The sequence below is a fragment of the Strigops habroptila genome, chromosome 2 (genome assembly GCF_004027225.2).
Source record: "Strigops habroptila isolate Jane chromosome 2, bStrHab1.2.pri, whole genome shotgun sequence".
Taxonomy (NCBI): Eukaryota; Metazoa; Chordata; class Aves; order Psittaciformes; family Psittacidae; genus Strigops; species Strigops habroptila.
The window spans coordinates 8663766-8735854 of NC_044278.2; the positions used below are offsets into that span (position 1 = coordinate 8663766).

The 72089-nt window shown below is 43.4% G+C and overlaps 1 long non-coding RNA gene across 1 annotated transcript; it reads right to left on the minus strand.

Annotated features, from left to right (window-relative positions):
• Window positions 1-14234: 14234 nt before the first annotated feature.
• Window positions 14235-57971, minus strand: LOC115601631. The gene is made up of 3 exons (XR_003989427.1): window positions 57786-57971; window positions 33990-34117; window positions 14235-14445 (listed from the first exon to the last, which is right to left on the minus strand). It is a non-coding gene; the product is annotated as an uncharacterized LOC115601631 (long non-coding RNA).
• Between the last annotated feature and the right edge of the window lie 14118 nt (window positions 57972-72089).

A 72089-nucleotide genomic window follows, 5' to 3' on the forward strand; every position in this document is an offset into this window, starting at 1 on the left:
TGGGAACTATCTGCCAGCAAGCTGAACGCAACTGGAGATCGCAACCTTAGAGACTGAGTGAGGGGTTAAACAAGATGTGTTATTTTTCACTACCTAACAAAAAACAAGGATAAGTTTGATGAGCGATTCCTTCCTGCAACAGCCTCCAGTTGTGTTTCTAGCAGATAAATATATTCTGGAGACTGTCCTGCTTGCTGGACTGGCAGCTTGGGGATTACGGAGTAACCTATCCCTAGGACTAGTGAGCATCCTGAACAGACAGCTTCTCCTCAGTCGTTCCTCGGGTTAAGGGGAGAGCAGGACATGAGGAGCTGAAGGTTTTCTTTTTCTCCCTGCCTTATCATTGCAGCACTTCAGCCCAACAGTATTTTCTGATGCTTAGGTGCTTAGGTTTCTCCTAGTGACATTTGCCCACTAAAAACTGAACTTGAACCCATCAGCCTCCTTTTACAGAGGCCATGAGACAGGCTAGTAATGAGTTGGATCAAAATGGGGAGTGCTTTGTATCCCAGCCCCAGGCCCTGGCCTCCCTGTGTGTAACTGCTTTTGAAATATATTTGGTAACACACCGAATGTATTTAAAGGGATTGTGGAACTGGCCAATTTTCATGCTAATTAAAGTGCAGGAGATGGAAGTGAGCTGTTTGAAATACATTACAGCACCGAGGAAAACATATTGCGCGCTATCTCATATTTTTCAAGAGCCCATATTCAAATCCACTTTCAATCTGTGCGCGCTGTGCTGCTGCAGCTGCCTGCATTACCAATCCACAGGCAGCGTCCATTCTGCCCCTGCACTGGACCAGTCTTTAGCATGGGATGTACCTGGATGAAGAGCCTGTCCCTGGGGACAGAGAGAACTAGGTCAGTGGCTTGGAAGGAGATGGAGCGCCAGGCTCCCACATGCAGGGAGGCGGAGAAGGGAGAAGATTACTAATCTCCACAGACAGCATAGCCGAAGGGGCTCCACAGCGGATGCTCACAGAGGAGAGAGCCCAAGGCTCACCGCGGTGTTTCTCTTGCAAGGACTGAGGTTCAGTGAAGTGTCTGGGGGAAGGGAATTCTCATGCAGAAAGGCATTTGCAGAGCATGTGAGCATCTTCTCTTCGCCTCCCTAGATAGCTAGTTGGTCAGCTCACACACATCCCAGGTAGACAAGAGCTAGACCAGCATCTCTGAGTAAAGGCATAGGTGTAGCTTTGACCTGGATTTCAGCCGCTTAGGCTGCATGAGCTGCTTATCAAATACAGAGCAATTTACTTACCTGGCAGGCCTGTTGAGACCAATTGTTTTGTCCTATTTGCCTAGATAAGTTTAGAAACTCATTTCTTTGGGGGACACTAAATGCTGCCCTTTCATTTATACACAGTTCCTTCCTCTAAGGAAGAGACCCCTTTGGAGCGCACATTCATATGTATGAGCCAGTTTCCGTGTCTGCCTTCGGAAAAATCTGCACGTAAATTGATGTCACACGTCCTTGTATACTTCCCAAGGCAGTGGTGCATGTCCAACAGCCCTCCAGTTCCTCTCTATATGTACCTTTGCCTATCTGCAGATGGTGGCTGGCAGAGAGTATGATCTCTTCAGGCACTCACCTATTCCCCAGGAAGACTACCCAGAAGGGTCCGTTTCTATGCAGACACACCATAGCTATAGGACTCTCATCTATGCTTGATTGCTTGCATGTAGGAATTACTCGGCTGTTTTCTTTCTGGTTTCCTTGCCCTCTCTGGCTGTTCTTTGGATACGGGAGCTGCAAGCATATTTTTTCCTGGGGCTAGGAGCTACCAGGCTGCACTGTCAAGTGCTGAGCAGTATTTCTTCACCCTGAGGAGGAAATCTGCTTCTTTAAATATTTGTCTGACTCCCTGACAGCTTTTTGACAAAACATCCACTCCCCTGTTTACAGTAGCAGTCAGTGTCAGAAGACATCTCTATCGGGGCACCCTCTCCTTCGCAAACAAAGCCCTATTCCCAGTTGCCAATAGACCTTCCTTCCCTGTTTCAGTTCATATCCGAGTTTTGTCCCCTGTGTTATCTTCTGTGAGCACCTTATTTCCCAAGCCAGAATTTGGAAAGACAGCTGCCCTGGGACTGGTACATACATTGCAAAGGTTAGGGAGCAGCAAGTGAGACAGTGGAAAAGGAGAGGTTCTTCCCACTTTGCCTCCACCAAAGGACAGAGCTGGTGGCATAAGAGCAAAAAAGGCAAATCCCTGCTCTTGTGAAATAAAGGCAAGTGTCTCTCTTTACTGTTAAATTGAGAAGTTTTCCTTCCTTTGGAGTCTGACGTGTGGGAGTAGGAAGAAAACAGGAATTACCTACCTGGGAATACCCTGCAATCCCAGGGATCACGTGGTTTTGGAAGTTGCAGCAGCTCTTCGGAGGCAGCTGAAGTAAGCCAAGATGACATGTGGGAGTAGGGGAATTAGCCAGCCTGCTCTGATGCTGTTTCAGCTTTCTGGTGTCAGGTCCAGTTGAAGTCCTTGCCTTTGGAGAGAAGCCATCACCAGTCCATTAGCTCGCTTTCTGACTTAGCTCTGTCAGGGTGATGTGGCTGACTGGTCAGTGCACTAACGTTTGAAGAGAGATGCCTGAATTAAGTCACCCCTAAAGAGTCTCTGAAAGAATAGCCTGGTTTCATGAGCTTGTGCGAGACTAAGCCTTTTAATAAGAACAATATCTAGATTGCCTTTGTGACATTGGAAAACAGTGAGTGCTTAAACTCTGCTCTAGTGGTGCCTGGCAGTTTACAACATGAGTGGTAAATAGGAGTGCTTACAGGAATGAAGAGATTGATTAATAGATGAGCATGGACCAGAATTTCACAGGGTTGGCAGGGACAACCTGTGCCTCATGTTCACTTTGAAGTCAATGGTGTGGTGCTGCCAAGGTTTCTTCTGCAGTGTCTTCACCACATAAAGGAGAGCAGGCCCTTTGCTGATGCTGGTGGCATTTATATTGTTTTGTCCTGCTCATAGAGGGTTGAGAAGAACCATCTATCTATGCTAAGTTGATATAATGAGAAAGTTAGGAGTCCCAGAGTCTAGGGGCCTCAAGGCAGCTATTTTCCCAGGTCTCCATGCTTTTTACGATGCTCAGATTAGGAGCACAAATAGTTCTGCCTCAAAAAGCTGTCTCTCTGGCAGAACCACACATACTTGTGTTCAGAGGAGCGCTGTGTGCTGAGTGTCACCCAAAGGAGGGAGGGATGCTCTCCTACAGTATTTCTGGAAGGCACTGCCATTGTTCAGAGTGCAAGTGGGCTGAGGAGCTTAACAGATGGCTGCAGTGAGACATGGACTCTCTACAGATGGTGAATTCATTCCCTCTGAGATCAGTGGTGGGCTGGATGACAGCCCAATATGGTTGCAGACTCCAAAAGCCTGTATTACCCCCACACACCCTGTTATCATGACATTTTCCTCTTTGGAGAAGGTAAAGGGATTTAGATAGACAGACACATACATTGGTAGGGAGAAATCAGAGAAAATGGCAGGTGCCATGGAAACAGGTATGTATTCCTCCGAGAGGCTGTCAGCATGGAAAGAGAGGGCAATGCAGTTATTGCTTACCTTGTGGGCACCCTTCTAGTACATAGACACCCATAGCATGGGACACTGTGGTTTTCAAAACCTAACTTCCATAAGCACCAAATCCCAGTAAGCAAAATCACTGAGGATGGCATCTCTGAGGACATCTCCCAGGAAGCCCTTGTCCTGAAGGACTTTTCCTTTGAGACCATGGTCACATTTTTCCATGGTGACCAATAGCAGTTAGAATCGTCTTCTGGATGGATTTTTTTTTTTTGAAAACAGCTGTTAAAAGGCTGGAAGTCTTTTCCAGACGTGATAAAATTAGTGGAATTAGACAGCAAATGACTTCCTGCTGTGAGCAGGCTCAGATTTGAATGGATCCCCACCTTACCCCTCCCACCCCAAATCAGAACATCAAATAAGCAGTTCACCAAGTTTTATCAAGGGAAATTGGTTGGTTTCTCAGCTTTTAAAAAGCCAAACCAGGAAAGTATTTCAAGCCAAAAATAGCATATTAGAGATCAAACTCTTTTAAACATATTTTGCTTTTTGTAATCAGGTAATTTTTTGAAGCCAATCCTCCTCCAGGTGATATTTCAGCAATACAACAGTGCAAGATGTCACTGAGCCCAGGGTTTAGCTAACAACACCCTCATTCATTTCAGGATGATCTTGGGTTATTTAATTATGGTGATAGATAATACCAGGACGCTGCCTAGAAACACTCAGTTTGGATGCAGTTCCAGGTTCCACAGCGAACATGTAGGTCGGAGAATTATCTCAGCAGTCAGCATCCATTGACTCACAGGAAACCTGACTCACAGCCATTCATGTTAAATGGTGTCTACAAAAGTTCCTTTTATTTCTGTATTTCCTTATAAGCTTGTGAGATGATACCCACAGGGACTAATGCCATATTATTCAGGGGCAAGCTTAACTTCAGCAGGCTGGTATTCAGCAAACCACCAAAGTCAGGCGAAGGTCTGGATTAAAACACATCTCCTGATAGCTCCTCTGCCCAAAGCCCTGGGGCTTGCCAGATGAGCAGCACAGCTCTTGAAATTCACTTCCTTCCAGTTTAACAGAGCGTCTGCAAGGAAGTTTCACAGGAGCAGCTATTCCAAAAGACACTGCTGCTAGTTCTGATGGCAGGATAGATCTTGTGATTCAGCATTCAACACCTCCAGAGGCTCTGAAGCAACTCTAGAAATGCTTCCTTTCCAAAAAGATAAAAAAGAAAAGGAAAAAAAAAAGGTAAGAAGTCATTTGAGCATGCAAGTAGATTTGTAGATCTGAAAAAAACCATACAGAGGATATGTCTTGCCGAATATAAACTTGCTGGTGCAAAGATCTTAGTCTAAAGTTGATGGAAAGGCCCCTTGTGTTACATTGCTTCCTTGTATTAAAGTGGTGTTAGAACACCTTGCAGGATCATGCACAATATGAATGGTAAATCCTAGAGCTATGTATATAAGTATGGAAATACCAGACTGGTAATATTGCTCCCAGGATGCTATATAGCAATGCAAGTTGATCCCCAGTGGCTTTGCCAAGAGGTTCTGGGATTATTCCAAAGGTATTGCTGTTAGCTTGGTCTCTCAAGTCTGCTAAATACTTCTCAGTATGAAAACCGTAGTACCATGATGTTAAGATGCTAAAACCATGTGAAGAAAGAGTGAGGCAGGGAACTTACTTTGAAAAGCAGAGAGAAGAAATGTCCCCCATCATGCTCCTTTACCCCTCCACAGACCTTTTGTTCCAGCGTATTTCCCACCACATTCCAAGGTTCATCATTCAACAGCCAAGCACTGGAGCCAGTACGGCAAAGCATGCTGTTGTGCAGCCACTAGCCCCTTGCTTTTCTCAAGGAAAATCCTTCTCCCAGAGGACTGCTTCATTTATGTCATTTGTCTCCTTTTCATCTCCCACCCTCTTCTCAGGGGAATACAACCCAGGCAGATAAGCTAATGAGACAATTAGCTCTCTGCTCCCTGATTGAAGGGCCTTTTATTTCCCTAACCAGCCAAGCCAATTCTCAGCATCGTGAGTGCTTGACTTTATTTCTGCAATGTGATTCATCTTCCCTCTTGCTCATATATAAACCTACCATAAAAGAATATTATTAATGTTGCCAAGTCAAATGCTTGCTTGTTAGCAAACACTTAGACCTAAGCCTGTTTGGGGAACCTTAATTCACCCTCTTCTTCTTCCCACCTCCCCACAATTCACCTTGCATGCGTATTTCACCAAGGCCTTTAATAACACTATCCTACAGCAGTGTACAGAAAGTCCATTCCACACTCAGCACACATATTGGGCAGTGATCTATTTTGTTTTTCAGTTATACACTGGGTTGCCTCGCAACTTCACTTGCAACCTACCTGCTATCGCCAAAGAGATTATTGCAGTGCAGCATGCAAAGGCTGGGTACAGCCACAATACAAGAATCACAGTAAAAGGTAAGCCAGCAAGCCAAAATCACACCCTAAACAAACAGCACCTGCTGGAAGTGTTCACTGCAAACTCTGGAAGAAGCTGAAGATGGAGGTCTGAGACAAGTTTAAGAGCTGTTTCTATTTCCCTTTAGCCCAAAGACCCTACCTCCCACGTGATCAGACAGCAGCTCTTATACTTCATCTCCAACTTCTCCTACCTTTAGGCCAGTATGGAAAAGATTACCTATGCCTGAAGCATCACCATTGACTGTTAGGTCAATGTTCGGTGGTGGCTGACTGAATCCGTCAGGCCCATCACATGCTTTTCAGTGTTATATAGCATATGCTCTATTCAACAGTTGCTATTGCATGCTTGATAATTTCAGATGTCATATCTCTTGCTGCTTTCTTGATAGAATGTTCCCCCAGATCCCAGTAAGAGCTTGCAGCATGGCCTAAGAGCATCCATCCCCTTTTGCATGCTGTTGTTTGTAAAGAAGGTTGCAAAAGGAAGAGGAAGGATGGATGGCAATGTCAAAGTTCTCGCTAGATTCATCTTTTGCTTAGTCAAATCTAAAAGGGGCCCTGAATCCCAGATAACCTGGTTACTATAGATTATTTTATCCCCAGCCTTCTTCCTTAATGCTGGTTCCTTGAGCTGTTCCCAGGAACTCACAAATGTCCTGCCACAAGACAAAGAAGAGGTCTCCTGCACATCCAGAACAAGATAACTGTCAGATTTGTGATGCATCCGTCTATTCAGACATACCAGCATTTTTGACCAAATATTTCTATTCAGGCAGAATTTGAAGTCTTTGTGCATTTATCCAGAATTTACAGGTGCACAAGCAGTTATAGAGCAAACACAGGTCTACAGTTCGTGCACGCTAGCCCTGACAGCTCATGGAAGAAGGCTCAAGGCAAAATACGTTTGCATTGTTTCCACTTTGGACCTCCCAGACAAAGAGGTGGCAAGCCTAGCTACTGAATTTCTTTACTTTAAATGCATGCTTGAGTATACCAAGTCTCTCCAGCATCGCAGAAGGCCAATAGATGCAGATGGACTTTTGTTGCAAAGCTTCCAAGAACTGGTAGCTCATAATTGTGTGGTATTTTAAACATGTGATTTTAAAGATCTAAAGGGGTGGAAAAAAGGTCTTGGATTTATAAAAGCACAGTACAATTGCAGATGGATTCAGTGGCCTCTGCCCAGCCAGGATTACAGGGAATAAAGACCAAAAGTTTGCAGAAACAGTTAGATGGCTTTGAAGAAAAGCTCTTCTCTCTTCCTCTGTTTGACAGATGCAGCACAGCAAACAGAGAGTTAAGGCTTTTCCCCTGCTACACTGCAGCAAAAATGAGAGATTTAAATAGACTGAAAATGTAAATCCAACATTTACTCCATAGACAGAGTGAGGCAGAGCGGAGGGGAGGGGAGTGAGAGAGGATAGATGATCATTGGATGTGTGAGAAGAGAGATGCATCACATAGTATATATTTTATATGTATTAATATTCATACCAGTTCTTTCCTTTCTCCCTCTAGGCTCTGTCTGCTGCTTCAGTTCATCCATCCAGCTTCAAGAAGGCGATGGATCTTTCAGCCCTCTCCTGCAACTGTAAGCTAGAATCTAAGTGTCAAAGTAGCACGTGGTTCCCTTCTCAGGAAGATTTCGGGGAGATGTTGTAGGGACACCTACACTCACAGGTCATCCTAAGAGGAAGCAGAGCTTGCAAGAAGGGTCATACCATGCTCCCTGGGAAGATCAAAGGTGTGCTTGAGCTGGGATATTTAGGAAGAGGAAGCATGGAGAGCGACAAAAGTCCTTCCTGAGTCCAGAGGGAGCACCACTGTCTTCATGGATGCACAAAGGTTTAAGAACTGCCATCCCACATCTGCAGGTCTAGAACAACACATGGGGAAGAATCAGCATGCGTGAAGTCTTCAAATATGGAATTGGGGAATGGAGACAACCATACCTTTGGAAAGAGGGTGTGCTCTGTTATTGTGGAGTGGTGGTAGCCAGGTCCTGTAAAAAGTCAGTATTGCCAAAAGGGAAGCCCCAGTGTTGAGTCAGATGGCATCAAGATCAAGCAGTAATATACATGTGATTGATAGTGCATGAGGAGAGAGTTTCACTTTGCTGAAGAGAAAATGAGGCCGAGGTTTATGCTAAAGGATGCTGCTGTATTTTCATTCCAACACTACTGAAGGTTGTCATGAAAAAAATCCATTTTCTGACCTGTGTTCAGAAGAGAGACAGTAGCAGGCCTGGAAGACTGATGTCTCCCTCAAGACTCAGGTGCTTCAAACTAAGCAAACTTGATGGCAGTGCTTAAAAAGCACTATGTGCCCCAAACAAGCATCACAGCAGAGAAATAAATAGCTCTTAACCAAGCCAAGGAAAGATGAGGCTTAACAGCTTTCTTGCTGGTCTTGCAAAGCTCTTCTACCTGTCATGTTGGTATTCATTCCTAAGGACTCTCTTAGGAACTCTTGCTTTCTATTTGGGAATCAAACTGGAATTTGATGAAAAAAACATGCAGGATATTTTTCACAGAGAGCAATTTAACCCAGGGGAAGGTGTTGTGTGAAGTCCAGCACATATGTATGTGGAGTCCAGCACTGAGGCCCAGCCCTTCTGAAAGCCATCTCTATGTGTGGAGTGGAAGCAGATCCACGACATGGTCTGGAGTCACTCCTGAGAACACCAGGAACCACATTTAAAGGCGTGACATGAGCTGTACCTGTGTTATTCCAGCTGAGCACGAAAGGTTTGGACATGTAGTATGTATTAGCATTGTTCTAAATACATTGAATGGAAAAGCCATTTTGTATTCACAAGGAGGAGGATACCCTCCCTTTTTCTTAGCAAACATTGACTCATTTATGTAGTATTAAGGATTGGTCTTCCACTGTGGAGCAGCTGCTCTGATTTTTGGAACATGGAAGCTGGATTTCTGTGATCTGGAATGGGCAAAAATCAGTGCAACTATTTCTCTTTGGACATAGCAACTGACATGTGTGTCCTTACTGTTTTGGAAAAGTATGCAGAAGATTTACCATCTTTCCTCCCACAGAAACTAACAGTGTTCACAAAATTAGCATCCAGGAGACAAAAGTTCAGACCATAACCAGCTGCCAATTCACAGAGCACAATTGAAGTCAGTGCCTCTTTACAGGAAGGCTTTTACAGGAAGTGCTCAGGAAGGCTTTTCATCTATGGATGTAAAGTAAATATTTTTTACCCTTGCCATTATTTGGTACTGAAGCAAGAGATTTTTAGCCTACCATGGAAACACGGATTTGTCAGTGTTTTTTGTATTACAGTCACATCCAGGGCCTCCCACTGCGATAGTTGCTGAATAAACACACAAGTGAGAAGTCCACGCCACCTAACAAAGACATCCAAAAGGAAAGAAATGAAAGAGCTTGTCCAAGATCATGAAGCAAAGCAGAGGCAGAAAGCAGCACAAACACCTTAGTCACATACACTACTTTCTTTGTGGAAGACGTGTTTACCGTAACCTTACAAATGCACACCTTCAGACAAAGGTATTCCCCTATTGCTGCTAGTGTAAACCAGAGATGTATTTCCTGGATACTTCATTACTCCCAGTGATCTCTTCAGCAGTGTCATCCTTACCTATAACTTCTAGACTCCATCATGACTGAAACATATGAAACCAGAGCTAGATACCAAGTCTTTCTTGTAGCCACCATGTTCCCACATTTCATGAGGATCAGCAAAGTCTGGTTTGTCTGGCCTATGCTCAGCTGCAAGCACCTTCTGTGAATTTTAGTAACAGGTTTTTCACATTGCAGCCTGTATATTGAAAGAAAGCAAAACCTTTTTCCTCTCCATACTATTTCACTAAAATTGGACTAGTTGAAAATTTCTTGGTGAATGAGAGGAAGGAAAAGGTTCTTCAGACAGAGCATGCTCTGTTTGTCTTATCTTCTAAGCATGCAAGATAAATGCCACACTGACTAATTTTTTTCCTCAGCCCACAATGAATAGGAATTTAATTCTCAAATTAAATTGAAGAATTTAAAAATCCAAAGTAAGTTTCATTGAATCCATTTTATTTTAATCACTGTTAAAACCCGTATGAAGCGATCAGCCCTTAGCTGGAGCTAACATACATTTTCATTTTGACAAAAAAAACCCCCTTCTAAAATCTTTTGAAAATATGTTTTCCTTGAAAATTTTAAACATATCAAACCAATCCCTTGGGCAAAGTTTTCCCAAGTTAGTAATTCCCAATGGAAAAAGATTCCTGGTTTAACCTTTCATTAATAAAATTTCTGGCCTCTTAGCTATGTTGTGAGCGAACAGCTTGCTTTGGAAATCAGTTATCCATATCCCATGTGCATTGGCTTCTTTGCATCCTATGGCTGAACACTGGAGCAGACTGTGCTTTGAAAGAAGCGGCCATGTAGTCAATGGGGTGTGAGGGCAGGAAAGGACAGAGCACGCATGCTCAGGGAAGAAGCCCAGTTGGGTATGAGTAGGTCATATGCACATGTGTGGGCTGGTGGATAGGGTGACTGAAGCTAAGCTGGAAATGATGCTATTGAAATTATTGCTAGTGGAAAATGCTTCTGAGATACAGAGAGCAGCTGTATGGCTAGATTCCTATTTGCAATTCCTCGCTCCCCAATGTTTGTGAAGCAAAAATCAGCTTTTCTGAAATGCTGGTGCTTGTGATTCGTTTTGAGTTCACTAGTTAAGGGCATTCAACACTTCTGAAAAACATGGCTACTAATAGATGCAAACATATATGAAAGCAAGATCTAATTTTGTAAATCTGTGGCAAAGTTGATTTTTAAAATAATCTTTTAAAAAATATTCAGCCTCCTTTTAAAAAAATGTATTTCTCCCCTTGGCATAAGTCAGCAATAGGCAGAACAATTCTGTTGAAAAAATCCAACAAATCCTAAACAAATCCTTTGGGCTTAGACTAAGTGTGAGCAATCTCATCCTGAAAGAAGAATCACTGGGAGAGTTCAGGGGAAATGGAAGCAGAGGCTTGGACGCTATAACTCTTTCCAGCTCTGCATTTGGTGCGCGCTGCTGGCAGAGGCACAAAGGAATCTGCAGCTGAATTGGCCCCTTATCAGGGGATGGGATTTTGTTTCCAGACTTGTCAGTAGTGCTAAAAAGAAGATGATAGAGTGCCAGAAGCAAGGCTGCATGTGTGTGCGGAGGGGCTGGCTCATGCTCCTCACAGCCAGCAGTTCCCAAGGGATGGGGACCGACTGACCCTGGAGCCCTGGTTTAGCAGGGTGATTGCTTCCTCTCTGCCAAGCAGCATTGCATGAGCATGGTGAAAGGTCCAAGCCCACTGGTTGCCTGTCATTGGACTCATTTTCTCCAAGAACTACCTGCAAACTCTTGGTGCAAGTGACCATGGTTACTTCACTCTGCAGTAACAGGGTTTTCCTTTTGTTCCCTGCTCTCTGTACCTGACCTGGCATGACTCGTTCACAACACCTCTAAACAAAACACGCTGCAGCACACTTCAATTTTGTACTACACTGAATGATGGGTCTCCTGTAGGTGGCCTAGTGATGTACTACAACCTGTGTTCAGCAAGTGACAGAAAGCAGCAAGACGGTGCCATCAAAACCTCATACAAAGAATTACTTGAAACCTTCATATATCAAGCAAAAGAGAGCAGGGGGGAAGAGAGGGTTATCTGAGCAGGCTTTTTCAGATTAAGTTTGAAGGGAGATGGAAATGAGAGATTGCAAAGCAGTTAGCTCTCTGCAGCCACAAGATTATGTGAATAGGTCTCTGCTTAGCACATGCCTCTCACTGGCCCAGCATGAAAGATTTCAAGTCCGGGGAGATCTCGAAGGGGCAGCTTCAGCCATCCACATGTTGTGTGCAAAGCCTGCTCTGTAACATTCGATTCTTATCTCAGAATCCCAGATAAATTTCCTCCCAGTCCTCCAGACTAGTGGATCTTGATTATCACAAACCCTATGGCTTTTCTCAAAAGCTATGCTCTTACCTTTAAGCATGGCAGCATTTGTGTGAGCTGTTGCTGGGCTAGTGTCAAGAGTTAGAATGATCAAGCCTCTCCAGTATATGCAGGTCTAGAAAGCTGCTCAGTGTAGAACAGGATTGGAGCCAGTCCCCACTCCAACAAATCTGGACACCTCCATTTTTTCTATCCCCAAATTCCAGATATGAATATCTGAAGTTGCCACAAACCAGGCCATCCCACCTGTGCTAAGACATTGCTCAAAAGAGAGATTCAGCGTTTGTCTGAGGCCTTTTCAGCATTCATTGTGGGATTATTCTTCACATCCATAGCTTCAGGGACTGTAGGATGTGGAAGAGCTGATACTTGAAGTGCTTAGTTTTGAGTGAACAAAAGGCTCATTTGCCTAAAGTGGGCGTGTTTGTGCTGCAGATAGTTTGAAGCCTTTGATGCAGTAACTCAGGAACAACTTGTTCTGAAACCATTCACTTAGTGGAGGCACATGGAAATTCAGCATCCTTGCTCCCGCTGTTTGCTGTTCTTCCCGTACAGCAGTGAGCACTAGCAAGAACTGGAAATGCTGTTTAGTGTCTTGCTTGAGATCTCATTCCTCCATGAAAGTGGGTATATCCCCATTTTCCCATGTGTGTGCAGAGTACAGAAGGCAAATGACCAGAACATCAGTGAATAGCCCCGCACCGTGTCACTGGGAAATAACCAATTTTCTGCATCAGCCATGAAATCTCTCTCCTCACAGTCACTCGAATTGAGACAGAAGCAGGGTCAGTGGGACTAAAGGAGCCTCTCATTGGATTTAGAGGACTTCAGCAAAGCTCTGCTTACTGGTCAGTTCTCAGTGAGATGGAGCTTTGGCAGCAGCCCATGTTGGGGTATTACCTGTCAGGCCCATGATATTACACTGCAGAGGAGATGGAAAAGAGCTGAGGTTATGCCTGCATGTATTTCTCCTTTTTGCAGTGGAAACTCAAGAGGCACCACTCCTCTCTGGGTACTTTCTGAAGAGCTGCTGTTTCCTTGTGGTGTGGACTATGTGCTGCAGAAGCCCTCTCCTGTCTCTTTGCATGTCCTGAGCCATGGCACAGGGAGCTATGGGTGGGAGAGCAGTATGTGAGGAGGAGTCACTGAGCTCTGCAGGACTTCTCTGACATGAGAGGAGGGACATGGCATGAGAGATTGGACTTGCACCCTGCACAGGAAAACCTGGCAGGTCAGGGTGAATGGAGAAGAGACCACCAACAGCCTTTGCATCTAGTACACCTTTGACCCTTCAGGAGGGGAGAGCTCAGTGATTCACAGACTTGCATGTGGTAATGAGGAGGGAGGCAGTGGCCAACCTGCTCCGTTTGCCCTATATATAACACGCAACAAATTTGTGCTGATTGAAGTTCAACAGGAGACAGCGATGACAGAACTGGCTGCCCTGAGAGCACTCTCACTTTGCCTAGACCACTCGGGGAGTACAGCACAGAAGGCACACAGTAAGTCACTGCAGATTACAGGCTAATGATATGACACCTTGTGTGTTGTCAAGGATATTGCCACTCTGCCTGCCTTTAGGCAGAGGAGGCAGATATGATCCTACACACATCTAGCAAGTACACCAACTGTCCTCTGCTACCAAGGACAGGCAGCAGAACTAAGCAGCTCCATTCCCGGCTCAGATAAATGGGATCAGCTCCCCTGTGCTGCTGCTGCTGGCTTTTGCCTACAATATTAAGCTACTTTGGACCACAGATCCATTCTCTCCCTCCCTTATTGCTCCCACTGCTGCATCCATGGCAACATTAGGAGCTTAACCACAGACAATTCAGCCAAGGCCACCCGCCACTTCAAAGCACACTCTCCAGCTTGAGGATTCTTGTCTATTTTAGAGTTCCCACTGTTGCTATCATCAATGGGACATCATGAGTATGGACAACAAGAGAGCACAAGGAACAAAAAGCCCGATACCATTCCTGTGTCAGCTTACTGCTAGTCTCCAGCCTGAAGGCAAACCATTATTTCATCAAGGAGGAAGAGCATAAGAAGCAGCAGACAGCATTCTCTCACACTCCTTTTGGCAGGGAATTCAAATGAGTAGGGATAGATGGGGTCATGAGAGAAAGTCTGGTAGAACAGATAAGAGCAAGAAGTCAAAAGCTTGAGTAATTTCATAGGAATAGTCCAGACTTGCTACCAACCATGCAAATGAATGTAAGGAGTATCAATGTTCACTAGCAAAGCATTAACTCTTTAGCCATTTTAGTTACCATCATGCCAGCCTGCACAGCTCTCGGCCACCTTCAGTGAGGAATTATGCTTATAGAACTTTCTTCTCAGATGAAATGGGATATTCTCAAGTGTAGATGACTGTCCCAAGACCAAGTCTTCACTATCCCCCTTTACAACACCAGGCATCTGTCCAGGACAGTGAATAGTACAGGATCATATGCTGTATAAAGGGTCCATGTCCTTCAAGCCCTGCAAAAAGAGACAACCAGGTATCAGACACCAAACTTAGAAACATCCACAAGAATCAGCATTTTCTTAGTATACTATATTATATATTAGTATACTATATAATATATACTATATTATATTACTATATTCTTAGTATACTAATAGCCCTGAAGTATAATTCCCATTTCCCTCAAAAATATGTAAAGAAAACATGGAACCAAGGGTGCCAGCAACTTGGACCATTGTGACAGCTAGACACATAAAGCGTAAAGGTCTCCAACAAATATTTTCAATGTCTTGCAGTAGATTCATGACCCCTCTGTAGCAAGTCTACTGAGGTTTGTATTTCACAGTCACTTCTTGCAAATCTTTCAAACACAGTTCCCAGATCTGCGCCACTGAGGTTTTTCAGGCTAAGATCTCCGCAAGGTACCTTCCCAAAGCATCATCCTAAAAATCTCTCTCTCACAACACGCCAAAAAGAGAAAAAGGGTGAAAAAAAAACCCCTTCTAGGCCCTGTCATCAAGTTGGATTAAATCTTTCTTTGAACCTCTAATTATTACTCCAGCTCTGAAGCAAGGCTGTAAGAACCAAAGGGTTGGGGTTTTTTCCCAAGAACATTCATGTGCTCCAAATAAGCCAAGAAACCTGAAAGGAACTCAAAAGCCAAGGAGAAAAGGAAAAAACCTCAACCTTTTCTTTTTCAGGAGAAGCACAGATTAAATGCAGTAAGTACAGTTCAGGAAAGTCTCCCTTCAGATCCCTTCCAGAAATTAGCATATGTGACGCTGCAGTCTTCACATCACCAGTTTTAACTCCAGGTTTACACCTGTGCTGTCACAATTCCTTCCATGAATGTGTCAAAGTGCACAGTGAAATAGCTGAGGTTCCGTACCTTCTCTATTTTTAGAAACCCAAGCCTGAGAGACATTCTTCTGATGATCAGAGCTTTTTCTGTTCAGTTCATTGATCACAAGGGCCATTTACAAGACTGAGTTATCTAAAGCTGATTTCAAGTCCACAAAGTGCTATCATGCTCTGAGGTGAGATTTCACATTGACTCTGAATATAGACAAGATGCTCTGGGAACAGGGACAAGGAGAAAAATAACTTGTATAGACAGACTTGTCATCAAGTGCAAACCTTACCAAAGCCCAGAGCCAACCTTTGACAATGTGCCTGACTTACGGGGACCAGGCAGCCACTCCCTATAAAATCAGACTAATTGCTAAAATCTGGACCTTGATTATGAACCCTTTGAAGCTAGTTGAAGCATGGCACAGCTACAGCAGCCAGAAAACTGGTAAGAGGGGACCTTGAGCACAATTTACACATTCTTTGGTTCTGCAAATGCTTGGTAGAGCACAGAAGCAAAAAGACCATTTCATACTGACTAGGAGGTCACAGTTACACTAGTGAACCACAAAGCTCACAGGCCAGGGAATTGGTGGGTGATGGTGCTGAACCGTTGGTGTGCTCTGGGACTGCCTTCTTGGGAGCAAGAAGGACCATCCCCAAGCAGCAGGGTGGAAGCAGTCACCCTGCTCTGTGTGAAAGCTGTCCTTGCCATACAAGATGAAGTCAAAAGAGAGCCTTTGCTCCTCTTTTATTTTGCCTATCCTACCTACAAATAACAATTCTAAATAAATTGAGAACATCACCCATCCTAGTATCCCTTCTGAGATATAGCAAAGAGGTACTTTCTGGGGTTCAGTTCTCTTTTTTTCTATTTTCCTCTGTAAGTGTTGGCAATGTTTGAAGGTAGAACCAGATCCTCAGGCAAGATCTAAGCAGACTGAAAGCATAGCTAAAGCATTAAAACCCGAATACTACAGCTCCATCTTGATTTGATGCTAATTCACAGCTAATTCCTATGCAGAGCTTGAAGATATTGAGCTCTACTATTGTTATTATATTTAATGATAGTTTAGGGGATTGGTAATGGGATAGTAGAGCCTTTCATAGCCGGGCATGATCTAATCTTGGTATAGAAGTGGCTGGAAGTCACTGAAGTCTAGTATCTGGAAAGAAGGCACAGCAGGGTTAGAAAAGGTGAGAAGAATCACCCACAAAGCCCCAAATCCTATTGCCTTTTTTCTCCATCACATCTCCGCGAGGAGTCATGCCAGAATACAGAGACTGGAATCATAGCCTTGATCATAAATAACTTTTGAGACTCTTGCTATAAATAACTTTTGAGATTCTTGCCATTCACTTTCTCATTTATACCTTGCAGCTGAAAGATCATACTGTATAGTACTCCTAATAGACCCCAATCCCCATCCTCAAAGCTGTGCCAAACACCCACAGGGAGAGAAATATAACCTGGAAAAGTACAAGCCCAAAGCACTCCTCTTCTCTGTTAGCTATATATGTCCATCCCCACTGGAAAACATCACAGCTGGGACAGCAGCCACTGACAGAAGCCCACATATACTCTTGGTGACTTCTGTCCGCTAAACCAGAAAGATGATTTGACCATCAGAAAAAAAGAATGAATAATTCTGTTTATTTATTCTATTTATTCTAGAATAAACACCGTGACATTTTTAGAGAGAAAAGACATACCTGCTAAGCCTATTTCTCACCCTTTCCTGAAAAGCTCTCTCCTGAAGAGCTCTCTCCTTCCTCCCTCTGCTCCCACAAGCAGGAGAAAGTTATCTTTAGAGGCCAGCCCCAAGCTAATCTCACAGCCTTTTTACTCTTTCCCTTCCATAATTCATCAGGCTCTGCACATGCTGCCTTCCTACAAAGCCCACCCCAGGCCCAATCAGTTCCTCAAAGGAAGAGGAACTCCCACATACTCTTCCACTGTCTGGGTGGATTCAGGATCCACTAGAGCCAGCTGCTTGGGTTCCCTTCCCTGTCTCCAGGGTGGCCTTTCACCCTGTCACAACCGGCCATCAACAATGCGGGATGAAAAGCCCAAGTTCCCTCAAGAGAAAAAAAAAAAAGCCTATGGAGGAGGCTACAGCTACAGTGCAGATCTTCATCCCAGAACAGCTATGTTACAGACTTCTGTTAGAAGACAGGACTAGTATCTTATTACAGGATCCATGCTCAATTATTAACCTTGTAAATATTTTGGGTTTCACAGCATATTCTACCTTTAGTTTATTGATATGTCCATTGACTATTAAAATTAATCTTTAATTAATTATGATAGTGATTTGCCAATCACCTTCTACAAAGTTTGGCTGAGACCTGTTGCAGCCTCTCTCAGTGCCTTTAAAATAGTGCTCTGGATCCTTGCAGAATGCCAGTTGAAAGATATGGCTTTATTAGACCAAAACTGTGCTGCTGATAACTCTCACGGAACAGGTTTTGACAGCCTTGCTGTCTTAAAAGGTGCAGACTGTATGACACAGCCTATAAAAACCTTGGATGCAGGAGCAAAGACAGATATGCATAGGTAGAACATATACTGATATGCCCTTTTCATATTCCCACAGAGGCTGGGATTAAGTCAGAAATTTCATCACAGAATCTGGTTTACAGATATCCTGGAGATTTCATGAAGGCATTTGTTCCAGAGACACGACTAAGTCCTTTCTTCGACTGGAGAAAGCTTATGTCATGCACTGCGGAATATGGCTTACTAATCACCAGTGCTGCTTTGAATGGCTCCATGGATCAAAACTGACTTTACATAGTGGTGCTGGGTGCATTGGCCATTCTGCTGCATTGATCATTAGGACATTTTGCTTGCAAGGATCATACAGGGAGTCATTTCTTTGATGTGTGCAAACAGGGAAGGAGCTAAGGCTTTTGCAAGAGCTGCTTGGCTACAGGTAAAGAATGCTGCAGCTTCAGGGAGGGCCATTGCAAGACAATTAGAGCTTGCTTGTTCTGCCTTCCTATTTACAGGGCGAACATAGCTTATGTTGTTTTGGCAGGGTGGAGATTTTGTTTCTGTGCTTTGGAAAAGCTCATCCAAGTGCAGCCATCACAGGTCCTTTCATCAGGAGCTGACTTTAAGCTTTGTCCTTTTGTCCCCTATCTCCACCCCTTTCTTTTCTGCTCTCTTCACCCTCACTTAAGGCAAGTTAAAGCTGCGCCTTTGTGATGGTCAGTAGTTACTCTGAGCCAAACCTCTAGTCATTTTGAAATCACTGTGAGTGCTTCTACCGGCTGAAATTGGAAGAGGATTAGACCTCTATGCAGCCAGCTCCACTGAACCATAGCAGACATGGTCTGCTCAAGTTCACCAGCTTCTCAACATCATGTGTAACGACCTGCCTGTCTGTGATTGCCTCATTCTCTCGCAAATGGCATGCCCCAGGGGAAATAGCACACCTCCCACCCCTGCTTACCTTTCTACAGCATGGTTATAAAGAGGGCTCTTGCTCTAGTCCTTGGAAGAACAGCCATTGACTTTAGCAGACTTTGGACCAAGTCCTCAGCCTGAACTTTGTTGCTGACAGTGTCCTCCTTGCCCTTAAGCACTTAAGAATGGGTTCATTATGGACTAAGCACTGTACAGCCTTTGCAATCCTGCAGTCTTTAGACCTTCTGGGCAAATGTTCAGCACAACTGGAGGGCGTTTATCTCCTTCCATGGCTGATCAACAGAGAGGACATGGCCAGGGAAGCAAGTTCATTGTTCTGTGCCTGTATGAGGTGGCTAAACATGAAATGTGTAGCTCCATTTCTGGCTGATGACCGAGTACCCCAGTCTGCAGCCAAATGATTCACTGCATATGCATACTCCACCACTCCTGTCCTTATGCCATCTTTTTCCCCAGTGTCCACCAGCATCATCCATCCCCACTTTGCATGACAACACACTCATGTAAAGTTCTTGAATGAAAATGTGTTTGACTACAGTGAATCAAAGGATTCAAGAGGACACAACAGAAATCTATGGTGAGGGTAATCTTGAGTTGAGCTATCGCAGTTTCTGACTACGGCTTTTAATTTTTAAGTACACAGCAGCATCCTGGGGAGGAAGAGATGCTGCCAAACTCCTGGCTGCAGCGCTGTGCTCTGAAAAGAAAAGAAAATCCCTGGGAGAGAGAAGAGCCTTGGAGAGACTTAGCATTACACTAAGATGAAGCACTTGCCTTCAGGAAAACTCACTCTTGGAGTTTGCTTTTTCAGTCTGGTATCAAAGAAGCTCACGTATGAACAACACTGTCTGGGACCTCCAAAAGCCAAGTATGGGTTAACAGTGACTGCTTTGTCTCTTACAAAGTTGGTGATGAAGGTTACCAGCTCTGCTTGTGGTGAGCTGAAGTTCTCACTGTACTGATGTAACATGTAAATAAATATTTGAGTGGCTTTGCTTTTTCAGATGAACTCCCACTGCCCTTCTTTGTTTTGGAGGCAGAAGCAGCACATCTGGCATTTCGAAAAACAGCATCAACAAACCCCCCCCACATCATTAATATTTCAAACCTGTCTCCTGCACATGTATAGAGAAAGTTTATTATCGTTTCTAATTGCATAGGCCTGTGTAATGGGTTTATGTAACATGCAGGCTTTTTGACTGAGCTCACTGCTATAGGCTTGGAGAGCCTTGGAAACATTAAATAATTTAGCCTCAAAATACCCCCTAGTGGTCTGGTTCAGTGTCATTTGTCTCCATTTTACAGATGGGGAACCAATGTAAAAACATTCCAGTGCTCTCCCTAAGGTCACTCAAGGAGCTAGTGGCATAGCTTCAAAATCTTGTGTCTCTACCATTTATCTTTCTCCTGGAAAAAAACACTTTGGGCCAAAGCAAACCTTACAAGTGGGTTTTGGAGACATTACAACCTTCAGTCAGATTTCACCTGCTTGCCTAGAGCTACAGAAGATCTATACAAAAGAAGTCTTAGGCTGGACTAAATTGTGGTGTACGTGGCAGAGATGTGACTAGGATTTAGTGCTTTAAAAGTGATGACCCAAATGACAAACTGATAGTCCACCTTAAAAGAGGAAAAGAACATCACAAGGAATGGTAAAATCACTTTCAAAACTAGAGACTAGGGGGAGCAGAATACTTTCCTGTTTCATCCTTATTTAGCAAATAGTTTTCACTAACCCACCTTTTTTAGTATTCTCTCCTGTCCTTAGGGGAAAATCCTTGCAATAAATAAACAGAAAAGGTGGGTAATGGAGGAGTTCTAATGAGATATTTTCCTAAGAAAGTTTTTAATACACTGAAATGTTTCACGTTGACATTTCCTAAACAAACCTTAACCTTTTCATACTCTTTTAAGAATTGATCAACCCTGTAGAGAAAACAAGAAAATATATGTGTATATTTTAAAATGGAATTAAATAAAAGAAAACATGATATTGACATTCAAGGGAAATGATGGCCACATAAATTTTATTTCTCAAGCTACAGTGAAGTAAACAGCTTATTTCCCAATCTATGCCAAAATTCCTCTTTTGATCCAAACCAGACCTTTTTCTCCCTGCACTTCTGCCTTGGCCACCAAACCAGAAAATGATTTTCTTTTCATTCACTTGACTTGTTCTTTTAAATTCAATTTTAACCCTTCAAACCCTGTCCAGCCATATCTACACTTTTCACAGGAAGTGTCTTTCTTCACGGCAGTTCAAACTGAAGGCTTATATTCAACTTGCTCTCCTAATATTATACTGAAAGTTCAGAGCTGGGTCTGAAATCTGTGGATTGCTGCACTTTAAAGGTGGTGAGGTCACACATGTCTTGATGGATCTGCTTGTTGCAGCAGCTTGTAAAGCGTAGCAGTGTGCCCATCCCATACCTGCGTCTGAATCCCACCCTTTTCTTCTACAAAAGCCACTGAGACTTACACAGCAAATGCAATCACATTAATTCGAAGTCCTACAGCAGAAGGCGTAAGAGAAACAGCATACAGCTAAAAAGAAGTGGGATAGCATTAAAATGGACAGAATACAGCCTAAATATCAGAAAATAAAGACGAATATTCAGCTTGGGAATAACCTACACAGTGTGTGGAACACGTAGCCTTGACAAAGAATTGGTAAGTAGCCTATAGATCTGTACCAAAACTATTGGCAGTTATCAGCATGTTTCCAACCTGCATGGCTACACCCACAGAGACCCAATGGAGCAGTTTTCAGTCCACTCCTGTGTAATATCTGGTAGAAGAATGTAAATCCAAGTGCCTCAGTTTTAGACCTGGAGAAGTCTGCTTTAATTTCACTGTGATGAGCCTGTTAAATCAGGGTGGTTCATCTCTTGGACATGATGGGCTCTGTGGATGAAGAGCAGATTGTGCAAGCTGAACTGAAGGAAGATGGAGATTATGCTGGCAGGCAAAAGAAAGCACTTTGAATAGGTTATGGTCCCTCTGTGGCAGCCTTTACATCTTGTGAACAGCCACAAACAGTCTGTCCAGGCAGTGCTCTAGGAAAGACCCCAGAGCACTCTGTCATGGGCAGAGCATGCCAAGGCAGAGCTCTCTGCCATCCTCATTTGGCTTGAATACTCCATCCTGGCACATCATGCCCTGGCCTTGGGTAGCCAAACTTTTGTCACCTTCTGTTTGGATTACAGGATTGTGATGACCCTTTGGAGAGTCCAGCTGACACAACTCCCTGCAGCAATATAAACAACTCTGAGCACATCTTATTTGCCCTCTGCTGCCTATGCTGGCTCCCCACAGAACTCACAGCAAAATTCATGGTCTTGTTCTTTATCCTTATAGCCTGGGCCCAAGATATTAAAAGCACTGCAGAAAGCTCTCAGTGGCAGGTGCTGTTCTTTGCCATAGTGAGAGTCTATCATTAAAGGAATGGTCGAGAGATGGAGTTTTCTTAGTGCCAAGTGTTGATGTGATAGCAAGTATTGATACTGTGATTTTTGGGGGCGATTCTTCAACAGACTACCCCAAGCCTTGTGACTTTTCATTCCTGGTACCAGGTTTATCCCTTCAGCAGTGCTAATTTTTAGCATAGATGTGAGTTTGCTGTCTGCACGCATTAAAAAAGGAGGAAAAAAGCCAAGTGAAAACCATATTTATCTTAAAGAATCTTAAAGTCCTAAAATCAGCTGGAATACCATTAAATACACTGTTCCATGTGTATTTAATAAGCCATGCTTTAGTAGTGCTAGTGCATGCTTTTGTGGAAAGTGCCTAAATCCTGCAGTGACGATAGAAACAGAATACCATCACAGAACAGATACTTGAATATTAGGCTGATACTTGTGTAAGTGCTTAGATGCACATCTGTGCTTCCATAGTATCTCTTCGTGACTGGTAGCTGAACAGTGCAAGGAAAACACATTATCTCGGTCCACTTTTGACAGAGTCTTAAAGGCTTGTTCTTTACCTGGCGTTTCTTGTACATCAGAGACTACACCATTAATCACCACGATTCTGTTAATAAACACAACTTGTTAAGCCAATGTCTTATGGTTTCCTAGCGAAGTCTATAGAAAACACCAACTTCACAAACAGCCCCTTCTCATAACACATACGGTTTGGTTTGCTGAGGCCCAAAGCTGCTTTTAGTACAACATACAAAAGGTACTTTTTCTCTGGCTTTTTAATATGTCGTGTCCCTTTCTTAAAATTTAAAGAAGTTCTGATAGTGAGGAGGAAGAGATATACTTTTGTTTGAAGGAATTTGTGTCTCTGAGCAGTGTGAATTGCGCCTTTGTCCCAGTCTTCTCTCTCTAGTCTTAGCTTTTCTGGCCACAGTACCAGGTTTCCAAGCATACCAGATTGTTTCATAAGGGCAAGAGTCGTTTTGGAGGCATGGAACTATGGTAGATGCAACTTAGGCCAGCCTTGCAACCTTCCAGTCTTAGGATCTTAGAAACTGGTAGAAACCAATAAACCATCTCTGGCTCCTTCCAGTGACAGCTCATTCTCTCTTTCCACTCCCGTATTATGAAATGTCTTTCTGGAGAGCTAAAAGATGTATGTTCTGTAGGTAGGAAAAGGTGTTCACAGCAATGCTGGGCATTGAGAAACTCCAAGAGAGATGGATCTTTGCATGGCAGGAAGGGAATATATTCTGACAGAATGGCCTCAAATAAAAATGACAAGTGAGGTCCTCTTCCAGCATAGAGAAAAGTGATGTCCCCAGAACAGGAATGACACAGTTAAGCAAATCCTTAAAGCTTGGATAATGCTGCATAAAAAAGATAGCCACTGATAGATACCTGATTTTTTCTTATAAACTCTGTCTTTCAGCGTAGGCACTTTTCAAACACACTTTCCAAGAATGCTGGTGTGAGCAATGCTTTGGTTTTTGAATATTCTGAAAAGACCATTTTGATCAGTAGTTCTTCAAAATAGCATCCAAAATTATTCCTACAATCCCTTCTGGAGAACATAGACACTGCAGAAATGTCAAACCTTTTCCTAGATATCCTTAGGACTTAGCAAGGGATGGCCTAAGCGAGGCAAAATTTGTAGGGAAAGGTACCATCTTTTATTTGGCAAATAGAGAAAAATATGGGAAAGAGGGGGAAAGACATAGAGGTCTTTTTTTCAAGTTACAAGCAGAAATGTCAAGATATATTGTCTTTCTTAGGACTAAAATCAGTCTAATAAAAGACCTGTTTCAGTCTGTCTGATAAGATTTTGTCTTGTTGATATCCTTAGGCCATCACACTTTACTTGCGTGTAAGGTATCGAATTCCTTGGTCTTATTCGGAGGGTTGGAAGGGACCATGACAGGTCACCTAGTCCATCTTCCTAACTTCAGTTTAGGATCAAATACAACTATGTCATTCATGAAACTTATTTATGTAATGTGTTCTTCAAGACCTCTAATGTGACCTTAAAGACAGACTGCACCACTTCCTGAAGCGATCTTTGTCTTACCTGAACCTTTCTTACTGCAATTTAAACCCATTACTTCGTTGTGCTATCCATCATGGCCATGAGGAATCACTTCCTCTCTTTGTCTTTTCCACAACCTTTTATGTGCTTGAAGACTTGCTATCTCTCAGTTTTCCCTTTTTAAACAAACCCAGTTCTCCTACAACTGTCTCACTGCTCTTTTTCTCTAGGCTATTTCTGACTCCAGCTTTCGTGTATTCCTAATTATTTCTGTTACTGTCCCATAGACTCTGTTTGTTCTGAATTTTTCTTGATATTCCAAAGTACCATTTATTCTAGTATGGAATATGGAGCATGATCCCAGAACAGAGTGAACATAGAGACTGATTTCACTCTTTCAGAAATAAGTGACATTTCCTGACTCAAATTAATACCACCAGAGCACGACAGCATGTTGGAACCCAAACTTGAGCTGAATATGCATGCTCTACTCTTTGGGAATTTCTCTTTGATCCCAAGAGAAGGTAGTTACAGCAGACCTAAGGCAGGGTTCCATTAAGAGGAACACCTAGCAGAAAATAAATATTTTGTAGTAATAAGAATTCCAGGTTTCATATGGACATGTTGCAGGCTCTTAGCATTACTCAGGATGCAGGAGGTTATTATTAGAGTCAACCTGACTTATCAGATGGGAAAAGCACAGTACAAAGAAATAATGAGATGAAGCCCAAAGCCACAAAATGAGAAATAAACATAAGGCAGACTAGAAAAGATGATTTCCCAATTTTCCTTTTATTCTCCCCCCTACTACAGATTCTGGCACTGAATATTTCCCTGACCTGAGGGGAAGATGATTAAGCCCATATTCAGGCTGGAAGCCACTGATGAAGTAGGGCAGAGAAGACAGATGAGCAAACAAAGTAAACTTTCTTCATGCACCATGACTGGAGTAACACAATCTCTCCTACTGGAGTTCTATCAGAGCAATGTGATGGCATTCATCTTCCACCCAATGCCCAGGTAAGCCCTGTACCTCTTTGCCTTCAACAGAAAGGCAACAGGATAAGCTCAGATTAACTTTCACAGGGTTTTGTTGCAAAACAAGTGCTTAAAAAATGATTTTAAATTACCTAGATGATGCCTTTTCATATCAGTGTTTAGCAATATCTGCCTCCGTAGATGATGTAGCTGTTAGTACCGTAAGGATCCCTTAGGACAAACTCCTGTTGTAACACATTTGCTCTGCACCAAAGCCTACATAAATGTTAAATGAAGCCACTTTAAACAAATATAGGTAACAGAGGGAGAATAAGCCTGTTAACAGAATCAGCATTGCAGCCACTAAGTCATAATATTTTATTTATTTATTATATCATAATACCTATAACAAAAGTAACTAGATGCCATAAAATAATACCTACAGACACAGAAGTTGAAATGACTCACCACATCCAACCCTTCATAAAATCTCCTCTGACTCACGGTATCCAATGAAAAATAAGAAAGAAAGAAAGTATAACCCCTTTCCAACCCCCAAAAAATGTTTAGGTGAATGCCTGGCTAAGCACAACAGCCATAGCACATGGTGCTTTCAAAACCACAGCCTCCCAAAGAGCCTTAGACCATCATGCAGTACCCAGGGTTTGGACCTTCAAGCTGTAAGGGAGACAGAGGAAAGAAACATGCTTTTTTTCCAAGCGTGGCCTATTGTCAGCTGCTGGACTGAACCAAACCAGACAATAGCAAGGGTGATGGAGAGGACAAGCGAACAGGAAGAACATTCTCAGCATACTGAACAGCAATTTAGCACAGTAAAGTGATCTGAAGCACTGCACCTTGTGCCATGTGAAAACCAGAAAGATAGCAAAAGCAAAGAATGAGGGTATCTGTGCTGTTTGTTAGGAGTTAAAGTAAGCTAGGTAATTGTAAGAAGACGACTACCTGGTCAGAAATACAGAGAAAATCTGTCCATGTCATAACTAGGCTCAGCAAGGGAACCTAAGAGGCCCTCCTTTGCTAAAATCAATCTAAACTGGAAAAAAGTGGCATTGAAGGGCTCTTAGAAGAAAACAGCAAACACAACTTCTCTCCATTATTCTCAGTATATCACCTGATTTCCTCTCTTCTGACACTTGTGGTCCACCTGTCCCCAGCTCAGCAATTCCTTTAATATTCAGAGCTTCAAATGATAGCAAGGGAGAGTGCAAGGAGAGAACACTGTGTCCAATGAAGATAAAACTAACAACTTCGAGTACCTCTTTCCTCCATGTCACATCTATTTTTTTCCCTTTCCTTCCAAACCAAGACATGAGAACAGCATAATGCAGAGACACTGAGATGGCACAACCAACACAGTGCATAGGAAAACACATTCCCTCCCTGACTCTGATAATTTAGCTTTGTTTTACTTTCAATCTAATGAACATTTATGCTGTAGCCAATCTTCAATTTATACCCGTCTAGTCCAAAGCACAATTACATGCTGAGCAGAAAATGGAGCTTTGACTCATAACAATAAGATTGGCATTGTGTCTGGCAGTTTTCCCCACTTCATTTTCATGCCTACAGCCATATCAGTTGGACAATGATTTTGCCATATCTCCTAAAACAAGGTCAAGCTGGCAGGCAGAAGAGGACTGGAAGAGAGAGTATTGGAGCAGGACACCTTCTGAGATACCCAGCAATCTCCAGAAAAGGATTTGGGAGAGGCACTTTCTCAGAGATGTCTATGTTGAAGAAAAGAGCAAGACATGCTTTTCACTCTCCGTTTGCTAATCTGAACTGCTCTGTCTTCACTCCTGCTTGGAGGAGAAATCTCTGGTTCATGTAAGACCACTGAAAAGTTTGACCTTTTCCAGTGCAGACCTAATCCTATGGTGCATCTGAGTGCCTGATGCAAGCGTTCTCAGAAGGCCATTTTCAACCACTTTAAAAAGAAGCATTGTCTATTCAAGACTCTCTGGAAGACTTTCCATTGGGAAAGATGGTCTTGTGCTTAGTTTAGAAAGTCAGGACATATCAACAATATTCTTCGCTTTGTCTGTGACTTGCTATGACATACCAAAGCTATCACTTAATTTCCCTCTCTCTGCTTCATTTTCTTCATTAGTAAAACAAAGTGAATGATACCCAACTCCCCCAAGGCAGCAGACTCTAGACTGTCTAATGTCAATTGTAAACGTGTTTTGAGATTGTGGAGTGAAAGGTGCTAAAAAGAGTTATAGAAGAAATAAGTCCCCCAGCCATCCTTTGGAGTCCTCTCACAGTTTCAGCCTATACAGCCATTCATTCCCTGCTGATATCTTGTACAGAGTTGCTGCTGCTAAGCAGTGTACCAAAACAGCTCCTGGTGAAGAAATCTGTTGAGCACGATGGTCCTCATTCTGGCTGGAAAGTGACTATGAACAGATGGGTTACTCCTGTTTGGCATCTTCTTTCTCTTGGCTTAATACCAGACCCTATTGCATTTTTACCTGCTTAGTGTGATGGGAAGTCAGCTCGTCCTTTGTGTAACTTCCTTTATTTCTTTATTTTTTCACAATGGGAAAGAGTTCTTACCTGGCCTCTTTGGGGGGAATTTCATGCACAGTTGGTGGTGCCCAGAAGGGAGAAGCAGATGCTGTTGAGATATTCATGATGTCCAAAATAGAAAGCAATTTATATGGACAATTAAAAAGAGCCACACGGGACTTTGGTGGTTGGAAGCTACAAGTCTGTAAGCAGTCAATTTCTAGGACTTAAAACAATAAAAAATTGAATTCACCTGAGGCCATGCAAGAGAAGAAAAGTTTTATAAAGAGAACAATTCCCAAGTTCATTCACCAGGGCATTAAGCTCCTGATTTGCAGCGGAAATGCAATACGTGGTGTCCCGTCACCAACAGGATTTAGAAGACAGAGAAAGCATCGCAGAACAAATATGAAATTGTCACAAAGAGTAAATTCAAAGCAAGCCAGGGGCTTTCAAAAAGATTAAAAGAGGAGCTCTAAAAGGCTGTCTGTCCTGACCCTTATCTGCCAGTTATGCCTACCTTCCTGTGATTCTCTGTGCCCTAGCTCCTCCGGAGTGTTTTCTGTTCTCATTCATGACACTACACAGGAAAAAAGACCTGACAAAGGGACAGAAATATGGTGGAATAAGTTATATGCCTGGCATTTTTTTTCTTGTCATTGTTTTTGCTCGTTTGGTATTGAGCAGCCAGAAATGTCAGAATTTTCTGTTGACCTGATGTTTTTTTCTGATGTTTCATCAATTAAAGCAGTTTAAGTATCAGGCACAAAGGAGTTAAATCAATTTGCTTCAGAACAGCCCTAAGAAATGACTCAACTCTTGAAAAAGTCTCTGGGGGGGTGGTTGCTGTGGCTCGAGGGATGTGCAAGCTGAAGGCTCAGCAGCCACATTGACATTCGAAGGCACAAACGTTTTGGAGAAGGGACAGAAATGATGAGATTTTGTCTCTTCTCTAGCTGACTACAGAGCTTAGTGCACTCTCTGCACTCATCTTTTCCCTAGACATTGCTTTGGGCTGTCTTGTTAGGTTCGGAGTCCCTCTGAGAATACGCTGCCTCTCAGCAATACAAAGAGCCAGAGGACGTTTCTCACTCAGCTCTCCATAGCCAGAGTTGGCACAGACCGTGCAGGAGCATTGACTCACTCATTGATTATTTGCAGATGTGAAGTTGGGCCAGCTCAAAAATCCCCTTATGAACCATTACCCTGCAGGATGGTGTGAGATTTGCCTCCAGTTTTTCGGCTGCTGAATCAAACTGTTTCAGCTGAGTAGCCCCAAGGCTTCTGCTGCACTGTAGGATCTCTCAGGGCATTTCTTCTCTGGTTGCTGTATTTAAGTCAGAGAAAACCTCTGGAAACAGCTTTCCTGAAGCAGCCACGCTCTCACAAGACTGAAACTATCATCTGAAAAGAAAGAAGGGATGGAGTGGCATAGGATCCAACTTACTTCAGGTACTGCTGAATTGTACATTTCCCCTGCCTTTTTTCTTCAGATTTCTATGGTGAAAGGAAGTATTATCCATCAAGGAACAAAGGCTCTACTTTGTTTCAGCATCTCTTACTCATCTACCTTCACCATCTCTTGCAGCCTAGATTCCCAGCAGAAAGCTACTCTGCATTTTCATGGCCTTTTCTTGGCTGTTACAGTGCTAGGCCTTGACTTTGTCCGAGCTAAAGTGCTGTTTTTGTCTTTTTTCCTTTGCCATTTTGTTGAAATAGTATGTGTTCCACTCATTCTTTCCTCAGTACTGTTTCTGATGTAACATACACAGACCTGTGGTTAAAGTACATGTCTGTGGTTAGATGACAACCTTAGTTTCTTGTTATATGATGTGTTTTGTCATTCTGAATAAACGTTTAGCTACTCACAGATAACACTGTCACTGGGGAAGTTATGTGAGATGCGATTGACATAGGGTTTGAGTCCTTGGCTTGAATCAGGAAGAAATGGGGACCTGAAGTTGTCTCTCTGTCGTATTTAAGCGCTCGATTAATAGATATTCTGCATTAGAGCTCTTTCCTGAGAGTACTTTCTAAACAGAACTTTTGTTGAACCCTATTTATTACAAGAAAAACATCTGGTGTATACAAACTCAGAATTTCCCATGAATATAATAGAAGGATTGTTGTGGAATAATTCAGAACTGGTTCTACAGATAAGGTCTTTGCAATGGGATGCCAAGATAGCTAGCAGGTGCTTCGGATACTTCTACTTCCAGAAAAGGTGCTACAGAAGGATTTATTCCATGGACTAAAAGGCTAGCATGGAAAAGCAGAGTTCACAGGCATCTGCAGAAGCCTAGTATATCTAAGCCCACAGCTCCGCCATGTTGGCAGGCATGCGAGATGAATAAATATGATACCAGCCTGCTGTTGCTCAGCAGAACTTCTTGGCATAAGGACATCAAGCAGGAGATCTAGAGTCTTCTCTATCTGATGCTTGTCATTAGCCAGGACACACACACACAGATTACTTCTGGTTTCCCCATTTCAGAACCGCCAAGACAGATGCAAAGGTCAAAGGAATGACGTGGCAGTGGTGCAGCATGCCTCCACTAAGTGAGCACACATTAAAAGGCTTATTCCATAGGGATGGGGAAAAAGGGAAATGAAAGTTATGACTTTTTTCTTTCTACCAAGTTCCAGGAGCTATGTTTTTGCTGCAGCTGAGCCAGCTTTAGACAAAGGTGCTGATAGGCAGAAAGAGGGAAGTAGGAACAGTAGGACAAGACAAGATTAACCTGCAGAGAACGGGTGAAGGAATCAGAAGAGGTCTCAAAGCAGGAAAAAAACCAAAGAAAGAATAAAAGCAGAGTGAAATAACCCAAATAATTCAAAGATAGTGGCAAATATAAAGAGGAGAGAAAATATTCGCTGAACAGACATAGAACAGAAGGCAGCCATCTAGGTTATCAGTTCCAGCCTCCAAATACTACAGGCAACGATGGAATAGACATCAAGGTGAGAAACATCCGTAACCTCTGCTTCAATTCCCATTCCAATTCTAAGTCAGAAAACACTGCAACCTTACAGCACTTGATGCAAAAGAGAAAATGCTGCAGTGAATATAACGTGTCCAACCAAGACAATGGGATAGATGAAGGGCCTTGGGAATATCTTAGACTCATGCAATTGTATATAGATGAGCACTCTCAGATATTTCTTGAGAGTAGATTGCGCTCCACATAGCTATAGAGGAAAACCACATGAGCAATCTCCCTAAACACTCCTTGCTCTTCAGTCCAGGAAAAAACTCTTTCCTGATCCCACACTCAATCAACGCTTTTAATTCAAGACACATCAGTCAAGCAACACCACTAGGAGCACCAGCATAACCCAACTACTATCCTGTCTTTGGCCTTGGCCAATTTCTTGTTTGGGCAATTTAATGCTTCAAAGGAAGATCAATTTGCCCTCTCCCCACTCCTCATTCCTCCCACCCTTACTTACACATCCAAGAGAATGAAGAATTAGAAAATAAAGAGGCTTCCTTCTTTACCTCAATAGTGGTCAGTGGGAGCTCTGAAGCATGAAGTTATTAATTAAAATATAAATGCAATGTAATTCCTTCTATGAACTCGGCAAGCTCTACTTTTTAATTATTTAAGTTCTTTGCCCTTGTTATCCTATATGGAAGACCAAAACTTCATTTCTTTGAAGTTTAGAAACCTCCTCCTGATTTCCAAGCTAATTTATACTCATCTGATCTTTTAGCACCACTTTTCTTCAGCGGAAACAATTCTCCATCCTGGTATTTACAAAGAGTGTATTTATGAAGCAAAACTGTACTCCATCTCGTCTTTATTTTGATAGCCTAACTGAGCCTCCCACACACACTTTTTAAAGGTCTGCCACTTCCCCTAATCATTCTCTAAACTTTTTTCTGTACATCGCTTCTTCTTTTTTGACCAGAAGTGACCCAAATTGACTACAGTATTTTAAGTGAGGCCTCCTCAGTCCTTCATAGCAGTGTACTACTAAAGTACTTCCCTTTCTGAAAATACCCTTGCCTGATACATCCCAGAATTGCATTAATCCTTTTCAAGGCAATGTCATATTCCAGCAAAAAGGCAAAGAAAACGTGACGCAGAAAAGAGAGATGCTGAACAGAGAAATGAAAGCATCCTGAGGAACAACAGAGAATTCTGGAGGGAGGACGAAAAAAACCACCCAGCTGCCCTGCAAACATAAAGACATAATCAGCTTTGTAGAGAAGGTAATTCAAAGGAATAATGGGAAGTCAGAAAGCTGAGGCAAGGCACATCTGTACAAAATCACAGTGAGCTGGCTTTGCATGAGCTCTCAGCTTCCTGGCGAGTCTCAGGCACTGCTTGCTAATGTCAGTGTTGTGGCAAAACCAGGGCTGTCAATGTCATGCTGGGGACAAGGGGAAACTGAATGCAAAGGAAGCAGGGTGCATGGATCTGTCCGTTGAGTCCTGAACAGGCTTTTGGCAGCATTGCTGCTAGATTGTCAAGTGCAGTGGTTTTTGCTTAGGAATTGAAGAATTAGCACTCCTTACATGCTTGTGCGTGTTCTGTGTGCGTCAAACACACACACGTGTTTGACATACAAAACCCACCGTGTCTTTCTTGAGCCCTAAACTTTTAAGGCTAATATTTCTTAATAAAAATATTTCACTGTCCCATAGACATGCAAATATCGTCCTTTAACCTGTGAAAGAATATAATGGAAGATCTCAAAGTGCTTTAAGAATATTAATGAGAAGTTACAATAATCCCCAGGCAGTGGATGCTTATGTATCTTCTACGTATTCCACAAGGAGACAAAGCAAGCCTTGCTCTAAGTTGCCTCACACTTTTCTTTGCCTTTTTTTGGTTATTATTTTGAAGAAAGGCTTCAACACTGAACTTTAAAGCAGAAGATGGAGGGGGATGGGGAAACAGCTCTACGTTTTGCTCTGCTACAGTAAAGTTGATGGGGTTTGCCTTGTCGAAAGACAAATAAATAAATAAAACCCCTAACATTTTCTCCTAGGTCGTTTGTAGACCTGCACCATTGTTTCTGCTTGTGCAGAAGGAAACTCAACTTGCAGCAGACATGCGATATGTCAATTCATTTCCATTGTATTGGCAAGAAGCAACACACACGAGACAGATTTATCAAGCTATCTGATAGTCTAAGAGCCAAGAATTCTTCTTCCAGCTCCCTCCTCTCCTCTCTCTGCTTTCCTCCACACACACACATGCACAAATAAAGGCGAATCTGCCACTCTTGCAAGCATAACACTGTAAAGTTCTGTAGTTTTATTGTGGGTGTTTATCATAAAGCATCCTTATCAGTTATCTGCTTATAAAGGAGGCTTTGGTATGTTATTTCAGAGTAATAGCCGAGAGCGAGTTAAATTGCATTAACCTTTAAAGCTGGCATTAATGGGTAGCCGTGTCAGGAGACTATATTACTGTACAATTTCCTTTTCCTATTCTTATGCTGGCTCTGTGTTTAGAGTATTTTTTGTTGTTAGTGCCAGCTTTACATCACAGGCTTTGAGCTCTGAGCACAGTGCTCCAAAGAAGCACTCAGCTGCAAGAAATGTAGGACTGACTTTCCCTCAGCACCGACAGACAACAGGAGTGAAGGCAGGTTCTTGTGACAGAGGCGATGCATCTTCGCCTTTGGCACAATTAATAGGTGATTCGGGACATGCTCCATACCCTTGTTTTTCACCTGCAATAGGGTAGCTTCAGGGCTAGACTGCACTCAGAGCCTGAAGCTATTAGGTTAGGACTTGCTATTGCTGCAATACATGAGAGACAAGTCCCCTCTTATTGCTGCAAAAGGTTGTCAGCAGATCACTGGGAAAGAGAGACCTTAGACCTGAGATTTTTAAATGGGGGGACTAAAACATATGAGCTGTACTGTATTCTCTGCTGCTCTATCAGGGAAGGCTTCTGAAGGTATTCCAAGTGTGCAAGCCCAATTTAACAGCAGCTTTCCATGAACAGGGACAGCTGGAACTACTCCACATCTATTATGGTGTAAATGGAACTGGAATGTGGCCTACCACTTATCAGATATTCTCTTCTATGTATTAATTATACACGTAGAAGTTCTGTATTTAGGAATAATCGCAATAATTTATCACTTTCAGAGAACTGTAATTGCAAACACAACATAATCATTTGTCAGCTGTTTCAGATGGAAAGGAGTAGGCTGAGAGAAGGCAGCAGCCTCTTTGATCACGTTTTGATTGGGAAGTCTCTTCATTACAGGTTTGGTTTGTGGACCCTCCTCCCCATCATAACTCTTGAAGCCTTCTTCATAAGCTGTCTATCCAAAGAGTTTCTGCACTTGACTCACCTCAGAAAAAGTCCTGGTAAGAGCAGACATGCGTACTCCATAGACCTCTAAATATGGGACGTGCCTTGTGTGATGCAGCAGAGGTGTAGGATATTTGGCTGCCATGGAGATGAGTACAACAGAAGAGCCTAAATAGAAGAGAACATGTTTTGTTTTGAAGCACTGTTGCAATAAAGGAGCACGTTAAATACAGAATTGCTAGAGTTTCTTGCCAAAACTGAATGTTAATTGTTTAAATTAACACTGCAATTAACATGCAACTAAAATACTTCCTTTTTTCTTTTCCTTGTTTCTTAAAAGAAAGCCATAAATGATTGCTTCCTGAGCCTCCCTTGGGAAGCACAGCATCTTCTCTCCCCAGAGGATCAGCGAGCCTGAGCATAGAATCATAGAATGGTTTGGGAAGGAAGGGACCTTAAAGATCATCTAGTTCCAACACCCTGCCATGGGCAGGGACACAAGGCACTGTTGGACAACATAGGCATTGCCAGCTGGGGAGGCTTCCAGACCTTTCGAATGCACATAACTTTGTGCTGCCTCATGAACCCTTTTTTGTCACCAGGGTTGTGCTCAGTGGCTTCTTTCTCTCCCCAAGAGGTTTGTCACAGCCCTTATCTAGGTAACCATTTTCCTTTCTTCAAACTGTACAGATTTACCATCATAGGGCAATTCAGCAGAATGGGCATCAGCAAGGCGGGAGCTTGCACATCATTTCGGACTGGCCTAGTACTGTGAAGTTTTGGGCAGCTTTGTGGGTGGTGAAACACTTACCACCTCCAGTCTGACCTGGTTTTGGCTGCATGTATCAGTACACAGCCCTAAAGGAGTTTATTAAAGGTCCTTACTTTTCTTATTTCAAAGAGCAGAGATTCACCCTATTAGTTCCAGAGATGCCAGTTACAAGCCTCAGGGTGTCAGACAAAATCAGGCACGCGTGTACTTGCACACCAGTAAGCCCCTACGTTGGGGGGAATTACTTTGAGCCTCCAACTCTACAGAGGGTTTTGAAACAACGTGTTGCATTCGGAGCAGTGATAAGGATCTCTCTCTCCCTAAAGAAAATAAAGGGAAAAAAAAACCAATAATCGGTGGAAGTAGTGTTGATTTTTCTTAATGACAAAAGAAAGGAAAATTTGGATGAGAATGATGGATGCTGCCAGTCAGTTCTTCTTGTTACAGCAGCCAATGCCTCTGTATGTACTCATCTCATGAAACTGTCAGAGATATTTAAAAAGAAAAAAAAGAAATATGCTAAAATTAAAATGGAGAAGAAAAAGTCATTTCACACATTTAATGGCATAATGAAGTCTTCTTAATGTAATTTTCTTTACTCTTCTGATTACATATTCACAAAGAGGATCTTCACTTCCATCTTTATTAGGCACTGTGTTTGTCATCATTATGGGTTAAGTATTTTCATAAACATTTGATGAATATTAACCATTTAAAATAAAAAATAACAGTTTATTCTCACTGCAATGACTGCTGCACATGAAGATATTAATACTAGAGCAAGTCACATGAAATTACACACCCCTGCAGCCCCATCCCTGTGTGCAAGGATGCAGTGCAGAGGCTGCAAGAGGAGATACTCACAACATAGCAAACATGCAGAGCGACTTGCAAAGCTGGATCCTAGCTGGACCTATAGCCAGGGCTGAGAGAGATCCCAAAAGACTGCTGAATCTCCCCAGTAGAGACTTAGCATTACTGGAGCCTTTCTATAGGTCAGAAAAGAACAGGCTACTTCTTTGCTACTTTCCCAACATGACTGCATTCTTCTCTTTTCTGTGCTTGCAAAGGGCTAATCCAGGCCAGGCTTTAGTATAACGTCCTGGTTAATTTATATGTCACCTATAGCTGGTGCAAATGTCCTAACAAACACATTTTTAAACATAGTCTGTTCTCTACAGCAGGGGAATGGGTTTCTAAAACAAACAGTTCCAGAGAAAAGTGCTGTAGAAAAAGGAGGAGGAATGAACACCACAAAGGAAGGTCCAACAGAAAGAACTTGCCTGGAGTTGGGTAAATACATAACCCGGTTAATTTGAAGTAGAGCAGACAAATGCAGATATAGCATTCTGGGTCAAGAGGAGCACTAGGTACAATGAAATTATAACTATATTTCATTTTGGGCCTTTATTTTTCTTCAGAAAGGTTTATTTCTCAATGACTGGGTCATTTTAGAAAAGGAAATCAATCGTGTACTGCTTCAACATTGTCTAACCTCTTTCTTCCATCTTGTTCTCTTTCATTTGAACTTTTATCTATTTCCCTTCCCCAAACAACAAAATAAAAACATCAGTGATGACATCCTAATTTCAAGGCATCACATGAAAGCTCATTTCTGACAGAAGGCTATCACGGCAAAAATACCTGACCTGTTTCTCATCAGAGGGCACCTGTGTTCCTTCGCTTACCCAGGGGAAACAGGAGGCAGCTGATACCCTGGGGGCCTTCCCACCTGTAAGTCAATTTCAGACAGCAGGCACTGGCTTACTCTTCCTCATGAGTTCCCATGCCAGCACCAGCTTTCCCTTAGTCTAAGAAGCCCTATATTCCTCTATAAAGCCCTATATTCCTTTTTTAAAGCAAGAGGAATATGCAAAAGGTGAAGGGAAAAGGTCCTCTTCCAAAGGCTCTCCTTACCTCCCTAAAGTGCAGAGCAATATCGCCAGTGCTGTCGAATATTATTAGAAGGCCCAATGTGGGCAGCAGCAGAGGGTTACTCTTTGTTGCCTTCCCAGCCATAAACTGGGTCACTTTAATTAAATACTGTAGGTAGGGGATCCAGAGCAGAAGTGTAAAGAGCCCAAAGGCCCAGTTCAGAAGATCCTGACTCAGCCCTGACTGGGGAGGGTTAACAGAAGAATTACTGGTAGATGTTTAATTAGGATTTGAGCAATGGGGATTGAGCATTAGGCTGGGGTTTGTTTAGGGCTCATGTGTGCTTAAGCGCAGAGCTAATTTCACATTGTGCTTTGCTGTGTCCTTCCCCGAGCTCAGCCAGCGCCTTGCAGGAGCTGGAGTAAAAGCTCCACCTGGAGACAGCAGGAGCCTGCCTGCTTCCCTGGCTGCTCGTAAAGGATGCTACTAGCGAGGATTTGCTGGGAGAGCAGGGGGCCCAGGAGCACTCATCCCTGGAATTAGCTCCTTGCTTGCTCCCTGGCTGCAGCCCTGGCTCTTCTCTTCCTTCCAGCACTCAGCTCCTCTCGTTCCCTGGTCCCATGGGGAGCCGGGCACATGCTGTGCGGGAACAGTGAGTAATTGCAGATCTGCAGCAGGGATATGGAGGAGGAGGAGGCTAAGAGAGGTAGGAGAACTTGAGCCAAAGCCTCCTGCCACCCCCTGGCCACCATCCATGGGAGAAGGCTGGTGCCTCAGAGCTACATTTGGACCTGGACCACATGCAGCCTTGCTGCCGGTTACCCAGTGTCATGGGATTACATTGCCCTTTGCATAGTGAGTGCTTCCAGCATCCTGCAACCTGCTAGTAGCCAACATGGTGCTATCTCCAACTGGAGGATCTGTCTTCCCTTCAGTTGCATGACAGGCTTTTCTGAGGAAATAAAATTAGACGTGATTTTCTGCTTCAGTTTGAGGCTCCTTTTCCAACCCCTCTGTTTAATTGCATCATCTCAACTGACTGCTTTCCCAAGAAAGCTGCTGAGGTCACTGGTACAGCAGGACAGACAAGTAAGCAAGACATGGCTCCCGTAAACCGCTTACCCATTCTTGTCTGGGATGGATTTGAAACCTAATGCTGAGCAGGTATAAAGTTTTGGTGCCAGGACTGAGGTGTAAACTGGTATTAAGCCCTGGGGTTCCGGGTTGCTGCAAAGCAAATGGATTCTCTTTTTTTCTGGCAAGAAAGGAGTGCTGCCAGTAACTGGAACTCAGCTGTCCACACTGCCAAATTGCTGGTGCAGCCCCTGGCATGGTTTTGGCTGAGGCCAGCCAGAAGCATCCCAGGAGGACTCTTGGGCACAGGCTGTGATTTAGCATGGGCCAGTTATCCTTTTCTGTAGGCAGCTTGCACACAGCTGCCTTGGTCTGGAGGGAAAGAAAGCTTTGTTGAAGGGAAGCAGGGCAGTGGAGGCCAAGCAGCCTCAATATCATAGAACTTTCCTGTGACATATCTAATTCCTTGGTACAGAAGTAGACTACTTCACTGAAAGTCTACTCAGGATTACTCAATAGAGAGAAGGGCAATCCCCTTCCAAGGCAGGCTTTCCTGAGCTGGACTGAGCCCCACAGAGGTATGAGATCTTCTCCTGGACTTTGATAAGGCCTTTCAAGCAGGGAGGGAATAAACAGATCTAATTGAGTTAGCAGCAGAACAAATAATCTAAGATATGGGGAAAAGAAGTCCTTTATGCTGTTAAAAAGTGGGTGCTGTAGAGCCTGGGTGGCAAGAATGGAGCTGGCAAGAGAAACATTCAGCTCCAGCTTGAATGCCCATGTCTGAGAAGCAAGGTTCAGTGTCTCTAAATAGTCTTAAACTAGACTGGTTTGTTAGTGGAAACCAAGCGCTTGCATGTTATTAGTCAGCAGATGGTATATAAATGTGATGTCAACAACCAATCTAGCACGACCCATGGCAAGAAGGAGAATGATTAAACAGCGAAATGAAACGGAGCCGAGGAATGTCACAAAAGACTCAGCACAGAGGGACTCGCATCCCCAGCAGCACAAGAGCTTTAGACCACAAGAAAAATAAGCTTTTCCAAGGGAAAAAAAGCAAGAAGTGAGTCTGTAAACAGAGCTGACCATGGGGGATAAAGATGAAATGGAAGCAGACTTTTTTACTATCTCAATCAGGGAGAAAAAAGTGACAAGAACTGACTGAGATGCTGAAAAGTGAGTGATATGCTATTGCCAGGAATAATGTTCAAAACACCGTAACAGCTGATAGAGGTACTGAGCGTCATGAACCCAGACAGAATAAGACTTCAGAGACATCTCTCGGTTAAAGTTAAAAACAACCAACAAACTCAGCGAAAGCCTTCAACAAGAGAAAAGGGTGCAGATGTTAGTGGCGAGAGCTCCAGACTCCACAGGCAACTTTAGAGGCTGCCATCAGTGACTCCAGGTGAAAAAGGCAGGTTTCTCTCTCCCCTGGAATACAAATGCAGTAAAATCTATCCTTACCCCAGCATACTCACAGGGAGCCCTCACCTTTCTTTATTCTTGCCTAGGGCAAATGATGTCCCTCAAGAACTAGTCCAGAAGGGCCAAAAATAATCTCTTTCAACTTCCTAGCCCCTCACATCTGTGTCAGAGACAGGGTGTTTGCCCTTCTCTGCTTTCCCACGCTTACTTTGCTCCAGTATTCCCAGTGTTGAGACTCAACCCAACAGGTTCTGGGTTCATCATTAAAAGAAACCTGTATATACTCCCAGAAAGAATAACAGGTAGTCTTTTTCCAAGGACCTCAAGACTCTTTTCTAACTCTCCATTTGACTTTCTGGAAAGGCTCAGCCTCCAACATGGTCCATATAACCTGCTCATCCAGCCTGCTTCAGTCAGAAACCTCCTAACCTGGTCCTAGTGGAGATATCTTCTGTTCCAGCTGCTTCAGGCAGATGGAGAAGAGGACAAACCATCTCCATCACACCTGTATCATGAAAGCGCAAATTATATACAAGCAATCTCAGGTATGTGTATCGGAGAGGCATTTTTGGGAGGCTGGCCCTGGCTAGCTAACCGTGCTTGCAGCGTGGTACCCAGGTGGCTTGTCGTCACTCAAGCTGACATTTAAGCTGTTTGATACAGAACTGCCTGGCTCAGCTCTGCCTTGGGCATCTCTTCAGGATTCAGCAGTGTGTCATGCAAATGCTCCTGCAGAAGAAGGCTCTCCAATGGTCTACAGCCCCCAGCAACCCAGCACAGTACTTAGAGCAGACCCAAGAGGAGGTTCCTCTGCTGATGGTGGGTGTATTTTTATTTATTCCTTTTTGCATATATACATTGTCATGTATAATTGATGCTTCTGCAGTCTTTTTTGATGTAACTTGTATTTTTCCCATCACATCTCCCTCGCCTTATCATGTGCCAGTTTATCTCTTATTTTTCTCCTCACAGCCAACCATTCTCCCTCCCCATCTCTCTCTGCCTTCGGTTTAGACCACTCTCCCACTTCTTTGCAATATAGGCCACCTTCCCCTATTTCTCTTTCCTCACTTTCTCTCTTCTGCTCTTATTCCCTCCCTCCTTCCTCAGTAGAGGTCACCCCCTCCCCATCTCCCTCTCCTGTCAGCAAAGCAGTTTATCGGCAGTTGCAGTCTCATCTATCAGTCCAATTCATCTTCCTCTGCAGCCTTTGGGGGAGAGCGAGAGCTAAAACCACAAGCTGCCTTCCTAAAGAAACCAGTGGCAGCTACGGGCATTAATATGAGAAGCTTGGGAAGGTGTCGTTCTTCACTCAAGCTGACATTTAAGCTGTTTCATAAATATGAAATCAAACCAAGGGCCCATATGGGCCTCCACCCCCTTCTCTTTCGACTAAGAGCGGCTGTGATACTCTCTTCACCAGCTTAGAACAAGGGGATGACAGGAGCAAATCCCTGGGGGAGGAAGGATAGAAGGAGCGACTGTGATGTTGATGGCACCTGTGGTGTTTACACTAGTTGCAGCAAAGAGCCACCAACGAGTACAGGAGACCCATCAGTCACTATTGGTAGTGGCAGGTTTTCCAAGGTGGGATTTTCCCCTGGGTGTGCAAGGCAACGGGGTGGATATTTTCCCCGTTATCCCCACAAGGGGTGGTGGATCTCTTTCCATCAACAGCTCTGTTATCACCATAATTGGTTCACACACATGCAGAGCCTTTCAGGAGAGAAGGAAGTATGAATCTCTGTTCTTGGCCCCTTTTAGAAATCCGGCTTGCTCACGCCAGCCCGGTCCCTATGCAGCCTGTTGTATCATCATGGGTGTGCAATGTGTTAAACACAGCATCTCAAGGAACCAGCACAGATTTTAGGAGAATTTACTGGACCAGCTAGGAGGGCTGCAACTTCACCTTGCCCTCCACTCCCATTAGAAAGCAATTCCCTTCATGGCTGGGATGAGGAAGAGGTTGGGAAGAGGCTGGGATGAGGAATGAGGAGAAAAGATGGCTGCTTGTTAATGACCACAGATCCCAGGAGCAAGGGAGAGGAGTCTTTCCCAGGAATAAGGGAAGATCCTCTTCCTCTTGGTATTATAAGGTGGGTCTCTGAGTTTTTCTGTGGTGTCTGCTTGTTGCGCCCACCCTAACACTGTTTCAGACCACCATTCACCCACTGTCCCTACAAATCCATGCTGTACACACAGGCAAGGAGAGAGAACCACAGCCTGAGAGGACACGGATACAAAGCCTTTATATATGCTGCAAGAAATTACTGGCATTGGTACAGCTCCTTGGGATCCAGGCATTAATTACAACTGCCCTGAAATTGCTCACCAGCCTATACAGGATATGACAGCAGAAAGTGAATTCCTGAGGCACGGAGCTCTGCCTCTTGGTTTCACCATGTCATATGGTCTCATCCCCCAACCCTATGTTCTCATAGCACCTTACACTGTCTGCCCCTACTGTAACCCTTGAAAAGCTGTCCTCTGCTGAATAGTCTTCTCTGATGGACAGAATCCATCTAATTTCCAGTGCAAGTTTAGCTGAACACATTTGTGAGAACAGTGAGCTTCAATTAAAGTAGCTTTTCTCCCTCCCTCATGTTTGACCCAATTATGTGTTTACAGAGAATAATTATGTTCCCCCCCCCAGTCTCCCTTTCACTAAACAGAACAGTGCAGGCTCATTTCCTCTGACATGACAGGCTTGTCATTCCCCTGATCATACATGTTTTCCATGTTGGCATTTGCTCCAGTTTTAATTCTTCTCTCTTGAAAATGGTTGACAAGAATGACACTGACTGTTGCTGGTGATGACTACACCTCCTTTGTACAACCACCGTGGTACTCCCCTGTACCTAGCATGTGCCCCTCCCCTGGCACAACATCCTAAGATCTCATTTACCTCTTGCATGGCCATTTCACGTTGCGAGCTCATGATTGTACTGTGAATGACTGCTACAAGCGAATCTGTCTTCTGTTTTCTTGTTTCAAACCGATAAGCTTTCAGTCTGCAGGTGAAACTCTCACTCAGTGCCCAGATCTGTGCCCTTGCATTTCATGCTGCCACATTAGCACAGTCTCCACAAAACCTTGTGTGATATTCTGATGATTCTAGGCATTGCTGATGCTTCCTGTTAACCCACACCTAGTTTTAGGCCAAAAGTCATCATTGAAAACATTGATCCCAAGACTACGGCTTAAGAACTTATCTAGCAACCTCCTTCCAGCACAGCTGCCTCCTTCCCCCCTTTCACCAGTTCCTTACTCAGCTCACAATTCTTGTACTAATCTTCATCTTCTCTCATTTAACTATTAATTTCCCAGGTGGCAACAAACCAAATTTTAATGAAGTACAGATAGAGAAGATCTACTGCTTTTCCCGTGTCTAGAACATCAGTTACCTTATCAAAGACAGATATTGAGTTAGTCTGGCACAATCTCTTTTTGATAATGGCATATTGCACTATATCCCATTTTCTATTCCATGTCTTCAATTATTCTTTCCAACATAATTTGCTCTGAATCCATCTATGCCCTTGAGGCCAAAATAACAAGCCCACAGGTGCCCAGATTGCTCTTCCTCTCTTTCTTAAATATGGGTACCACATCTGCTATAATTCAGGCAGAGAAACCCCCAGTATTGGACAGATTTATTAAAAATCACATCTACCAGACCTGCGATTTCATGGGCCCCTTCTTTTAGCATCTGGAGAGGGTGATTTCCCGACTTCCCCGGTTTGAGCACAGTAAGCTCTCTGAATTGCTTCCATCTTGCATGCAATCATTGCACTTTCAGTACACTTATTCCCATTAGTCCACCTGGCTTTGCCTCCACACTCTGTGTTTCTGTTCTTAGGGGTGAAGTATCCCTCTAGTTTAAAGCTGTGCAAATTTCTCTCACTACGTACAGAGGCTCCACTTCTTTTTTTCATTTATAGTGTTAAGGATCCTTCTGTTGTTTCATTTCCTTCACAGGGATCTAACTCAGTTTGACTTCTGGCAATTCTCACTTTATCCCTGCTCTTTCTGACCTCCCAAGACATACCTTTCTTTGTTGCTTAATCCCTTTTCCAAGGCTGCCTTGATGTGCAGGTGGACTAGGCAGTTATCAAGTGCAGCAGACTGCTGGGGGGTAATAAAAGGGCCACAGACCTATGGCTTTCTTGGCTTATGCAAAGCGCTGCTGAGTTAGCCTTGCTGCAATTGCCAACACGGGCAGGGCCAGGGTGGCTGCTACTGCTGCAGGAATATGCCCTCTGAGCAACAGGAACTGCTGCTCCTACCCTCCGGAATGGCAGTCAGAGAAGTAAGACCTTTCTCTGACATCCCCCTCCAGTCCTGATTCTTTGTTACCTCTACCAAAGGCACGAATCCTCCTTTCACACATGCCATCACAAGCAGTTGCCTAAGGGGCACAGCTGGGCAGCTGCTATGGGTTCACAACAGAAACAGGGCACTTCTGTAGCTCCCTTAGAGTTGCGGGGAAACCAAGGTAGATCTGCATTGTGAGATGACAGTTGGTTGCAAGGATATTGAGTGGTGGACGGAGAGAGGAAGACTTCTGTTTGCCCCTGAAAACTCTCCCAACTCCTTCGCAGCCTCCCAACTCATCTTGTCTTCGCTCACCTCACATCTGCTTTGCACTGTCACCACAAATGACTTCTTTTATCTTCATGTTTAGGGATGGCAGCATTCAGAAGTTTGTTAATACTGAGACAATGTGCTGCTCCTGCCCTCCTCTGTTCCTTCTAGGCTCTCTGCTTGTGGATGAGATGTTTTCAAGTTAAGCTTTTAAAAGAAGTTGGTCTCCTCCAAGTTTGTTCCCTTTTCCTGGGGTGCAAATTCCAAAGAATTTTGTACTATCCACTTAAATGTATTCCCTACTCCTCCCCCTTTAAAGACGTGGTTCCCAAATCCAGCTGATCTACTGATCTCTTTGCTTGCACAAAGTTTGCCCCTTGGAAATACAGGGAAACAGTTATGATTTATTCTTATTTATCCAACCACTCAATTTGACATGAACTATATAGCTGTAGGTACTTGAAGGGACCTTGAGAGCTCACATAGTCCATCTCTGCCCCAAGGGATGATCAGATGTCCAGATCTCCATCACTCCTGACAGGCATGTATTTAACCTGCTCATTTAAACCTCCACTGGCAGAGACTCCATAACCTCCTCAAGCGATCTGTTCCTTGTATTACTCTCCCTGCACTCAAAAAAGTGTTCCCCAGTGTCTCATCTGAATCTCTTTTCCTGCAATTTAAGGCCATTATTGCTTGTCCTCTCTGCCATGGATGTAAAGAAAAGGTTACTGTCTTCATGGCAGCTTCCTCCTTCCTCATAAACCCTTTCAATCCTCTCTTACCAGGCTAAGCAGCTCCCAGGTCATTCAGTCTTTCCTCCCTAGTTGTGGTTTCTATATCTCTGAGCATTTCTGGTGTTTCTAGACTAAATCCAGGAAACCCGCATCTTTCCTGATATGTAGCATCCAAAATTTGATGCAGTCAAGTCTAAACTGAAAAAGGATTCCTTCACATTATCTTACATATGACACTCCTATTTCTACATCCCAGCATGATGTTTGCTTTCTTTGCAACAGGTGATTTACTACTATTGACTCACGGGTAGTTTGTGATCATCTGTATCCCTCTATATCCTTCTCAGCAGAACTATACCCTGCCGCTTCCATTTTATGCAGGTGTTATCGATTGCTTCTCAGCACCTTCTACTCATTGTCATTGATTTGGATCCAATTCTTTGAAGATTATTTCCCCAATCCGCCTATATAATTTCAAATTTGAATCCTGTCCCCAGTACCACGTACTTATTTTTCAAAAGCGTATTCTATCATTTACGAAGGACATGTGTCATTCCATGTCCCAAGTCATCAGTGACCACGGTACCCAACTTCATGCATCCTTGTAGTCACCCAGTGAATCACCGACAACTGTTTTACAAGTACAGTTTTCCAAACAGTTTTGAGTTCATATCATGGTAATTTTAGCCAGGCTGCATTGCTCCAGACTGCTAATGGAAGTCTCACATGAGGCTATGTCAAAACCTAACAAGTCAAGGTGCTTCGTCGTCATCTACAAGGCTTGTTACCTGTCAGAGTAGGAAATCAGGTTGGTTTTATACAATTTGTTCCTGACAAAACCAAATTGCCTGTTATTTACCATGTTGCTATCCACCTCATGATCAATCTATTGTTAGGTCCCATGTAAAGCTTTCCTGTAAAATTCTCTCTGCTAACTGAAATCAAGGCTACAATAGCAGCACTTTTGATGAGGCTCAGTGATTATTTGGTGATGAAGTCTTTCAGCTATCACATTCAAGAATAACCAGACCCTACTTTTACTAATAGCACTTACTTTACAATCTAAATTTCAGAAAATACAGCCTTCTAAACTGACTCAATTCCTAGTTATATTTCTCTCTCATACATCTTGAAGAGCTTTATGATCCCATGGGCTAGAGCAGACACCCAGAAGTAACATTTTCCCAGTTCGTCTCCAACTGATTTAAACCCAAGTCACTTCTCTTTCAGCTTTGCTACTACTTATTCACCCATTATATCCTTAATGCGCATAATCCCAGCTAACTTAATCTTTGTTTCTGTCTTTCCTAAAATATACTCTTCAATACCTATGATCCAATCATGACTGTTACTCTAACGTGTTCCTATAATAATCAGTTAACAACAAAGGTATTTTGCTGGGTTTCATGTTCCTTGAACTAATTTCAATGCACCTTAGCTGCTTGAATCTAATCTTGCCCATTTTTTCAGCTAAACTGTGTACAAGTGTTCCCCAAATAGTATCAATAGTTTCACTGCTCTTCCAGTCAACATTTGTATTCTTATTTTCTTTACCTTTGTGTTTTACTCCTTGCTATACATCCATCTATTACTATATACTCTTTTACCCAGTGATCTATGTCTTAAACAAATCAATGTAGGGACAAATATTGTACAAGCCTCTCCCAGACTTACACTCTGTTTCCTAGACTAAGATCTTATTATTAATAGTGCTACCTCAATGTCAGAAATTATTCTCTTGGGCATAGAGGAGATGTATCTCCCTGGAGGATGACTCTCCTTTTGGGAATGCCTCTCAGTGGTTAGGCTTACGGAAAACCTTCACAATAAGGTCACCCCAGTAACCATTATTGCCTCTGCGCACACAAAAAATCCCACTGTAATTCACCTGAGCTTCACTTACTGCTCTGAGCACTTTCCCTAGCATGGCACAGGTCTTTTTGACCTGATCTGGTGGGATTCTGGCAGTAACATTTCTCCTGGCATGAAGGTCAGTCACCCGATTTGTGATTGAACGGTGAAGGGGAAGGACAGTCATTCTAGCAAGTACAGAGCAAGATAGGAGGAAGGGGAATGTCTGGAGTGTTTCTGTTGTAGAAGAGGCTCTATGCTATGGATGCTTTCCTATACTGTCCCTGTAGCCTGCTCTGAGATGTGCATGGACTGAGAAATTTATACTGCTTCAGCTCCCTTGGAAAACAGAGCAAGCCTTTGGAACTCCTGGCAGAGTGCTATCCTCATCTGCTGATTCTTCTGCTGCAGGTCTTTCTGGTTTTTCTACTGTGAATGACCCTTATCTTTTCTCTGTGTCCTCAGCTATGTCCACCCTTTGTCTGTTCTTTGGATTGACGGATTCTCTTGCTATTGCATCCTCTGCCTCTTTCTCCTTTGCAGTCTCCCGTACAACAAGCCTGGTCTCCATTCCATTTCTCCTCCACCAGCCAGTCTTTTCTTCTGTACCTATCCTCACCTAGTCTACATTCGAGGTCCTTCCATTCAACCAGTATCCTGGATCTGGAACACTGCCATATAACCACATCTAACCCTCACGGACAAATCTTCACTGAACACAACTGAAGCCCAGTGGTAGCAGGGAAATTGGTCTGAAGAGAAGTTTGCGATAATGTGGAGAGCTAAGTAAGCAGTAACTTGAAGAGCTTCTCCAAAAGCCTGGAGATTTAGCACATTGAGAAGTTTTAAGGGCAATTACAAATATTCTTGCGAGAAAAAGGAAGAGACCTTTTCTCTTACAATGCCTAACCTCACAGATTGGTAGAAGGAGATATTATTACAAGTCAGGGGGAAAATGACACAAGATCTCCCGAAATGTGGTTCAGTAAAGAAACAAACTTACATTCCTGAAGCACCTGGAATATGATATCCGTAATCAGCAACCAAAAGAAAGAGAGAGAAAATGGAAGAAGAGAGAGAATAGGAGAAATAACAGAGAGAGATAGGGCCCCAGGAACACGCCATTAAAACTTGTATTTAGAACATCTAAGTCTCCAAGGAACAGCAGACACAGAAGTCAATTATAGCACCTCAAAGGGAGATTTCCAAATAACATTCCTAGTGGGAAATTTCACAGGCTTGACTGCCTACTTGCTTGCAGCTCCCATGATCTTTTCCATTCCACAAGATAATTGTGAATCAATACCACTGTGGGGTGGGAGCTTTTTCATGTAGTGTGAGTGTAACAAACGTGAGCTGTTGTGTCCATGTCTAATCCAGTGATTTAATAGATGTGAACAAAATTTGGGATCTCTATGCCAAAGAAAGTTCTGCAATTTCAAATTTGCTTCTGAAAAAACAAAATAAAAAAATAAAATAAATAAAATAAAAAAATAAAATGTAGAAAGTCTCAAAGAAAATTGTTCATTTTAGGTCAGTCAGAACGTTTTGTCTATATATTAACTTTAATGTTACATTATACTGGAGTTTCAAAGAGAAAATAGGAATCCAAGCTAGAAGTTATAAAAAAAGCCTAAATGAAACATTTCAACCTGCTGGAAGTGTTGATGTGTTTTCTGAGTGAAATTTCATCAAACAGGGCACATTTGTTCAGACCCTGAAGCTTTCATAAAATCAGCCTTTACAAATGGAAAATTGTTAGACTTCAAAAAAGAAACTCAAGTGCATCTCCTATTGAGTTTCTAACCTTCAGCACTGGAAGCACAATCACTGTCACTTGTGTCACTAAACAGCCCTCCAGGTGTGAGTGACAACAATCTCAGCAGTTTCTCTGGCCAGGCACTCAAGAGAGTAAACTCAAATTCATGTGGTTTCATACTTGTGACCTGCAGGTCCAACAGCTTGTCTTTAAGAGACCATGAACCGCAGTGTGTTTTGCTAGGTCTGAACTCGCTGTATGAGGTGAAATTTCCACTGGAAGTGTTTGGTTGTTTCTGATTTGGAAAAGCATGTTTGTCCCCAACACTCAGCTGCCTCATGGGGCAGCAGAGGATGAAGAGTCACTGCAGAGCCTTGCCTTGCTGCAGGAGCAGAGGAAAATGTACTGGCTAGCTACTGAACAGCCCCAAGGAAAATCTCCTCTGAGGAAAAGAAAATCTCTCTGAAAGAGGCAGCTGATAACTGCAGCTTCCTTTGAAAGTCAATCTCTTTCCTTTATCTCCAGGCTGAGCATGGATCTGAGGTGATGCCTCTTTTTGGCTTTCCTGGTTAATCTCCACTGCGTGTCTCACGTAACTCTTGCGTTGTGCTACTGAAATGACTCTTCCTTCTCTGTTGCGCAGTTATTCTCGCCTACATTTCTGGAGAGCGATAAATACGTTAACAAACGCAGCTCCGTGCCTATCAAGCTTGGAAATCAGGACAGCTGAAAATGCAGAAGATCAAACTCTACAATTCCTATCTGCTGCAATGCAGCAGACGAAGGACTTTGAAATACAGCAATTGCATTGGAAAGTTATCACTGGGTGAAACATTTGGGCTGTTGACGCATCAGATCTATCCTCCCTGCTCAACAGATCACCAACTAGGAAAGGGTCTTGAGGGATATAATCCACTGCCTCCTTTTGTCATGGAGACCTTTCTTGCTTCATTCAGTGGCAATGAATCATACCCCTTATCTTCAGAGAGAAGTGTTTCACTTCAGGTCAAGTAGTGGTCTAGTATCAGTGAAGAGCCAGTAGGACAAAAAATTGCTCACCATACATAGTATCTAATGAGCGGGCCATCAGAGAAAACACTGCAGCTTGCACTTTGCTGACCATTTTGGACTAGGAGAAGGTTTAATTACAGTACAGACAGTGAGATTTGCCTGAGTAAATACAGGGAGATGCACTGTAGAAATTTGCATCTGGGGAAGCCATCCTAAGCTTCCCTTGTAAGTCAGTAAAGCTCTAATCAATAGAACTAATGCTGTTTAGGGTGCAGTTCATCGAATCCTAAAATAAACAGCTATGTTTTATCTGCTGAAGCACTCTCCTCAGTATCCATTAACAATAATGGCATACAGATGTCTAGGAGGGGTTGTATCTAGGGCATAGACACCTACGTGGTAGACACCCATCACTAAGTGAGACAAGTCCTCCCCTGCTTTCCTTTCTGAGCTATAAATGGGGCCTTGGTAGGGCAGCAGGGAATAGGCTTGCATTATCTGCGCACAATTTGTTGGGGACTTTGCTTCTATATCCTCTAGTAGCTAATGGTCTGTTCCATTAATCCTTAAGGTTAAGGTGACCTTGTAAAGCTGAAGAAGTGCATTTCTCAAATAACACACAGCAAATATATGTGTGCACACATTTATACATTTGTAAAAGAAATTAACCCTCCCTCTCTAACTCATTTCCCACTTTCCTTTCAGTGGCAAGATAATCCACTTAAATAGAGTTCTCAACCTTTCTACAGGCATAACACAACATGAAAAAGATGGAAAAACCCAACTGCTTGGTTCCTTTCCTGTTCATGGAATAAAAAGAATAATTACTTCCTTATTAAAACAAAAATTAAGTATTTTCTAAGCTTTCATCTTTTTTTTTCTTTAATTCATTATACCACCTCTTAAAACACATTTAAAAAGACAACTTAATAAAAATAAGCCCAAACTGATGCAAACAGAATAATTGGCAAGGCGTGAAAATACTGCTCGTATCCTGGAGACAGGCTGCATTGTGGGTCGTTTCTTAATTTTCACTCTATTAAGGTAATTTCCTGTGACTGTGGCTTTTTTTTCCGGCAGCCATCCTTACACACTGTCATCCTTGCCTTCCTCACATGCCGGGAGTGGTGCGTGGTTTTGGTTGAGGTTATTTTGTTCCTGATCAGGAAAGAAAACCACATCGGTTCTATTTCCCAGAAATCTGGAGGCAGACATGCTAGTCTCCGAGTCCAGGGTCATAGAAGAGAGCAGTGAATGTAGATTTCCAAATGTAACTTCCACATCACTGCAATATCTGCTCAACAGCATCTTTAAGGGTCTCTCTTATGAGAAGCCAAGGCTTAAGGCAACACTGAGCACTAAGTCTGCATCACCACTGAACTCCAAGTTGGATCCAGATCTCATTTAAGCTTACAGCAGACTCACAGCCATTTGTAAATATGGAAGCATATGAGTTTCTGCGGCTAGATTGACAGCCACGTCTTCTTCGTTTCTTAGTTTCTTCCCTTGCTGATGACATCTCTCCTATGCTCCTCCTTTTGAGGAGGAGATGTTGGTACAACCCATCAAGGCTAGTAGATGTACCTGCCATAAGGTGTAAGTACCCCGAGGAAGTTTATAACTAAATCTAGATTTTGCAGAGAACTATCCCAGCTTGAAATGAACAGCACGTCTTGAAATATGTCAGGAGTGACACAAGGCCAAATTAAACTGATTTTAGAACCACAATGAAATTCTCGTATTAAATAAGACTAAAACCTTTGTCTAAAACTCTGCCTGCCCTACCTGAATTGATTTTAGAAAGCTTTGGATTTGAAAATGTCTTTGGCCTTTTTATCCTTTCCATTTTTCTCTTTTCTTCCATCCAGAACCGCATATGGAAAAGTTTTAACTGGAAGCAAGAATTATCAGATGTTCTCAAACTAAAATTTGCTGCCTGTGATCAGAACCTGGCATAGCAAAGCAGGCAAAGTGCTCTTCCATCACTGTTTCTCTCTCCACCTCAGACACTTCCTATTCCTCTGTGTGCATGCGTTTGCATGCACACAGGACTTTACAATGACTTTGAAAATCAAAAGTACCTTAAAAATAATTATTATGTAGATGTCTTGTGAATATTTCCCAAAAGTATGCTGGAGGTTGTACACAACCTTCCCTGAAAAAGAGGTATTTTGTCTTGTGTTCACCTTCACCTGTGCACTGGAACAACTGATTCACAACCTGTTATATGTGGTATAAGCCTTTGGAGATCAAGTAAAAGGTACTCACTTTTTTTAGTAGCTTTGTTCATCAGGAATCTCTTGAGCCTTGTATCAGTGACATAAACAGTTCACATTCTCTTTTGAACCATTGGCAGGCATAAAATAGCCAGGCTGTTATTGCTGAATCTGTTTTTTTTTTTCAAATGCATTTGACAACAAGGTTTCTCCTTATTTTCTGCATGTTATCAGGAGCAGGCATGATCTGGATGATGGCCCAAAATGGGAGAAGGGGGAACTGGGTTCCACAAGCAGCTTTTGCCACAGAGATAAGAACCAACCTTGCAGAAGATAGTTCATCTCTCTGCTTCCTTTCTATCTGACATAGTAAGCCCAAGTGAAAGCTTTCTGGCCTTCTACAGCATTTTCACTTTTGTAGGTCAAAAATACTAAATAAAAAGCATGTGTCTGCTTACAGTATTGCCCATTTCTCTCTGTTCTGGGTTTTCTGAGGAGCCAAATCATTTTCACACTCAGGAGTATACACAAATGAGAGATTAATACCATAGGTATGCCTGCAACATACAGCAAGGCAGAGCTACACAAAGCAGCTTGAAAGGAATTGCTTTAGGTTAGAGAAGCAAGTCTAACCATGATGGCAAGTAGAATAAATGAGTCAGTAAGGAGGCAGATTCTCTCTGTTACCCAAGGTTTTAGAGATAGCACAGAGATCTTTTACTGTACCGCATTATAGCATATAACTTACTCTCAGCAACTCCTCCAGCTCTCCACTCTCCTCTGGGAAGTTCCATTGCTTTATGCATTTTTATGAGCAACTACTAAATCCACTGGGGGGAACCAGTAAGGCTTCAGTAGGAGGACCTGCATTAGCACCTAAATAAAACCACATGTGGCCTGTGATCTTGGAGCACAGGCCACATGGCCCTTCTTTTCTACTGGATGCTGGGAGAGAAGATCCAATCCAGCTGTGCTTGTTAACTTAACAAGGAACTGGTGCTTGTTTGTAGATGGATGATTTCAGAAACGGAGAAAGGGATTTGTACATTCATCAGATGATAACCTCTCATTTCCTACTATCCTCTGCATCAGCAGTTATGTGGATTTACCACACCTCCTAGGATACCAGGTCTGAAACTTCCTAACTGATCCCTCAGCCGGTGAATAATGCCGCTCCCTGCCTGCCACTACTTCTTGTCTGTACCTACCACTTACTGGTGATGACCCCAAAACTGTGAATAGTTTGGGACTCATCTGTCTGAGAAGAACACTTGAGAATGAGTGTTACGGGGTTAATGCCCCCTACGCTTCCAAGGAGCAGCTTTGAACCTTTAGCAGCACTTCACTTTGGGAGCTGCTACTTCTGCTGTATTCTCAGAGCCACTACCTGGTGACTTGTTTGCAGCAGAAGCAAGGTATGTAACTGATAAAGGTAGACTGGAGTCATCACCACTCAGTGCAGATCCAGGGCTTGAGACTCTTTGCTTATTTAGTGCATCCATACTAACCCAGCAGGCACCGCTGTTACCAACTCCCTCTATAGGATGCCCTTTGTGTCAGCCGACAGCAACCCCCTCTGGCCTACTGGAAGAAGAGCATCAACCTGTTCTGGAATCCACACTCACACATTAGTAGAGCTCCACCTGGAAGGCCAGGGCCAAATGCAACCAGAAGAGCCTGAGAGGGTGAAAAGAGACATCTCTGAGGCATCTGATGAACAGAGCAAGCAAGACCTAAACTAATTATGTGTCCCCTGTTTTTGCACTGACTTTGTTCATGGCTACTGTCATGTGAAAGTGCAGATAGTAGACTAAAGGCAGAAAGAGGATGTGAAAGAGGAGATGAGGTAGAAGGGCAGAAAGCTGGCAGGAAAAGCAAAGGCTAGAGCAGGAAGAAGCACATAGGCACAGAACAGTGAAAAGGGGGACCTAAACCACTGACAAAGTGCTTGCACTCCCTGCAAAGCATGTAATGAGTGGCAAGCATGGGTGGCTCCAGAGAACACATATTCCAGCCTTCCATCCTCCTCCTGCATTTTCACTGCCTCAACACCAACAGCCTCCACAGTCTCCGGAAGACTATACCAAACAGAAGATCAACCATACCAAAGACTAAACCACACCAACAACTACAGAGAGCCACAGGACAAGAGATGAAAAGACTGACAGCATTGCCCAAGTGGTAAGTCTCAAATGAAGCCTAGCAGAGAAGTCAGGAGATGCTCAGATTGTTCTCAGAGACTCTGGCTCATGCTAGAGGAGAACAAGAAACATATCCATGGGCAACTAATAAAACCTGTTTTCTTATGTTAGCATGCCATAGGTCCCCAACTTTCTGTAGATATATTGCCCATAGTCTGCAGATGCATTGCCTATTTTTCCTTTTTATTTTCCCTCTCCCCATTTCTGTCCTGTATTTCACATTCACTCCGTTTGTTTTTCACTCTACCTTATTCCCAACTGCCTTTTCACCTGATTTTTTTATTTCAATAGCTGTTTTCTCTTTGCCACAAGTACCTCTGCTTTTCTCTTTCCTAAGGGGAGCATGGACTAGGAAACATTTGAATTAAAATATGTGCAGATCTGATGCATGCAAGAGCTTGATATGAGGCATGAGAAGTTTGCCATATCCCCAGCAATTAGTTCTTTGACGGCTATCTTTCTAGCAGCAGGATTTTCTTCAAGATGAAGTACCTGGTACCATCAGCTCAGTTAAGGGAAATTAAATGAATTTGGGATTGATAAAAACCCCACACAATCAAGTTGTGAAAGAGTGAGAGATATATTTTTGGTATCCAACTCAAAGTGTTTTTCAGCATTGAAAGTAAAACATCCGATCTACAAAACACACAAGGAAAAAACCAACAAAACAAAACTCAGAGCATGATGTATCCTGGACAACTAAAGTTTAAACATGCATATGGAATTAGTGCAAATTCAAAAGAGTTCTCTTATTTCATACAAACAGTTAATTGCTGGTGCCAGAGATAGACCAAACGACACGGAAACTGTCTACTTATTGAAAGTAACTGAAGTGGAAAGAAAACAAAGAGTGAGAAAGAAACAGATTTTGGGGTTTTTAACACCTGACAGTGAATAGAACATTGTAAATTAAAGAGCCCTGTTTTGCCAAGAGTTACACCATTGTGTAATAGGAAACAGAGCTGGGCCCAGCTGATGCCGCAGGGATTTTTGCTGACCCCCTGTAAAGCAGTGTTGTTGCTGTCACCTTGTATACATTTTATTTTCCCCTCCCTTGTCCTCCCCAAGGCAAAATCCCTGAATCAGCCTTATGCGAGCAAGGCATTTTGCCACTGTACAAGCGAAATGGGGATCTCTTGAACGCTCTCATGGCAACAGTCCCATATTCTGATAGTATATTTCAGCTGTTAGGTGAATTAAATATCACCCTTTAAGAAAACTCATGAAAATGGAAGAGCCTCACCATTTTGTCTTTCTCAAGATGAGTTTGCCATCTCAGGCTAAAGGTGGGCAAGAGACAAGTTCATGTCATTTGGACTCCACTCAGTGGTCTAAAGGGCAGATATTCAGGAGTCCGGCATCCAGTGAGTAACCCAGTAAGGACTGGGACTTTCCAAAGGAGTCAGCCCCTATTAAGCCCTAGCGGGAGACAGCCAGGTTTTTGGATGCTCCCAAACTTCAGTGCACGAGAGTGCAAGTGCGGAGGGTTTCTGAAGACCCAGTGTAGCTCAGCTTCACAGACTAACAGTGGTACCAGAAAGCTCAGGCTGACCAGCAATCGTGTGTCTTTCTTTAGCCAAAAATACCAGAAAACTAGATTGTTTTGTGTGGTTCTGTAGATCCCACACTCAAACACTGATAGCTCAAATTCAGCTGTCACTGAATTTGGGCTCAACTTAAGTCATTTCGATGCGCCACCCAGACAAGTTGCTCCGATTGCCTAAGTACTGTCTCCAACTCAGTATCCAGCCATGAGCCTGACATTCTCCCCTGAGCCAGCAGAAGTCCTCAAGGACATCACGTTCCCCACTGCTGGAGAGCAAGCCCATGAATGTGACAGCCTCCTGCCACCTGCCATGGGCCTGCCCAGCCAAATCAGACTTTGATGCTAGTCTGTGGCGAGATGGTGTTTGCTATGTCCCGAAGGAAAGCGAAATTCACTTGGAGTGAGACTTACAGTCTCAGAATCTTTCTGCTTCAGCTGATATATTGTCTAAATCTAAAACTTATTTAAAAACCTGTCTGGATGTGACGGCTTTTAATTAATCTTCTCTTAGTTTTTATACTATATAGTACCTTGAAGACGCAAGATCAATCACTGCTGTATTGTAGTGTAGAGTTGGGAGACAGAAAGATAAATGAGCTATCAAGTTTAGCATTTTGATAGCTAATTTTAATTTTAACTAGCTCGGGAACATACTGTAGATAGGTGGATAAAGTCATGAAATGGAGCATTCATTTTCAGGACCCAGGCTAGAGTCCATCAGAAAGGAACAGAAAGAGTTCCTCAATGGCTGGCCAGTCTCACACAGACTTTTCCAAAATTGAACTATGGCTGAGAATGAGAAACATCATCAAACATCAAAAATAACCACCACACAAGTCTGACGGGATGTGACTATATTTGGCACCTTACATCTGCATGTTCTACAGCTTCTGCCCTCCAAAGACTCATTCATAAAAGCATTAGGAGTGTTTCCAATGCATAATATTAAGCATACATGAGAGTCATGGCAGAAATAGGTCTTGATACTTTATAAGGAGGGGTAAATACAGTGTCACGCGCGTGATGGGGAAGTGAGAGGGAAGTTTATCACTCAGGGGTACAAAAATGAGTCGTCAGCAGAGCTGGCAGCAGAACCAAGGAATCCTGACTCACCATTTACTACATCCATGAGGCTATCCACAGCACTGCAAGTAAGCGATATACCAGACAGCTAAGTCATTCATCCTTTTGAATGTGTCTATGCAAGGACGAGGCATGTTCAGGTCCTTGTCCCTTTCATGACTCACAGTGACTCAGATTCCAATGTGTTTCAGGGGGTCCATCATAGAAACTTTAATTACTGTGTTTTCTGCTTGGTCCATAGTAATGATTCTCATTCTAATGTGTGCCACGCATCCATCACAGCGAGGTCTTCTAATATGCTCCACCCAGTCCTACTGCAGTGACTAATGCTAATGCACCAGTCTGTGAGGAATTTCCATCATGCATCGTTTTCAGATCACATTGTATTCAATAGGACTTTCAAATTAAGGCAGTTCTTGTGCATACGGTTGTTCTGAATCTTAATTCTGGCCTTTTTCCATTAAGCCAGTAAAAGGGTTTAGCAGGGGAGCTAAAAAGCAGCTCTTTCTGTCTGCCTTTCCAAGGGATTTATAAAACACTCATCACCCAAGTTTTCCACACATCAGGTAAAAGTGTCTTTTTGCCAGAGGTTTTAATCTGATCCATTGGGGTGAGAATTACTGATATTCACAAACCCCAAAACAAACACTGAAATCGTTGCTTCTTGATCCATCAGGTCTAGTGTAACAGTTGGATTTGGGTTTTCCTTTTTTGGTTGGAGAGAACATCATACCTGTACATGCTTTCTCACATAGTAAAGAAAGTGGATGCAACTGGCATGATTGATAATATATATCTCACCCAAATAATGCAGTTTTCATTTATTCCTCTGGTATGATACTGAGTCTCCGAGCACACAATTATACATAGCATCCACTGTTTTACCAATGGGTCAAAAATGCTCTAGCTAAAGGACACAAAGAACCACCATGGTATTAATTTATTCAGCTGCTTGCAAATCGGTCCAGAACATTTTGGTGGTTTAACTTTGCTCCAAAGGACAGTAGATGGTATCAGATACCATCTGGCCTCCACTATGTGGCATTGAGCCAGCATAAAAAAACCCTTAAAAGCCACCTTCGATTCTGTAGCTTCTGCTCTTGCTAATTCAACAGAGAGGTTCTTTTTTGCCCAAGTCAGATCCAGATTACAAATGGGACAAATGGCCCCAGCATTGGGAGATGCTGTTTTATTCCCAGCTCTCTCCATCTGCTTGTCAGTGCAAGATTATGTGCTGCTATTGCATTGGAACAGGGATTTTAGCGAGGCTGTTCCACGCTACGGTGTATGATGTGGCTTTGGTGCTGCAGACATCCTGGGAGGACCTGTCCCAAAAGAGGGCTCATGTTCTGCAAAAGCAGGTTTTCATTACTACAGCCAAATGTATTGCAAAGACATGTGGTTCAACCATTTTTGATAACTTAGAAATAGGATGTGACTCTGGCCATTTCTATGCTCTGTTTGTACTTGCTTTAGAGAACCCTCACACGTGCAAAGTCCCATTGGAACAAGAGTTCACAAGGAGTAAACCTCAGGCCTGTAACTTAAAGCCACTTAATCACACAACAGACTTCATTTCTGGCAGAAGTAATTAACAAAGGTTCAGTCATCTAATCAAGGAACAAAGGCATGGCTCTGTCACCTCATTGACCAGTCATGCCACCCGAATATTGAATCATGAATATTGACTACTCACAGCAAAGAGTTTGCAGGTAGCTCCCAGACGAAAATACTCACAGACTGAGGCTGCAGGTCGGTCAATGCAAACCCACAGCATAAAACAGCTACTGGCTGAGCGCAGACAACTGGCAAACACAGACTGAGGGGAGGGAAGCGAAACAAAGCAGCAGCTAAATTTGCCAACCGCTGCAGATTCTGCTTGGCTGAGTATAAAGCAGAGAGCAAGGAAAAGGGAGTGGAAGGAAGGGTGGGAAAGGAGGATGTTCCCTAAAGCATCCTCCTGATAAATGCTGTCCAGAGGAAATTTCAGGAGTGTGGGAGCACGCAGGTTTGCACAGGGCATGTCAAACAGCGGTGAACCCTTGTCTAAAAGCTGTCTTGCAGGACTCCACACCATGTACCAATCCTCCCAGCAGATCATTCCTCATTCACTTCCCTTTTCCATATGCTTGTTTTGACCCATGCCAAGCAAGGGCATTCTGCCAAATCTGGTTTTTTATGCCCTGCTTGGAAGCTCGCTCCTTTGCACTGCGTTCAGGCTTCCTTCTTTACACGGAGGTGAACTCCTCTCTTTCGCAGTATGAGAAAAAGGAGGGACAGGGAGATGGCTGGGCTCGGTACTGGGTTATTCTGGTGATCTCTGTGACAGAACTGAGACTGTGACAACAAGAAAGTTCTCATTCAGATCAGAGCATCACGCCATGCTCCTGCCTTTGCAGTGTAATAAACAATAGCCCCATCAACAACACAGCTGTTTTATGGGGAGCCATCAAAAATAGAATCAAACTGAAGAGCTCAGAGCCATTCTAACTTTTCATGTAAGCCTGACTTCCAGACAAACACTGTCTCCAGAAGGATTCACACCTTAGAAAAACAGCCTGTGTGGTTTTGGCTGAGATAGAGCTAATTTGCTTCAGAGTAGCTAGTATGGGGCTATGATGTGGATCCATGCTGGAAATAGTGTTGGTAACACAGGCATGTTTTAATTACTGCTGAACAGTGCTTGCACAGAGCCAAGGCCTTTTCTGCTCCTCACCCCACCCCACCAGAGATTGACTGTGTCCCCTCCCAACTCCTTGTGCACCCACAGCCAAAAGGATGTCCCATACCATATGACATCAGCTCAGCATTTAAAGCTGGGGGAAGAAAACGGAAGGGGGGGTGATGTTCAGAGTTGTGGTGTGTTGTCTTCCTAGCTAACCATTATACGCGATGGAGCTCTGCTTTCCTGAAGATGGCTGAACACCTTCCTGCCCTGGAAAGTGGTAAAGGAGTTCCTTGTGTTGCTTTCTCTGCATGCACAGCTTTTGCTTTACCTATTAAACTGCCTTTTTCTCAACCCACAAGTTTTCTCACTTCTACCTTTCCAATTCTCTCCTCTATCCCACTGGGGTGGGAGTAAGTAAACAGCCATGTGGTGCTTAGTTCCTGGCTGGGGTTAAACCACTACACTACATCCCTGTTCATGGACTTTAAAAATAAAACCAAACCTAAGGAAATGCTGAAAGAGTTGGAGTGGAAGAATGCAATAGTTCATTCAATTCAAAGGGATGTTGTTTAAGCAATATCTTCCACTACAGTGATGCCAACAGAAAACTGTGGTATGAAAGAGGGCAGATAAAGAGCTAAACAGAGAATTTAAGTTCATGCATCCATGTATAGTAAGGCAGGCAATGAGAAATTCTAAGGCTAATCCAGTCTTGCAGTCAAAACACTATGCAGAGAAACTGGAGAGCTGGGATTTATTTTCAGTTTTTATGAATGACTTGGGCAATATCAGTCCAGCTTGCTCTAAATCTTGATTTCCTTAATCATGAGAGAGAGAAATAGTGCCAAAGAACTATTTCAGAAGTAGCAGGAAGGACATAGTAACATTTGCAAGGTGTTCAGGCACTAGTTTGACTGAGAAGACAGGAAAAGGCAGGAAACAGGGGCTGCTTTGGACCTCTTCTGTGAGGATCTAGTCAGGTATGGTGGAAGGTGTCTAGCTGCCCTCACATAGATAATGTTGGGTCCAGTCTGGCTGCTCTTAGCTGTGCAGGGTAAAAGCTGCAGGGAAATCTAGATGCCAGTCTTGGTTTGCCAAATCTGAGGCCAAATTCAATCAATTATGGAATCATAGAATACCAGGTTGGAAGGGACCTCAAGTGTCATCTGGTCCAACCTTTCTTAGCAAAAGCACTGACTAGACAAGATGTCCCAGCACCCTTCTAAGATTCACCCTGAATCTTAAAAGTGTCCAACATTGGATGGTCCATCACGCCCCTGGGAGGTTATCGCAATGGCTGATTGTTCTCATTGGGAAATACTTTCCTCTAGTGTCCTACTGGAATCTCCCCAGGAGTAACTTGTACCCATTACCCCTTGTCTTTCCATGTGACTCCTTGTAAAAAGTGAGCCTTCATCTCCTTTGTGGCCACCCGTTAAATACTGGCATATGGTGATAAGGTCACCCTTAAACCCTCTTTTCACTGGGCTGAACAAGCCCAGTTCTCTCAGCCTTTCCTCACATGGCAGTTTTTGATCACCCTAGTGGCCCTTCACTGGACCCTCTCCAGCCTGTCAACATCTTTTTTGTATAGTGGGGACCAAAGCTGAACACAGTATTCCATGTATGGCCTGACAAGCGCAGAGTAGAGCGGGATAATGGCTTCTTTATGCCTGCTGGTGATGCCCTTGTTGATGTAACCCAGCATCCTGTTGGTTTTCTTTGCCGCAGCAGCACACTGCTCACTCCTATTGAGCTTGTGTCCACCAGGACCCCCAGGTCCTTTTGCACAGAGCTGCTCCCCACATGGGCAGATCCCAGCCTGCCAGTTGGAAAAGGAGCTATTTACCACCACCCTCCGGGTGTAGCCTGTCAGCCAGTTTCCCATCAGCTGCACAAACCACTTGTCTAGACCATAACACATCAGTTTCTCCAGGAGGAGACTGTGGGAAACTCTTTCAAAAGCCTTGGAGAAACTCAGGTAGACAATGTCCACCATTCACCCCATAACAACCAAGCAGGTTACTTTATCATAGAAGGCGATCAGATTTGTCAAGCACAATTTGCCCTTGCTGAATCTGCTCTGGCTTTTCCCAATCATGAGCTTTATTTGACTTGTGATAGCCCCCAGGAGGACTCATTCCATAACTTTCCTGGGGACTGAAGTAAGATTGATGGGCCTATAATTTCCTGGATCCTCTTCTGAGCCCTTCTTATAGGTGGGAGTGACATTTGCCTTCTTCCAGTCTTCTGGGATGTCCCACAATCACCATGACTTCTTGAAGATTGTGGAGAACAGTTTTGCAATGACAGTGACCAGCTCTCTTCACACCCTTGGGTGGATATTGTCAGTACCCATGGATTTGTAGAAGTCAATCCTCTGTAGTAGTTCATATACCAACTCTTCCTTCTCTGATGGTGGGCCTGTGTTTGCGCCAACCTGGATTTTTGTTCCCAAGGCCTGGGGGTCAATAGCGCTGGTAAAGATGGATGCAAGGAATTGCTTAGGTATTCAGCCTAGAGCTAGGTGTTTATCTGAGTGAGCCTGTAACGTGCTGGGTTACACTCAAGGTCAAGAAGACTTCAGCAAGATGCAGCTGAACTGAATGCACAAGTGAATGTGCCAAGTCAGGAGACCTGGCCAAACTGAGAGGGAAACCAGGGAATCAATGCATGGTTTATAACCAAAAAGCCTTCCCCCCACTTCTCTTCCACTCTCTTCGCAAATGTTCTGTAGGAGGAGGATCAAAGCAGAATCTGATGTGGAGATGATAACAGACGAGGTTGGAAGGCCTGTGTGCCCCTGCAGCCCTTCCCAGCAATGGTCACTATAATGCTGTGATAGTAAAGAAGTAAGTCAAGAACTAAGTTTCATAGCAAAAACGTCTGAAGAGTAAATTAACTCACCAGAGTAACCCAGCAGCATCCTGTAGGATCAGTCCTTCTAGGTGAGGGTGTCTGCACTAGTATGTAGGCAAACAGTGCTCCCATGAGGCTGTGAAATCAGACAATTAAGGGGACATAACAGAATTTACCTGTACATCATCTCCCATTTTCTAGCTCCCAAGAACCTCTCCCCTTTTACCTTTTGAGTCTTCCTTCTAGAAAGGAACAGCATACTTTATTTAGTGCTTCTCCTCTTCGTCTCATCACTTCAGCTGCTGAAGGCACATAGATGGTAATTCAGTGTCCTTTGCAGCAATGCAGCTGGCGCATCAGTCTCTGAATCAGTGCAAAGAGATGGCCAAGAGGTGAGAACATTTCCAGAGCAGCTGCAGCTGACCCATTGCAAAAGACATATGGAGCTATTCACTGTTGTAATAGACTGATGTTTCTTAGTGTACCTGTCACAACTCTTCCTGAGGTCAAAAGCAAATAGCATCTTCCTTCCAGGGTGAGAAGTTGCAATTACTTCCCCCAAGTGATTACTCTAACTAGGGAACTGCTAAATAGCTTTAATTGCTGACAGCAGCTGAGATTCTGCAGCACAGGCCAATGATTGTTGAGAGAGTGGTTACAACCAGCTTGCACTTCTCTGCCTTGAAGGAACAGAGCTTTATATATTTGAGGTCTCACAAGAAGAGAAATGAGGCAAATGAGAAGGGGCACTGTTTGCCAAAAAAAAAAAAAAAGAGAAAGATTGGAATAGATGAACAACAGCAGAAAAGACACAGTGATTATCTCAAATAGCCTGGCAGAGGAGATTAGATGAAGAACAAATTTAAGCAGGCAGGGAGAAGGGAAAGTGAGCCAGGTAATCTGCTTTGCCTTTCTCACTGGCCTGCATCTCTTGCTTCTTTGCTCTAGCATGAGTGCTGTCACACTGCTGTGGACCAGATAAATCCCAATGGGGAGGACAAGTGATGTTAAAGCTCTAGCAAGGGAGATGGAAATGGGTATCAATAGTGAGCTAGAGGTTCTCCTTGGGGCCAAAGCAGTGGGACAGCTCTCGTGATGTAGCAGTATGTGGGCTAGGTCCCTGCCGGAGCAGTTTCAAACCAGTCTGCTGCAGCCAGAATGGCAGTGGGGTGCCTGGTCTTTCACATTCATATCAGGGCTGTGTCAGTCACTGGGTTCCCCACACAGCAGAGTACCTGGAGAGTGAAGGAGAAGCCGTTGTGGTGTTGTCAGCAGTTTGCTGCATGCCAAGATAAGGCAGTTCAGAGACACAGCTGGAGATGGTGAGGAAAGGAGGAAGAGAGCTGCAACCCTTCTCAAGGATATAGCAACCTTCATAGCCAATCAAACCAATTGTCCAACTGTTGTAACACCTTGTCTTGGGCAGTGGCTAGCACCAAGGATAGATGTAAAACACTTAAAATGGGAAATAACTAACTAATACGTCCATTGGGGAAGTTTCTTTATAACCCCAGGCAGTTAGTGGTTGGATTTATGCCCTGAATCTCAAGGGCTGATATTTCTTATAAATTTTTTATTTTCTCTAATGTAACTGTGAATGTTCTCACTATCCACAGAAATGGCTTCCTTTTTTTTCCCCTCCTTTTTTTCCCTAAGCCTGGGAGCTCAGTGTGTAACCACCCTGCAGCAGGGAGTTCCACAGGGTTCCACCATTAAAAAACTAATATTCTCAACATATCCAGATCTGTGTTGCCTTTTAATTTCAAAGGGTAGCCTTTTGTCCCAGTGCTGGGAACCTTTTTAAGTATTATTATTTATATACTTCTAACATCCTCCTTCTTATTCATCTCTTCTCTGAACAATATCTTCCTTCATCTTTTTCAGTATCTCCTTATCAGAAAATCCTTCCAAGCCTCCAAATGGTTTTCACTGCCTATCTCCAAGTCCCTCTATATTCTTCTTTCTTTAAGAGAAGCTGATGAGAAATTAGCTAAGTATGAAAGGTGAGGGTTTATCAGTAACTCTATGATGGTATTATATCTTTAATGTTAATTTCTGTCCTACGCTGTAGATATTTTTTCTGTGCATCTAGTTATGCTAAGTTCAAGGGAAGATGGGGGGATCTAACTCCTCTGAATAAGCATCTTTGTGCAACAGCTATCGCCTGCTGTTCCTCATGCCTGTGAATACAGCTCTCATCTTCTGTCTTAGAGCACATTATCAGACTGTGTTTCTTGTTGGGGATTGTCATTAGAATGGCGACCTGCTAGGGTTATATAGCTGCCCAACTCCTATCAAATGAGAACTTAAAACAGTTTTCTGTTATTTTTAAATACAGCCTTGTACTGCCTTGTTTAACTTTAATGTTCTGTTTGAATGCACCTCTCTGTAGTCATCTAAGGGAATGCTCCACAAGGAAAAAACACTGAAAAAAACACTTGCTGGCCTTTTTTTTCCTCCATTAAATTCTGCTCTGAAGTGATGTTCAGACAGGAAGGATTGCCTGGGCAATAGGACTAGTGCAAAACACCATGGTAGAAAGAGTCAAATCCCTGCTCTGCTCTCCTTTCTGCTCCCTCACATAACCTTGTCACTAGCGAAGCTACGGATAGGCAATCACAAGCGGTCGAGTTTCTGATGCTTAACTAGTTACTGTTCATCATCTGAATTGTAGAAACAAAGATGTCCACATTTCATGTCCATAGAGAGAGCAAAATAAGATCTCTCCACGTAAACTACCTTCTAGGAGCACACCAAAGGGTGATTAAAGCTGGCCAGCTGTCACTCAGTCAGCTATGAAAGCACATCCATTCTCTCAAAGTTTCTGCACCTGTAATGATTCCTTAACTCACAAGAGAGTGGAGAGAAAGCAGCAGGAAAACTGTAAGGGACATGTATAGAAAAATCTGTCACAGCACTGCAACCCCATGGCTATGTGTAGATTGCATGCCTGAGAATATAAAGCAGCAGCAGCAGCAATGGCACCATACAGAAAAGTGGCCTCTCTGGCCCCAGGCTCCCCTTCTCCCCTCACTAAAACTCATTTGAGGTTAGTAGAAGGGCCAGAAGCCCAGCCACATGGGCCAAAAAGAGAAGGTCTTTTTGTGGGGGAGATCTTGGAGCCATGGCGATGCTCCTGACACTGCCAGGGGAAGGACAGCTGCCAGGGGAAGGACAGCAGCAAGAACATGTGTTAAGATAGATTTGCACCACAGCATCCATGTCTGCCCTTTGCTGTTGGGCAGTGTTCAAGCTGAAGTAGACACTGCTGCTGAGAGAGGTAAAACCCACATCCTCCAGGAAAAAAACACAGGCAAAGTAAGCAGCTTGACTAAGGTCAGTGCTTGGTTAAGGTAGTGGAACGGTTCCAGGAGCAGCCCATTTTGACTATACTTGAAGCTGGCTTTGAGCTGCCATGACACAAATGGTGTTTGGTGTGAAGGAGAGATGTGGAGTTAACAAACATTGCTAATAGGAAGAAGAAGAGAAATAAAAGAACCTTCTCCTTATTACTCCACATAACCATGTGATTTTCAGGGTTGTTTTTTTGCAGGTCTGGAAATAAACTCCTCTGTTTTGCAAACCCTTCACATTCAGTGCAAACATTTTGTTATCTGCCTTTTTGTTGCTGGTTTTCTTTCTTCCTTCTCCTCCTTTTCTTTCCTTTTTCTTTTTTATTTAATCCATTCAACAATTTCTTGGATCTCCTATTCTCCAGTGTGCATTTCTTCTGTGCTACACTATCTCCTGCTTTTCACAGATAAACACCTCACACCTGGAAGACAGGCTCTTCTAATTAGTATTAAAACCTGAAGTTTTTTTTCCAGCTCTCTTTGAAGCTTTCTAGGATGCCTTTTCATGAATAATAATGTCCTCAGTTCAATATAATGCAACGCTCAATCAAAACGTGCTGTAGCAATCGCTTCCCAACAAGACACATCGGCCCTTCCTCCTTCCTGATGATGAGGCAATAAAAAGACCAGCCCGGAAGAGCTGCTCAGAAGTTGAGGTTTCCACTCGTCCTCAACATGCTTTATGCAGAAGGCTCAGTGTCTTCCGTCCCCTCTCCAGCTCCCCATTGCTGTTCTCCAGTATGACAGTTCTGGCTGCTTGGTCTCTTGCTCTTTGAACAGCAGCTCCCTGTTCAGCCAGCCAGGCTCCCTGTGCAGCATGGGACACCCACAAATCTCTTCACTCCTCCCTGCAGATAACTTGTGGTCTAAGCCCCAGACTGCTGCCCCAGGGATGCCAGCTATGAAGCTGCCTGATGAAGACACCAAGGTCCCAGACACTATGGATGCCCACACTTCATACCGTTTCCAGTGGAGCCTTTCTTCAGTAATCTGCGGCATGTGCTACCTTCCAACAGAATATCTAGGCTTCAATGGTTGGGAAAAACGGTGTTCATCAACAAGCAGCTGTTTCTGGCAGTTTTTCTAAGCGCTTCTATTCAGAAACTAGCTAGGGTCACAGCCTCTGCTCCCGGGGTCCAGCCAAGCAGTACCACAGCCTTCGTAAATAGAGCTACCAGCAACAGAGAATCTCTGTAGCTAAGGCTAGATAATGGCTGCTACAACCTGGGTCACCCAGTCCTGCAATCATCAGCATTATTATTCCTAGTATTAATATTTTAATAGTGAATTTCTTTGTGTGCACATGCAAATGCACAGAGAAACATTTGTAGGTACATGCTAAAATGTTGAACAGTGGAACTCAAATGCTGTTGTAGAAACATCTATAACTTGGCACCCTTACACAGAGACCAGTGTTGCTACACTTGCAAAGGAGCCTGAGAGGTTTAGGAGCTTCAGCTTTCCCCTTTCTCTCAATTTATTACAATTGCCCTTCCAGTTCCACCCAGCTGCTTCCAAAAAGCCCACTCAGTAAGACTGTATTCTGCTATACATAGCACCACTGAACTGTGTGGGGCAAGCTGCAAAGCGCAGCTAAGAATGACAACAGCTAACAAATAGGTATGTCTTCGAATAAAATGGCTAATTGAAGAGAATGTTCTAATGTCAGTCCATAGCAGGGCAGAGGCACTGACAGTTTTATCTCCACAGAAGCGTTTGAAGGCTTTTTTAGTTTGCTACTTCAGCTGATCTCAAATAACCACATCAAAGTAATGCCATAAACATGAAGGACTTCAGTGTATAAACATCAGCCTGTAGTACTACCTGAGATGCCAAAGGATTGCTGAGATGTCTGTACAGGATGGGTGGATGTGAGAAAAGAAAACCATGGGAGAGCCCTCCAGAGAGGCAGCCAGAGTAGCTACAGAACTGCTTGTCTACCTATGGGTGTCTTAAGGCACTCAGTGGAGAAAGGCAGCCTGAATTTAGCCAGCTGGACCTGTGCTCTGTAGGGTTTCTTGTACCTCCTCAGGCATCTAGTACTGGACCCTGTCACAAGGCAAGGTGCCAAGCTGAACACACCAGTGGTCTGATGCACAACGCCAGCGCTGAATGGCAAAGATCCCCACCCCTGATTTAAAACATCAGGGGAAACATGAGAATGTACCATGTAATTATTGCTTTTTGCTTTTCATTAAATGTTTCTTGCCAGTCTCTCCTTCCCCCATCCCATCCCTCTCCTCCCCTCCCAATAAAGAACTAGCTAGGCCCAGTGCACTTCTGAGCATGATCTAAATGCCCACCGGGCTGAGGGGTCAGCCAGTTCAGCAACCATATCAATTAAATGCTGGTTATTACCCTTTCATTATTATACAAACTAATCCCATACATCTAGTGAGCTGCTGCTGAGGTGACTTCACACTCCTTAAAACTCTTACCATTAATTAGAGAGCACTCAGCTCTCCTCTGACATGCAGCTCCCCCTTCTCCCCACCACCTTTGCAGCCCCGTGTTCCTTACCCACCGTGCTCCTGGTACCCCTCACTCCTGCCTTGCAGTTCCCTCTCTGCCCCAAAGCTGGGGTCCCCATGAATGGTTGTGCCTGTTTTCCTTGCCTTTTCCCTGTTATTCCTGAGCTCCCCTCACACAGTTCTGCTTCTTATCCTGGATTTAGAGCCTCTCTCTCCACTTTTCTGAGACCCTTGCCTATTGAACCAGCTTTTGCTTGAACAGAACCAGTTAATCACATTGAATTATGCGAGATTTTTATGTGGCTTCCTAACATAGACGCATGCCCATAGGGATCCAGGCTGAGAACACCAAGCCCACACCATCTTTGATCTAAGACACTACAAGATATAAACCCTTCATCGTATTCCTAATGCTAATTAGTCACCACCTTCTCCTTCCTAAGATGTATGTGTCTAAGAACATTGTTGCTGATTTGGTCAAGGACAGATTAATTGTTGTATATGCAGAATCTAGTGGTATTTCTCTAATGTTTAATAGTAGTGAAGTGGTTGCATTGAATCAAAAATTATGAACTTTTTGCAGCTCTCCTGTAATTGCTATTCAGGGAGTCATTCTAATAGCAAGCCTCCAAAAGAAAATGAGCAGCAGCATTTTTGTAACGAAAGCAAAATGTCTTCCATGAAAACCACAGTTCCCCTGTTCCTGGAAGAATTATATCCTGAGAGGTGCAGACTCGGATCTAAAACACCGACTCTAGCCCTAAAATACCTTATTACTTTTTGTAATTTCTATACTGAATCTAGTATCATGTAACAATTACAAAAACAATAATGGTGCAGGTTTCCCCATACCCCTTATTTGCTCTGAAGAGTTGCGGCAACATATCCCCCAGACACTATTAGGAATCACACTACAGTTCATGCTCTTATGCTACTACAAAATGATCGCACATAATGAACCACGTAGGGTGTAATTGGTGGAAGCCATATAACTCATGCAAACAAATGGATGCCTAACACCTAAACATATCCAAAATGAACTTGGACTATTTGTGTGTTCAGCTGAGATATGAACTGCTGGTGACAGAAAGTGATAGAGATTGGCAAAAGAAAATGAAAACCTAAATATTTACTAATTTAATCAGTTCTTTCCTTGTTCTTAACATCTGGTGGAACGTAATGACTAGCAGTCTGAATTTTAATCCCAAGTCTTAGTTCCAGTCCTAAGGTTTTGTGGGATCTAGTATAGAGGCATCAGAATTGCTCCATTAAAAGGCTATGTATGAAGATTTCCACTGGCTGATGTATAATTACTGAATTCAATTTTAAAATCTGGCACCAGGGACAAATGGACTTATTAAATAATTGCTTCAGTTGAAGATTTAGAAACTCTCACAAAGTAGACATTTAAAGATGGCCATTGAAATTCAGGCCTGTTTTCCTCATATTTCTTTGGGTTTCACTATCTTAAATCACATATGCCATGCACACATCACATTTCACCCAGTATCTCATCTTTACAATCTTTCAGACATAGGGCAGGTATTGGGACTTGAAACGAAGACCTTTAAAAGTTATTTCTATCATTTTTTTGCAACTGGATTTAGCCTAGCAGGGAAAACCAATAGATGCGAGAGCTGTCATCAACACCATGCTCTGCTATGCATCAAGGTGAGAAAGAGACCTTTGTGCACAATGTAGTTTATGGACATTGCATTTCACTTAATGAAAGGGAGTAAAATACAGATGCTGTTTTCAAATAGCAGGGTCTCCTCCTGTTTCCCTTTCAAGCATATTGTCAGCATAAATGGAAACAAGCAAAACCCAACCCCAAGTGGCCCATATCTTTGATAGGAAAAAAACAAAAGTTAGGCTCTTAACTCATTGTAACTGCATAGGTGCAAAAGGCTTGTAAAGAAGGAGCCACTTTCACAAAGTGCAAACTAGGACTGGATCCCGGCTCCTGACTCATGTGAAAACAACAACTGCTTTGTTTCTCCTAAGATTTTCTCTCAGGTTAGCTGCTGTCCTTCCTTTCCAGGAGAAAATCCTGCCAGGATGTCATTAAGCTAACAGCAGAAAGCACTGTGGAAAGCTGACTCGGATGCATATAAGCAAACAGTTGTGGTGGTCTCAGAAGTCACCTCTTCCTGGCTGCCTGCTCCTGAGTCAATCTGCTTGCCACTGCTGCCTGTAGAAGAACTTGTTTTGGCTTCTGCTGCCACCCACAGCAGCAGGCCAAACTCACCTTCCCCAAACAGCTTCTGTTGGCACCTTGGACAGCAGATATGCTATCTCTCTGCTGGTTTTGGTTCCAGAGGCAGATACATCCAACAGATGAGTGGGGCAAGCACCAGAGAGTGGCTGAGGTGGCAGTAACACCTGCCAAACACCAGACACCACTGCTGCCAGAAACGTTAAGCTGTTAGCCGCATTGAAACAAGAACCCAAAGTGCCACCTGAGGTCTTGCCTGCAAGAGAAAGCACCAGCAGTCATGTCAGTGGGGATGCAGATATGAAATTGAGCAGAATGAATCCCAGCATGGACACCATTATCTCCATATGAGAAAAGAGGGCTTAGGAGTAGAGGGCTGGGGTATTGCAAACACCTTCCCAAACGACGTCGGCTAACCTGAAACAGGCTCCTCTAATGGCCAAAGGATCGCACTCTGCACAATGATTATACCTGTGAACCTTATCAGTTTAAATCTACCTCTGCAGTCATGTTAGAAGGATGTTTCCATACAAGCAGAGTCTAAAGAAGGGATAAAACACACGACAGGAGCAGCTGGGAACATGCAGGTCAAGGGGAGAAGAGCTGAAGCACAGCTTGAGAGGAAAGCTGGGAGAGCACGTTTGACATATCAGTGGTTAGGAGTGTGAGGTAAGATAAAATGCCCTTCAGGAGGAGGTTCTTGGGATTATAGCTCTACACCCTTGAGCACACTGCTGTACAGCAGACATGGTAATAATTAATAACAAGGAAATGATTCTTGCCCTGTTCTGGTCACCTTATTAAAGCGAGGATATTGTGGAAATGGAAAAATCCCAGCAGGACAGCACCTGGGATGATAGATGGATGGGATGCATTTTTAACAGAGCTCACTACATTTCAAGAAACATATTTCCGAGGGAAGAGGGGCTTCAAAGCTTTTATATTCCTTTCCTACTTCGCTGCTACCAGCTGCTGAGACAGGCCAGAACAAGGTGAGGAAGATGCTTGCTCTGACTGGTGGCCGATTATGTTACCCCCTGCAGCCCTAAAAAATGGGTGGCTAAGCCAGTAATCCTGCCTTTTGTCACTATCCTCCTTTGCCTGTTGGGTTGTTACTGAGGTAAGGAACAGAAACCGTTAAAAAAATGCAAGCCAAGATGTTCTTTCTGCATGTCCAGAGTGACCCACAAAATCTGGAAAGAAATGCTGTTTGCCCTAAGGAATCCTAAAATGTGTTTTTCAAATGTTAGGCCAATCTGTGGCTTCTAATTTAATAAGGGATGCTCTCAAGGAGTCTCAGAGCACAGGAAGTCAAAACAAGGTTTGGGTGGGTATCCAGGTGTGGCAAAACTGAATAGAATATAAACATGGGACTCAGACCTACACAAATGCACAGGAGGGAACAGATTGTGGCAAGGCTGTGCCAGCCTTTTAGCCACAGCAGCTCTGAAAAGCACAGAGGTCGCTTCCCTTGTGTGAAAGCAAACCAGGATTCCAGCAAAGAAAACTTTCCATGCAAAGCTTTGAGTGCTTTCTGCTCTGCCCGTGCAAATGCAGCCCCATGCTGCAGCTCCTCTTGCCAAGGCTTTTTAGATGACATGGTGGGCTAACAGCAAATGGGCCATTCACCCCGCTCCCTCCCACTGAGCCACAAAGGACAGACCCCTTGCAAGGATCTGTGTTACAGTTTAAAGGGGAGGGAAGAAGGAGAAAGAAACAAAGGGAAACCTTAGCCCTCCAAAACAATTGAACAAGTATCTCCCTGGTTAATAAATGACAGGCTCGGCTGGGGAATTGTAATTGTGTGTATAATGCATCTCAGATCTATGGTATAATTACACTCTGGAAACCATTGACTAATAAAAGGCACCAGCCAGGGGAAAAGATGCCTTCTTGCCATGGTTGACAGGCAAGCAACAAACAAGGCGCACTTTTTCACCTTCTATTCAATAAAATCAGTGTATTAAATATGCAGGCAGAGCACCTCCATTAAGCAATTCACTTCCTTCCTTTTCTTTCTCTCTTTTTTTTTCTCTTCTCCTCCTTTTGTTTCTATCAAGACAAGGAAGGTTAAGGAAAAAAAAAGAGCTATATATGAAACCCCTGGCTATACGTGAGCTGTGTTTTAATGAGGCTGCATCTTGGTCCCTCTGCTATACTAAGTAAACATGTTTCTCCCCCTGCAAAGAAAGGCTTTGCTCGCCAGGGCCGAAGGGAAAAGAGCTTGGGGAATACTAGGAGGCTTTTTCTCTTCCCACATCCCTTCCTCCATTCCCGCTAAAATAAAACCCTTCCTTACATTATAGAATGAATGCTTGTTCGCAGAGTAAAGACAATATAAGCTATTTCCATACAACTCACAATGCATTTGGACTTTTACAGGAAACCAGAGACCAAGGAACTCACCTGAAAATCATGTTTCAGTTTCTAAAAC